This window comes from Nuphar pumila, chromosome 6, assembly GCF_984573655.1.
Source record: "Nuphar pumila chromosome 6, dmNupPumi1.hap1.1, whole genome shotgun sequence".
In the NCBI taxonomy this organism is placed as follows: Eukaryota; Viridiplantae; Streptophyta; class Magnoliopsida; order Nymphaeales; family Nymphaeaceae; genus Nuphar; species Nuphar pumila.
Window position 1 is genome coordinate 46,068,279 of NC_143254.1, and position 72,089 is coordinate 46,140,367.

The 72,089-nt window shown below is 37.9% G+C and overlaps 2 protein-coding genes across 2 annotated transcripts; one reads left to right on the plus strand and one right to left on the minus strand.

The window, feature by feature from the left end:
* The first annotated feature begins 10,061 nt into the window (after window positions 1-10,061).
* On the plus strand, window positions 10,062-27,346 carry LOC149834775 (derlin-2.2-like). The gene is made up of 6 exons (XM_090010290.1): window positions 10,062-10,160; window positions 10,334-10,433; window positions 11,130-11,344; window positions 11,478-11,561; window positions 26,819-26,872; window positions 27,068-27,346. Exons 1-6 carry the CDS (start codon window positions 10,062-10,064, stop codon window positions 27,245-27,247), a joined length of 732 nt encoding a protein of 243 aa, XP_089866416.1. The 3' UTR covers window positions 27,248-27,346.
* Window positions 27,347-42,167: 14,821 nt separating this feature from the next.
* Window positions 42,168-49,530, minus strand: LOC149834776 (tobamovirus multiplication protein 1-like). The gene is made up of 11 exons (XM_090010291.1): window positions 49,239-49,530; window positions 46,050-46,140; window positions 45,917-45,969; window positions 45,282-45,374; window positions 45,052-45,123; window positions 44,642-44,714; window positions 44,305-44,350; window positions 44,113-44,176; window positions 42,880-42,933; window positions 42,680-42,757; window positions 42,168-42,602 (listed from the first exon to the last, which is right to left on the minus strand). The coding sequence occupies exons 1-11, from the start codon at window positions 49,410-49,412 to the stop codon at window positions 42,510-42,512; spliced, it is 891 nt and encodes a 296-aa protein (XP_089866417.1). The 5' UTR covers window positions 49,413-49,530; the 3' UTR covers window positions 42,168-42,509.
* Window positions 49,531-72,089: the final 22,559 nt, after the last annotated feature.

A 72,089-nucleotide genomic window follows, 5' to 3' on the forward strand; every position in this document is an offset into this window, starting at 1 on the left:
GAGAGATCCCTTTTGTAGATAATTAATTACGACTTGAATGACTGGAGAGATTGAAATTGAGTGGATTCTTTTTATCACCCAGGATATTTTCACTACCTTATTACCATAAGAATGGTCTTTAAAGATGTGTCATAGCTATGATCAATATTGATTCACTTATAACTTTTCAATATCATTGAGTTTTTCCTTTGCCAGTCATATCGAGGATTTTTCTTCATCCTTTTGGTTGACCAATAGAAAAACTTGAATTTTATTCTTTCTTCGCAAAAGCTTTATCCTTTGAAAGGAATATTGAAGATAATATGAGGTACAATTTTGTGCAATAAAGATTTTGAGACCAACAACTATTTTTGATAGCAAATTAGCAAACTTTCTTGAAATCCTTGGTGAAAGATATTACTTGACATCGAGTTGACACATCTATGGGCTTCTGGAGGAAAGTCCCACATGAAGCTCAATTTCGAAGGTAAATCCAATATGAAGTTGGAATTTTGAAGGTAAGTCCTGGCACAATGTCAAATTTTGAAGGTAACTCCAACTTAGAAGTTGGTTTTTGAAAGAACGTCTGAGTTAGAACTCAGATATTATAAGAAAAACTGGAAAATTCGAGTCAGAACTCGAATCTCAAAGGAAAATTAAACCAATTCGGGTTTTAACGAAAGAGAATTTGAGTCAGAACTCGAATCTTAAAGAAAACTGAGAAATTTGAGTCGGAACTCGAATCTTCAAAGAAAAATTATACCAATTAAAGGAAAGAAAATTAAAGTTAGAGCTCGAATCTCTGAAGAAAAAACTAGACTAATGAGAATTTAAAGAAAAGAAAATTCAAGTCGTAACTCGAATTCTAAAGGAAAATAGACTAATTGAAGGAAAGAAAATTGAAGTCAAAACTCGAATATCTGAAGGAAAATTAAACCAATTGAAGGAAAAAAATATGAGTCAAAACTCGAATCCCAAAGGCAACTGAAAAATTTAAGTCAGAACTCAAATCTTCAAAGGAGAACTATACCAGTGTGGACTGGGTTTCGAAACATTGACTAGTAAAAACCAGATTTAGAGGGTTCGACTAGTGAGAACTGGATTTAGGTAATAGGCATAACCCTAAGGTCATTTTTGACATGACTGGCAAAAACAGTTTTGATAAAAGACTCGACCCGAATGTCAAATTTGGACAAGATGGTGTTTTGAAAAGTGCTTGTTGATTGTGATGAGAGATTTTCAACCTTCACCCTCATGATTACTTGGACAATTGTCGGGTCTCAAGATTATCCCTTATCCTGAATGGGTAATAAATTTGATGCAAATTAATACAAATGGATGCAAAAGAACGTAAATGAATGCAAATGAATGGTGAGAGATTTTGTTTGATTCTGCCTGCATATAGAACATTTTGAGGTAAAAATAAATTTTTAAAAGATGCCACAGTGTGACTAGGGAGTAAGACATTGAACAAAAGGATAAATAATTGGTATTTGATAAACACTCTCTGAGGGCAATAAGGTAACAAACTTCTTGATCGATTCGGGAGGCACTCTAAAAGAGGTTACTCTTGGCAAGAAGACATTTTGCAAAAAAGGAGAAAGAACAACAATATATAAAGAAGATGGTGCCAACTATGAAGAAAATTGATATCTTATTGATATATTGGAGGAAGAATGATAAATCAAAGAAAGAAAACGAGATCACATCATCGCTTCAAAATGACAAAAATAAGAAAGCACTGACATTGTCGGTTTCTTGAATGATCGAGAAAAAGCTTGGTCAGGATGACTGACTGATGTCTTCTTCATTTTCAACAAGAAGATTCTTGTCAATGTAGTCTTGAACGACGTTCTTGAAGACAAAGTAATGGTCGGTGTCGCACCCTACTGCCCAATGGAATTTACAGAACTGATTCATGAATGTTCCCATGATCGTGGGAGGGTTTGTGGCTCTTGGGAGCTTTACTAATTCTTTGGTCAACATATATTCAAGGACTTCGTCGAGTGACTGCTCTAGAGGAGTGAACTTGCGATCGTTACCCCAATCATCATATTTTATTTTTTCTTTCTGTTGAAAGTTGGACTGAACAGGTTTGTCATTCTGCTTGGAAGACTTTCTTTTCTGACCTGTATGGTTGTCCTTGCTATCTTTGCTGTCACTGCTGCCAGAGGTGGCAGAGAGGGTGAAGTTTGCCTTCTTCTTTGAATCTTGATTGTTCTTGATGAGGGTGATACCTTTATAGACTTCGTTCTCCATCCCCATCTCGAGCCACTCAGCTCGTTTAGTAAGTTCAATGAAAGACTTGAAAGGCGAGGTCGAAATAAGGCTTCTCAGGGGTTGTGAGAAGTTGTTCAGGACAATTTGGAGCGCATGCTCCTCTGAGATGGAGTTTCTCATTTTATAGCAGGTACCCCTCCATCTGCGGATGAAGTTTTGGGTTTCTTCATGGTCTCTTTGCTTTGTATTGTAGAGATGATTGAGCGCTGACAATGCTTCAATGTTGAATAGGAATCACTCGATGAAAAGATTGACCACCTTATCAAACTTCCGCAACTCGATTGGATTGATATGCTCGGAGTACCACTTGGCTGTTGTGTCGTCTAGGCTGCGCGGAAAGCATATGAACAAAGCCTGATTATCTCTCTTGACCATCCTAGTTACTTCTTTCAGCTGAAGCTGGATCGGATCATCGACTGCTGGTTGCGGCCTTGACTGTTTGGTAGTCTCAAGCTCTATCTCTTGCTCTTCATCTAAGGCTTCTTCCATAGAATTTGCCCCTTCAGATTCATTGTCCTATTGAATCTTCTTTCAGGCAATTTTAATGTGTTTCTTGATAGTTTTGCCCTTAGTTTTCTTCCTGGACGATACCTTTCCTGAGCTAGCCTCAGCTTGCTTTGATTGCATCTTGGCCATCATCTTCTGGAATAAAGCATACATGGCAGAATTAATGTCATCGCCACCTTGCTGACCCTGTCTTCTGGCCGAATTTGGGAAACTCAACTTTTCTTGCTCACTGCTAATATTGCTGACGCGCTGATATGATGCAATTTTCTTGCTTGATCTGGTTTGAACCATCCAACAATGCCAATACTCTTTGTAGGGTAAAGGGGATGATCAGAATGATGATTTTTTTAAGGGCAACAATTTTTATAAAAAGGAGAAGAGGAAAATCTGATGACATTAGGTTGACAATTCTGAAAGAATATCCCATTACCAGGGATTGGGTTTTCGCTAAAATTATGACAATTGCGTTGTTACTTCGACGAAGGAAGTACACAACTAAGATAAACCATAAGGAAAGGTGGGAGGATAATTTTCCACTGCCATGATCACGAAATTCACTGGAAAATAAGGTGAAGAGATTTTGAAAATAGGATTGAAATCCATGAGAAAAATACATGAATGTTCTTGAGAAAAATAGCAGGCAGGATCAAAATAAAGCTGAAAATTCAAGATCCAGAGGAAAGGAATGATGAAAAATCGCCTGAAGTTTTGAAGGAAAATAAAGAATTTACAAAAATCGTCCAGGGTTTTATGAAAATAAAAGGAAATGTTAGGTAATGAAAATAAATGGAAAATAGGGTATTTTGAAAATAGTATTTTCAGAAAGATTATGAAAAATATAAGGAATTAAAAGGAATAAAGAGAAATAACTAAAAATGCATTCAATCACATCATGCACAGTCAAGTATGCTCATAGAGCATTCCCTAAGAAGTTGACTCTAGATGCACAAGTTTTAAAATAGTTGTAGGACCCTAATCCTAACTCTACAACTCAAATCATCTGTGTCCAATCAAGCTATGCCGATATACTCGAGCCGATGCTCGATGTACATGGCATGAAAAGAATTCTCTGGTTCTAGGCTCATGTTTTCCAACATCCTTGAGCGCCTGCCGATATACTTTGGACTATGACCCTTAGTACGTAGTAGATGGGATCAACCCAAATGGGTGGCTCAGTTGTGAGACTTTGTCTCGAACTATGGTTCTGAAAGAAAGCCTAGCAAAGTGGTGGCCATGTAAAAGTAGGTGGAGTTATTTTTGAAATATGATCAACATACAAGAAAACATAAAGCTCTAATGACCTAAAGAAGTAGAATTTTGAAACATTTATGAGAAGCAAACATTGTTTTCAAGCAATTCCTAGATTGAGGAGGATTGTATTTGACCTAAGTCTAAGTGAGCATGAATAATGCCTTCTCAATCGTTCTTACCAAACCATGCCTAAGTCTACATGCAATCCATGTCAACTGGGTTTGGTTCTAGGCTTCTAGGTTCACAAGATATATAGCTGACATTGTAGAACATAATTTTGACAAGTGAAATAGATCAGAGCACAAGAATGATCAGGCAAAGACAAGTCCCATCATGATTGCCAAACCTGTTATCATTGCAAAATTTTACTTTTGCAAGTCAAACTGACCTTTGAAAAGCCCATAATATGAAACTGGATACTACTCTCTAAACTGAACAAATCAAACAAGATCTACCCCAACATGCATACAAAAATTAAGAACATTATTTTCAAACCAAGCAAAGTCATGTGAGGTGTCTCTAAAGTAAAATGGGTTAAACAAATTGAAGCAAATGGCTGAAACAAAACTTGGATCCACTCTAAAGGAACCTCATCTATAACCATTTGTGGAAGCCCATATTCAACCACTTTGAGCATGTCCAAGATCTTAAATGGGTTTGGGTGTTGGAATATGGATATAGGACAATTTTGGATTTGGTTATTAAGGTTTGGATCTTGAATATATTGGGGGTACAGATAGAGTTTGTGAAATGTCACTTTGGATTGGGTCAAGTGGGTCTAAGGTTGAATCTTTGGGATCTAAGGTGGGTCCAAGCGAATTCACTAAAATAGGCTTGGATCCATAAACAAATTTGGATCTAAATCATCATTAATTGGATTTTGGTCATCAGATAGGTCTCGAATGGATTTCAATGAAGGCTCATTTGGGGTATGCTCTAACAAGGTATTATCTAACTGGGTTTCGATGTTTTCTAGGTCAAAGACACAAATTAAATCTTCTACGAACTTCATAAGCATCAACTTCTTTACTTTGATCTAGGTTGACACTCCTTCTAGTCCTTTGCATCTACGATCAAGTTCCGCGCCCATCCATCATAGTCTTACTGCATCACAAAGTACGATAATGACCAAGAGGACATTTTCGTATTCTTGAATCTGGGAAGGTACACTCCAATCCAATCCAGGAATGCACTTGGACTGTCTTGACCTATGAACTTAGGAGCATCCAACTCATCACCATACTGGTCATGAAACCAATATTTGACCCATTGCTCTACAGTTCTTGGTGGATGTTTGGATTCCAGGTCGTATACTTAATTTGAGTGCTTGTTTAAGGTCTGGGTATGGTCTTGATTTGGTGGGTTTGGGTGATATTTGGTTTTAATGGAGTCATGTTTATGTGGGTTAAGTTTGTATCAAATGTTGGGTTTGAGTCAATAGGTTTTTGGGTTGAACAAGGATTAAAGTTTAGTGGGTTAGGTCCAAGGTTTGGGGTTGAATGAGTCGGGTCACAAAGCTTGGGTTTAGATGGATTTTGGAGTTGATATGAATCCAACACAGGGTTTAGGGGCAGATTTGGGTCAAATTAACAAGATATGATTTGAAGGAGTTTGGGCCAGATCTAAGTCAAAACCTGGAGAAAGGTTGGTTGTTGGCCTATGAACAAGTCAACTTTAGTACCAAATTGATTCCATTGTTTGAATAAACACAATGGAAAGAATGAGAAGAGAAGGGGAACCAGTTCGCACCCGAATCAGTTTCAAACCATCCTTTCCCACCTGAATCAGTTGGTGGGTAAGAGTTGGAGGACGAAGCAGGTTATATGTTCTCCCCCCGAACAGGCCAGTTAGCTACATCTTGTGTTCGGGTGGTCCCAAAAAGCACCATGTATTTAAGCATGTGTGTCTCGTATCCCCGTGTTTGTCAGCATTAATTAACATTGGAGTTTGATGTGATTGCAAAGACTTAAGTACCCTCTCCTCCATTGGTGCAAAAAAAAATGACGATTCTAGAAAATGAGTGGTTGTAAAGACTTAAGTGCCTCGAAGATGATTATTTAAGACCCAGTCTCTGCACTGTAGGATTATCCGAGAAAGAAATCTTCCCTGGAGGAGGCCATGAACATCAACCCTCTCACTCTCTCTCTCGCTTCTCTTTCTGCTTTTGTGCACATCCAGCAGAAGATCCTACATTGCTCCATCAAGCACCGACTGACCTGCACATTGACTGTTGTGGAGCCTGATTCAGAGTTTTTACCCTTACAGGAGGAGGGTTTGGGGGCTCCTCCCAGCGTGGGTAGCATCATTCAACTAAATGAGTTGTGGATCCTGATTCAGAGTTTTTACCCTTACAGGAGAGGGGTCTGGGGGCTCCTCCCAGCGTGGGTAGCATCATTCAACTTGAAGAGTTGTGGAGTCTAATTCAGAGTTTTTACCCTTACAGAAGGGGGGTCTGAGGGCTCCTCCCAGCGTGAGTAACATCATTCAACTTGATGAGTTATAGAGCTTGATTTAGAGTTTTTGCCCTTATAGGAGGAGGGTTTGGGGACTCCTCCCAGCATGGATAGCATCGTTCAACTTGATTCGTTGTGGAGCCTGATTCAAAGTTTTTGTCTTTACAGGAAGGGGGTTTGGGGGCTCCTCCCAGCATGGGTAGCATCGTTCAACTTGATTCGTTGTGGAGCTTGATTTAGAGTTTTTGCCCTTACAGGAGGGGGGTCCGGGGGCTCCCCCCCGGCACGGGTCCCGGGTGTCATGGTAAAAAAATGCATAGGGTGTCGTGGTGAGAAAGATATATGTTTGTTCCAAGCAAGGTTGAAAGAAATCAATGAAAAATCCAACAAGGATCATGCCAGAATCAAGACGTGGATGTCAAGCGAGAATGATGTTGTGCAACTCAAATAACACAAAATAATAGGAGTCTGGTTTTTAGTTAAAATGAGGAATGAAATGACAATAGAAATCGCTGAAAATTTACAGGAATAAACTAGACTCAATAACGAAGACACCACTTATTACAGATTTGGAATATGACCTCCGGTTAGGGAGATATGACCCTGACAAATTGGTCCTAATTCGGGTAGCGATTTACAGCGATTTGCTTACTGAATAACACTACAAATCGCTATAGTGATTTGCGGAAGACACTACAAATCGCTATAGTGAGATCCAACAACACTATAAATCACTGTGGGGCTCGTTGGAGACCCAAAAACACTATAAATTGCTATAGTGATTTGCAGAAGACATTACAAATTGCTGTTGAAAAGCCAGATAACACTATAAATCGTTGTGGTGTTCGTTGGAGACCAAAAAATACTACAAATCGCTGTAGGAAAGCCCGATAATACTATAAATCGCTGTTGGAAGGCCCCAAAAAAATTTGGTCCGGAGGGCACTGCCCCCCGAGCCCTCGCCAGGGGCGGCCCCCCTGGACCCTCGCCCGCTGACCGCGCAGCGGGATCCGCGCCGAGGGATCCGCGCCGAGGAGGAGCCCCCGAACCCCCTTCTGTAAGGGCAAAAACTCTAAATCAGGCTCCACAACTCATCAAGTTGAATGATGTTACCCACGCTGTGAGGAGCCCCCACACCCCCTCCTGTAAGGGCAAAAACTATGAATCAGGCTCCACAACTCATCAAGTTGAACGATGCTACAGTCAGTGTGCAGGTAAGTCAGTGTTTGATGAAGCAATGTAGGATCGTCTGTTGGATGTGCATAGAAGTAGAGAGAGAAAGAAGAGAGAGTGAGAGGGTTGATGTTCATGGCCTTCTCCAGGGGGAACTCTTTGCCTCCCTTGATTTCTTCTCTAGAGAAAGAGAGGGTTTTACAGTGTTTTACGGAGAATAAAGAAGAAAAAGATGACGATAAAAAGTTCAAACAAATATTTTTGATGACTCAGGTTTGTTTCGTCGGATGACCACTGGATCGCCGACTCACCAACGGATCGTCGACTCACCATCGTTTCGCCAGATCACTATCGGCGAAACGATTAAGGTTCGTTTCGCTATGTAAACTTTGAAGAGTCAACATCATCCTCGACTTTCTGAATGAAGGACATGTTTGTCCTTTTTTTGAATTGTTTGTTTTTTCTTTTTTGAATGAAAGACATTTTTGTCATTTTCTCAAACCGTCGCTTTATGAGAAGAATAGCAAGAAAGGGTAGTTAAGTCTTTGCAACCACACCAGACTCTAATGTTAAGTGATGTCAACATACATGGGAATACGAGCCCCATGTGCTTGTATACGTGGTGCTCATTCGGACCCCCGAATATAGACGTGAGATTCAATGAATCGGGGGAGAACATACACCACCCTCTCGTTGGAGGAAGCCACTGGTGGTGTCGCTTGACGACAGCTTGGTGTTCCGCCATACTGGAGCTGCCAGCGACCTCTATTTCGCAGGATCCCCGTCAGTTGGGTAAAAAGGAGAACAAGAAGAAGAAGGGCCAGACTGAGGGAAGTCTGGTGGTGAGGCAGCGACCGACTAAGCTTGCCACTAGTCAAAGGTGGTCGGCGACCATTGGCCAATGCCAGTGTAACCCTCATGATTGTCGGCTAGGTGAAAATAAGAGAACGAAGGGGAGGAAGGAGAATAGGTGGGGTTGGGGTTAGGGTTAGGGTTTGGTCACCCTCCCTCACCGACCCATGTAGGAGAGCCGATGGTGGAACCACCAGCCAATGGCCAAGTACTTTGTCGGCCTGAGGTGACTGGCGGCCACCATCTGGCTAGTTCTCCATCGGCCTGCAACCCATTGTGGGTAGTAAGGAGAGAGGAAAACAGAGAAAAGGAGGGAAGTTAGAACGAAAGGCTCTGCTCTCCGGTCCGACCAACGATAGGCCTGTGGTGGTATCCTTCCCAGTTGCTGCGTACCCCTTGGTGTCTGGGTTGGTGGGTGGAAAAGAATAGGAGGGAGGGGATGGTGGTGGCGAAAAAGGAAAAGCATATGATGAGGGTAATGGTGGTGGATACGGTGAAGGTGAAGATGAAGATGATGGGAAAGGAAGAAGATAGTGGTTGTTGTGGCAATACCTGAGCTATCATTTGATGAGACCCTAGAGAATCTGGTGTCCACATGGTATTTTCAGTTGCATACGTTGCTATTGCTGAATATCGAGATGGGCCATATGGCCATGCAATGTGGCTATACGGGTAGTCATAAGCTATACGATCGGTGAATGTGCTTCTGTGTTGTGCTTGATGAATATGAAAATCTGACAGGGTTGTCTCTTGAATAGGATCAAGGCAATGGTCCCTGGTACAAATTGATGTAAACCCCTAATAGGCTTACGAGAAGATCTACCATTATGAACAATTAATCTACTTGCAATTAAAGGAATCAAAACTAACACTTAAAATTCACGAAATTTGTTGGAAATAATGAGAAATTATAAGAAATTAACGAAAGAACTAAAAATTAATTGATTTTAACATCTTTATCAACCGCCCAATTACAAAGACTCCTTCTCATAAATTGATAAAACTTTTTTAATTTCAAATTAAGCAATCTGCCTATTGTGGGTAACTTCCTATAAAGATAAAATTTATCATAGAATTTTGGATCAGATACAAGATTTATATGCAAAAGAATTCAAAGTAACAAATAAAGATCCAAATAAATCCTTATGAACCCCGATCTACTATGGATCAGACCCTCTTCCGGTAACCTTGGTTGGGTATTTTTTAGAGCTTTTCATTAATCCAAACCCGGTTGACTAACACGGAGGCCGTTCATTGTTGGCAGGCACCGAGGGATGGATGGATGGATGGGAAGGCAATAGCATTCTTCGGAGGATATTTTGGTAAAATTGTTTCGAAGATATGGGAATGGGATCATGGAAATTAATTTCTTTTTTTGTTATTCTGTTATTTGGTTTGTATTTCGTTTTTTGGTGGGCATCTCTCTCTCTCTCAATTCACACAAATTCGTTTCCTTTGGTTGAGTTCCTTCACTCTCAACCGAGGCCTCATTCTGATCCGGCGATCGAATTTTCTTTTTGTTCTCTCTCTCTCTCTCGATTTTCCCTCACCTAATTTGCTTGAGGGATGGCTCAGGCGGTGGAGGATTGGTACAAGCAAATGCCCATCATCACTCGATCGTACCTCACTGCCGCCATTGTTACCACCGTCGGTTGTTCTCTTGAGGTATTCTCTGCTCGGCCCGCCCTTTAGTGGATTTCTCTGTGTGTCTTGGGCTTCGTTTATGAGGGGAAATTTGAGTTTTTTTCCTCTTTTCTTTTAGAATCCTTGTTTTTCTCCTTGATCTTCCACCCCCGCTTTTTTTGTTGATTTTATGATATTGGGTTCTTGGTGTTCAGATCATATCGCCCTATAACTTGTACTTGAACCCCAGCCGGATCGTGAAGCAGTATGAGTTCTGGCGCCTCATAACCAATTTCTTCTACTTCCGGAAGATGGGTAATTCCCATTCCATGAGATTTTAGACTTCGGGATTTTTGTTGCTAAAGGTTGAGATTCCTGGCTGAGCATGTTGTTTTTATTTTTTATTTTTACCTTCTTCTCTTGGTGATGCATGTGCGAAAAGTTGCCATTTTTAATGCATGTTATCTGGAGATGCATTGTGTTTCCCTGTTACCCACATTGTTCTGTTTTTATTTGATTTTGTTCTGATTTAGTTTTCCATGCATATTACATTTTGTATTTTTTTCTTTTACATGGGATGAGTTCTTCTGGAGTTTCTCCTTTTCTGTTTCTGGGTGGAACTCCAAGTAATTGCAAATTGGGTTTTCGATACTTATAGTCTGCTTGACTCTTTCTGTGGAATATACGTGTACCCACCAAACGTTCACACTGTCAATTGAGAGTAATTCCGGTCTTTTGTGTGGTCTTATTTGCTTTTTTTGTTACATGAGTGTGTAGGGGTTGCTTTGCTTTCTCTATGTTACCGACAACGAAAATGCTTTTCTTCTGTTGAGTAGGGTCATCTTTATGTAGGTTGCTCTTTGTTTAAGAGGACTGGAGTTATGATTATGAATGTAGTTGTATATAAATGACGTAGTGGTGGCAAATTTTCTTTTTCTTTTCGGGTGTGTATGAGGGTCGGCAGCATTTTGTTCATAATTCTGATGTTGAGATTTTGTCTGGGCTTTACAGACTTGGATTTCCTTTTCCACATGTTTTTCCTTGCTCGTTACTGCAAACTCCTTGAAGAGAATTCATTCAGGGGACGTACAGCTGATTTCTTTTACATGCTGTTATTTGGGGCATCTGTCTTGACTGGAATCGTACTTGTTGGTGGCATGATACCATACGTATCCGAGCCTTTTGCAAGAATCTTCTTCCTCAGCAATTCTTTGACATTCATGATGGTTAGTTTTTTCAGCAAACCTATCAAGCCTATATTTCTTTTATAAGTTCCTTAACAATGATGTGATTTCTGTTCAGGTTATCATTACAAATTTGAGATGATTTTGTTTCTCCTTCCAAATTTTGGGTTTACAGGTGTACGTGTGGAGCAAGAGAAATCCATTTATTCACATGAATTTCTTGGGCCTTTTTACATTTACAGCTGCTTATCTACCTTGGGTGAGTTGCATTTCTGTTCATCAGAATGGCTTTACTGGAATAGGGAATGCCGTTAGGGATGGCAGTGGACTGGGGCGTGGGACAAGGTCTCCACCCTCCGTTTCAAAATCTGAACCTTCATCCCCGCCTCCATCCCCGCACGGGGATGGATTTTAACCTCCACCCCCACCTCCATCCCGGTTTCATGTCCTCCATCCCCGGTCCAAACGGGGGTGAGGCGGGGCGGGGCCCTGTTTCCCCTCGGTCTATAGTCATTCCTTAAAGGATTGGGAACGGGGCGGGACGGGGAAAGACGAGGATTGAGACGGGGACAGGGCGGGGTGGGGGAAAGCGTAAGTCCATCCCCGCACGGTGATAGATTTTAACCTTCATCCCCGCCTCCATCCCCGTTTCATGCCCTTGATCCCCGGTCCAAACGGAGCGAGGCGGGGCGGGGGCCCGTTGTCCCCAGGTCCACTGCCATCCCTAAATGCCGTACTGATGGATAAGTTAACAGTAGTTATCATTCACATAATCATGAAGATTTTTTTTGTAAACCTAGGTGTAGATAGTGCTTGACTTCAAACAAGATATGCAATTTTTGAATCTTCCATTTTTGTTGGTGAAGTATCATTCCTATCACCAGTGAAAGGGGTGAAGAACATGCTAATTCATGGTCTCATAGCATGAGAATCTAGATTTAGCAGCATATGGTGTGGTCTCATATTAGATCAGTTTTTCATGTCATGTATTCTGTCAATAGAGAGTCCATGGACATTAGCTTACCATCCAAGACCTGGTGACCACTTAACCAACGTGCTTTAATTTACACTGGATGAATATTTGTTGCTTGTTAAGATCACAACAAAAGATAATCTCTGACCTTTCTTATGCATAGGTATGATATGAACATTAAAAACCCTGGCAAAAGCTTCTAAAACATTGGTGTGGAGTCTTAGGTGATTGATCTTTAGCACTATTCATGTTAATGGGCTGTCTCCATTTCGATGCTAATTTATTATTTTAGATATTGAGTTGATGCAAGTCTTTGTAATGAAGATTCTCTTGTCTCTTCCTTGAATAATACATAATCTCAGTCTCACTAAAACTTTTATTTGCTTGCCTTATCATTGCCACTCAGCTGTATTGACCCAAATACCTTAGTGGCATTGTCTAACAGTGCATAAGGGTTTCTTTTTTTAATCAAAATATGGGTAATTGGTCAATCTACATCATGCTCCAAACAGATATGCTGCTTGAGCATTCGGCAACTAGAAAGATCTACCTTGGAGATCACCTGGTAGTTCAAATGGAAAATACAAATATGTTGCAACCATGATTGTGGCTTCTTCGGTGTGCAGGGCCAATGTATCAAGCTCAGAAGAAGGCTGGACCTCATTTTGAAGCTTCTATATTTTCATTGTTGGATAGGTAGTGTGGTTTTAGGAGTTCTGGCTGAGGAGTTGTAAACATCCCAAATTTTCACTCTTATCCAGTGCTCACATTTCATGTGTCATTGCATATCATTGCATGCATTCGGCATACTATTTCATCGCATTGCATGTCATCACATCTCATTTTCGAGATCCAGTACTTCTGTTTTCAAAATATTTAATCCAGAATTGAGTTTTAAAGCTTTTCTTTCAAAAATCAATTTCAAAACCTGAGTTTTTTTTTATTCAACATTCTGTCATTTTCTAACCCCAGGACTTTATATTTCAAAATATTTTCTCAGAAAACAATCTGGATTCATTTCAAACTCAATTTCAATTGATTTCAATTTTCAGATGAGGCCCATCTAGGTGGTGTCGCTTCTGGATTTCTTTGTTTATCAAAAATCTCAAAAAATTTTAGAGTCCTAGTTGGATCAGGACTCTTTTTCGAGAGTCCTAGTCGGATCAAAACTCTACTTTTCACTACCTTTTTACTTGTCTTCGGAGAAGACCTTTTAAAATCTTCTGTTTTGGCCAAAATTTCAGAGTTCTAGTTGGATCATGACTCTTCTTCAAGAGTCCAGTCGGATCAGGACTCTTCTTCAGAGTTTCAATTGGATTGGGACTCTAATCTTTTACAACTATTTTTATCCATTTTCAATCAAATCTTTCAAAATCTTTCAAAATGAGTCAGAAACTCAGAGTTTCAGTCAAAACAGGACTCTGTTCAGAGAGTCCTAGTTGGATCAGGACTCTGATCCTGATTTCAATTTTGAGAGAATCTTTCAGAAATCTTTCAATCTACCAAAACTATTACACTTTTATCAAAGAATTTCATAATTCTGAGATTTTATCTTAGAGTCCTGATCGAAGTAGGATTCTATCCAAAATTGGTTTTTATACTTCATTTTCACTGGTTTTCAAAATCTTTGCCCAAATTTCATCATTTGCTTATCAGAAAGCCAAAATTCTTAGAGTTCTGATCGAATCAGGACTCTTTCTCAGAGTCCTAATCAGATCAGGACTCTGAACCAAAACTTCAATTTCATCCTATTTTTTACTGATTTTCAAAACTCTCTCATTTGCTTTCTCAGAAAATCCAAAAATCTGAGAGTCCTAGTTCAATCAGGACTCTGTCCTCAGAGTCTCAGTTGAATCAGAACTCTGTTTTATTTCAATATTTGTTATTGTTTTCACAAGTTCTTTTATCTGTTTTTCAGAAAAATACCAAAAAAATCTAGAGTTTCAGTCCGATCAGGACTCTGTCCCGGAGTCCTAGTCCAGTCAAGAGTCTGTTTTGAAGTCTGTTTTTACTTCTATTTTCATTTATTTTCATTTGCTTTTAAAAAAAATTAGGTCATTTTTCAAAGTCCAGTTAGTTCAGGACTCTATTTCAGAGTCCTGATTGAGTTAGGAGTCTAACCCTGACAGTATTTTCTGACTTATTTCACCATTTTCTGATGAATTCTTTTAAAAATTCTTTCACTTGGCTTTTAAAATCCAAAATCTCAGAGTTCTAAGAGTTCATGACTCTAACCTGGAGTTCTAGTTCGCTTGAGACTCTGTTTTAAAAAATCTTGAATTTCAACTATTGATTTTAACCCCTTTTCAAAGGTATTTTCAGTGTTTATTTCAAAATTTGCAAAACTCGATGTGGGCCCATTCAGTTGGTACCATATCCAGAGGAGTCCTGACCTAGTTAGGACCCTATGCCATTTCAAAACTTTTAATTTCAAGTATACTTTTGAATCTCTATTGAAAAACCTCTCATTTTCAAGTTTTAAAATCATTTTTGAAAATTCAAGTGGAGCCCACTCGGGGTGGCGCCACATTTGAAGAAGTCAAGTTTAGACTAGGGTTAGTCATTGTCCTAGTTAGGTTAGGGGTTTAGAGGAGTCAAAATCAATTTTAAAAATCCATTTTATTTAAGTTTTAAACCATTGGTTTTTAAAGGTTTTAAATTCAAGTTTTAAAAACCAAATATGGGTCCATACTAGGTGGTGCCACATTTGGACTTTCTAGGGTTTAATTAGGTGCTAATTATGGATTAATTAGAGTCCCACCTAGGCTATAATTCTCCAAAAAATCGTTGCCCCCTTTATTGGATTTATTAGAAAGAGTTCTAAAAAAATAAAACTCCTTAATTAACTCTAATTAAGGAGGTTTTGAAAACCTATAAATAGGGGACTTCAAGAGGTCAAAAGGGGCTCTTTTTCTCTCAAATTTTCGTGGTTTCTCTCTCCTTTCCAGCACCTCCACCTTCCTTCATTGCAGCTGCAGCCCCAAGGTGAGTTATTTAATATTATTTTTTTATTAGTTTTTTATGATTTTTCAATAGATTTCACCATGGAAACTCTTGTGTTCATGGATTTAACCATGGATTTCATCCAAGAACCCCAAAATCAATTCAAGAAGATGATCTAACCCTATTCCATGCTGTTTTTCATGATTCTAATCCATTAGAATCGTTTATTGCATTAATTTTTATATTTTTAACCATTAAAACATGCGATTTACCCGTTAAATGGGTTAAATCCATGCTTTTAAAAGTAACATCAAATTCCAGCCATTGATTCCCTAAGTTTTATTTATTTATGTGTTTGTTCATGTTTATTATACGTTTTCCAGCATAGAAATAATTTTTATTTTACTGTTTTAGTATTTCTTTTATTGTTTTTATTAGTTAATGCATGTTTTATTAGATTTTATTAGATTTCTGTGTGTTTTTAGTTTAGAACAGAAAAGAGCATGCTGTTTCAGATTGAAATATTCACTGTTAATTGCTGATTTTTTTATATGTGATACATGCATATGTAATTGAACTACTGTAAAAAAATTAGAGTTTTTGGGATTCGGGAACCCTGTCAGAAAAAATCAGACACCAAATCGGGGTTTTAAAGCTTTAAAATCATTGTTAAAATCAGGAAGGTAACTTGTTGTTATGATATTTTTTTCATCCTATATCTGATTTGAGATCTGTAAAGTGTCATGGATTCATATTGATTAGATATATCTACTGTGAAATTTTGAGATTTTTTGATATCTGTTCAGTATTTTTCCTCTGACAGAAAGTGTGATTTTAAATTTAAAACTCAGACTTGTGTTATTCATAGATCCCAAACCACAGATCCAATTCATGATCTGTAAAAAGTGAATACTATTATTTTTCTGTCTACTGTTCACTGCTAAAATTTCAGAAATTTTTGAATAAGTTTGCTATTTATGTCTGTATTTTGAATCTGAAGTAGCTGTTTTAACCCTTGTTAGATTTGTTAGATTTTAGTTCAGATTGTCGGAAGGGTTTCTCCCTAACCGGAGATGTTTTTTCCGATTTGTAAATTGGGAAATCTCTGTTTTTCTTCCTAGTTTGTCTCTGTAAAAATTCAGAAGTTTTCATGGAAGATTGACCCCTGATTCGGGTCTAACTTTGAAACTGGTATGTGACCTAGGTTAAAAATAGCTTATTTTAGGTTGTTAATGCAATTTTCGGATTAAAATAATGTCAAAAAATTATTTTTGCAATTCCAATCTGAGTTTAGGGTTATAATAAGTGTCTGTGCCATTTTTTATGAAATTTAGAATTCATTTGATGTCTGAATTAATAAAATTGCAAAACAGGATACCTGAAAGATCCAAAACACTGATAAAATCACAATTTTTGTGATATTTCTTGATTTTTGTGTATAAGTGCATGTTTTTAGGGTTTGTTCATGTTTATAATCATGTTAGGATGTTTCATGTTTGATTTTGTGTTTATTTCCATCATAAATCTCAAGTTTTTATCAAAATCTATTTCAGAAAACCCTGATTTCAAGGCCATAGTCTTGCTATCAGGGGTAATTTGGTCATTTGACCTCAATTTCAAAATTCAAAACCCTAATTTTCATATTTTTTTATCATGTCACATCATACTTAGTTCAGTTTATTCTTATTTGAATTTTAAAAGTTGCATTTTTACAAAATATCTTTCTAAAAACCCTGATTTCAAGGCCATAGTCTTGCTATCAGGGGTATTTTGGTCATTTTGACCCCAATTTCGAAATTTCAAATTTCATTTTCATATTTATTCAATCTTATTTCATATTTTATCAATTTTGATTTAAGCGAATCATGGAAAAAGCTTATATCTAGCAAAATCCAGTAATTTCTAGATATTACTAGATAAATCTAGAAAAGCCAACATATCTTCACTAACAAAGTCTTCTAGTTTTGCAGGAACATTGAAGACTTTACTTTCCTTTAATTTCCTGTATTTAAATTCAATAGTGATGTAAATTAAATTAAATTTGGAATAAGAATTTAAATTTCAACTTAGACTAGGATTGCATTGCATATAGTTTAATTCTGCAAATATTAAATGTCTGATGAATGTATCATTCATGCACATTTTCATAATTTCACTATGGTCTACACGAATGACACATGCACTAGATCTTATGGAGTTGATAAACTTGGTGGAATTTGTATTTATGACCATAGTCAGAATACGAATGAGACCTAGATTTGTAATCTTCGTATTAGCCACATTCAACCTACACTCTTAGGCTAACTTCAAAAATGCACTGCATTTCTCAAAAATACAAAAAGGATTTCCTCAATTCCTCAAAACCAAGTATTTCAAATCCATATTCATTCAATTCATGCATTTACAAATTTCAATTTCAATTCAGAAAAATCAATTTTCTCAAAAATTTCCCAAGTCTTACTCAAAAATCGATTTTCTCAAAATATGGATTTTTCAATGATATTTCAAGTATTTCCTAAGTTCCAAATTCGATTTTCCAAGTTATATATTCAATTTCAAAGTTTGAATTCAAAGAAATCAAGTTCTCTAAAGTTATTTCACATTTCTCAGAATCGATTTTCACAAAAACCTCTAGATTATTCAGAAATCGATTTTCACTTTCTCAAATACAGTATCTCAATCATGATTCACAATTTTCAAAGAGTTTATTTTCCAAATATTTTCCCATATTCAAATCAAACATCATGTTTTCAAATATGCATTTTCAGAAATTCATAGCACATGCCTGATTCTTTGTGCATTTAGGAATTAGAATATGGTTTAGACAAGTTGAACAGAGCAAAACAGTAGATTGATCCTTGGTTCAATTACCCCTGGTAAAGGCGTCAGGAACGGTTGAACCTCGTACCGACAGACGAATCCCATTTTTCGGAATTATCCCGCATTTTAAAAAGGAGGCGAGTTGTTTTCAAAATCTTTTTCAAAGGTCAGTTTGACTCGCAAAAAGTAAAAATTTTGCGATGATAACAGGAGTCTTCCTGTCCAATCCATCTTTCTCTATTTTTTCTTCAATTTCGATATGTTGGACTGTCCAAGTTGGTGCTTGTCTCAATCATTGAACCTCAGTTTAGAATGGTGGGTACACTTTAGGAGGCACCTCTTAATAATAAATATGCTGATTAGATGGCTCTCTTGAGCCTTTTTAGCAGCATGTGGACTGCAGTCTCTGTTGAGATGGCTCAGACAGGGTTCATTCTGTAGACCTGTTCTTTTGGTGGGAGTTTCTCTGAGTAGCTGCATTTATGGCTTCACAGACCCAATCGTGCAACGTGCTTTAGGTAAGCTTTTATGAGTTCCATGGCTGCACCTAGGGCATTTGAATAAGTTACTGTGCTAAAGATGTTATTTGCATCAAATGTTTACATCTTGAACATCACAAAGAATTCAGAATTTTAAATTTAGAGCAGATCGATGGTTTTGTATTGATGAATATCATGAAAGCGAGACGGTATCAAAACCAATTACTAGCTGGAAGTGAGTTCACAAACTTGAAGCTAATTAACTACTTGGGATATATTCCAAATTTGCTTAATGAGTTGTACCTGTACGTCTTTTATTAAGTCTTTGGATAAAGTTGATATGAGGCTGGTCGAATGTTCATTTAGTTATAGGCAAAATAATGTGCGAGCATCTGTTGGTTTGATGTATGATAAGACATAAATAAGTTTATCCCATAAATTAGCATGAACCCTTAAGTTTGGCATCTCAGCTGTGAATGTTTCAAATGTGTACTTGAGTATCCAAAAAAACTCGTCGGTAGAAAACTAATGGTGCACCCATAATGGCATGAACAATTTTGTTGTGAAATACACATAAAAGCTTTTCTATTTTATTCTAAATAAGTTGTTTACACTGCTTTGTTGGATGGATGAATACGCTTCTACTTTTAACCTTTTTCTTTGTTCGTGAATACTTCTCCTGTAACGCCCAAAAAATCCAGGACTTTAACTTTTAGAATGGTTTAGAAAGCTTTGAAATCATACAACTATCAGAGTTTAAATAGTACTTCAGCGGAAAATGATATTTTTAAAACCACAAGTCAATGGACCTTGAGCGCATTACAGCGTAAACTTTCCTTTGCCAAATTTCGCACAACTATTGAAATCAAATGATTTTAAAATGCAATTTCAATGATTAAGAATTTGTTTGTTGAAACCAAGAAGAAGTTTACTAAAACAGTTTTAATAACTCAAGGTTTAATAAAAAGAGAAATTTTGAAATACACTTTATACCAAATTTACCAACATGTCCTCAAGAGCGAAACGCCAGGAAAAGAGTTCTATCTTGATCTCATCACGCCATCGCAGACTGTAATACCTATTCATTACCTGCCCATAAAATGGGTCAGTTTCACTAAAAACTGGTAGGTGCACATACAAGACAATATCGAACATACAACAACAACAACAACAACTACGCCTTCATCCCAAAACAATTGGGGTCGGCGATATGAACCAAAAAAGAAAATCATTTTGGGTCTTCCACATGAATCCTTCTCCTCCAGTCATTTCTATCCAATGCCATGTCCTCGGTGAGGTTCAAAGCATTCATATCCTTTCCTATCACCTCCATTCATGTCTTCCTAGGCCTACCCTGACCTCTTTTAACTAATATATTTTCCCATTTCTCCATCCTTCTAACTGGAGCATCATTAGGCCTTCGCCGAATATGTTCAAACCACCGTAAATGATTCTCTCTCATCTTATTTTCAATGGGTGCAACGCCTACCTTCTTACGTATCTCCTCGTTCTGAATCTTATCTTTTATTGTATTTCCACACATCCATCTCAGCATACGCATCTCAGCTACACTCATTTTTTGAATATGATGTCTCTTGGCAGCCCAACATTCCATACCATATAGTAAAGCGGGCCTAATAGTCGTCCTATAAAACTTTCCCTTCAACCGCAATGGCATTCTACGATCGCACAATACTCCAGTTGCACTTTTCCATTTCATCCACCCAACCTTTATCCTATGATTTACATCTCCATCAATTTCTCCATACTTTTGAATGATAGATCCCAAATATTTGAAACAATCATCCACCGGTATTTCTTGCTCACCAAGCTTCACTACACTCCCATCACTACTTCATTGCTTACTAAACCGACATTCCATGTATTCTGTCTTACTCTTACTCAACTTAAAACCTCTTGCTTCCAATGTCTGTCTCCATAATTCTAACTTAGCATTAACCCCAACTCTAGACTCATCAATCAAAACAATATCATCAACAAACAACATACACCACGACACATTTTCTTGAATTGATCTCGTAAGTTCATCCATCACTATAGTAAATAGGAAAGGGCTTAAAGCAGATCCTTGATGTAACCCAACCGTTATAGGAAAATTGGTTGTCACCCCTCCACAAGTGCGGACATTGGTTACTACTCTTTCATACATATCCTTAATTATACTAATGTACTTGAGAGAAACACCTTTCTTCATCATTGTCCACCAGAGAACGTCCCTAGGTACTCTATCGTATGCCTTATCCAAATCAATAAAAACCATATGCAAATCTTTGTTCCTCTCTCTATCGAACATAGTTAAGCAGAATAATTTAATATGTCAAGTAGACAGACAATTATATAATAATTTAATTTCAACGTATTCATGAAACAACTATCATGAGCACAATGCTAAAATTACTACAAGCATTTCACTGGTACCAGTAGGCTAACTATTATAAGCAAAGAAATGCATAAGCAATTTACCTAACAAAATACAATGCTACATCAACCACACCCACAATTCTATAAGTATTAAACTTGTTGCACACTATAACTTTCATACGTGCATAACTCAACAAATTGTGTAATCGACAGTGTTGTGAGAGGCGTACGCCTCAGTACCTGAAGCGTACGCCTCAGTACCTGAAGCGTACGCCTCAGAGGCGAAGCACAACCTCAAAGTACCGAAGGACTGTAGTGAAGCGTTTGCAGATTGAAGCGCACGCTTCACATGAGTGAAGCGTACGCCTCGCTTCGAGGCCCGCTTCGATTTTAAGGCGTAAGCATCATGTACAACCCATAAATATAAAACACTGAAGAGGGGGGAGCGCGAAGGTTTCTTTTAAACCTTCATCCCCCCTTTCTTCTCACCTCCCCTCTCTCTCGTCTCGCAGGACAAGAAAATCGCAACTTCCACGACATACAGGTTCTAGATTTTCTCCAGTATAAGATAAAAGAGGTGAGACTTCCACCCCTGCCTCGCCGCGTTGAGGTCGGTGATGCACGACTTCCACCCCAATAACTGTCTTGGTGAAGGTGGCTATGGGCCTGTTTACAAGGTACTGAATCAATCTTTGGATTTTTTTTTTTTATGAATGCTTAGATGGGGAAGAACGCCGTCTTCATAGGGCCTGGAGGAGGGAGAAAATGGGGTATTTTTTTCTTTTTTGCTTTGTTGGTGGTTTTGGTTTTGATGATTTGTGGGGATGATGATCAGGGGAAGTTTAAGGATGGGAGGGACATCGCGGTGAAGAAGTTGTCGCACGCGTCGAGGCAGGGGAAGAAGGAGTTCAAGAACGAGGTGACCCTCCTCTCCCTTGTGCAGCACCGAAAAGTCGTCAACCTGCTCGGCTACTGCACCGAGGGCATCGAGAAGATCCTCGTCTACGAGTATGTTGCCAACGAGAGCCTTGACAAGCTCCTCTTTGTTACCTACTCCCTCCTCTTCATCATCCTCCATTTGTTTTTTTTGTTTCTTTCTTTGTTAAATTTTCTTCTCTGTTCTGTTGGTCCTCTCTAATTGAGAACATAAATGCCCACTCATATTCGGTTTACTTCTTTCTGCAATCTGGTTGTCTGCTTTTCTTCCTCTTATTCTTCTACAGAAAAATCATGTTGGTTGGTTGCTAGTTTATGTTGGTTTTTCCTCTCTGTTGTGTTTGTCCTTGCTAATTGAGAACGTAAATGCCCACTTGTATTAGTTTTTGCTTCTTTCTTCAATCTGGTTGTATGCTTTTGTTCTTCTTATCCTTCGACAAAAAAAATCATGTTGGTTGGTTGCTAAATTATGCTGTTTTTTCCTCTCTAAGTGAGAACATAAATGCCACTCATATTAGTTTTACTTGTTTCTGCAATCTGGTCGTCTGCTTTTCTTCCTCTTATTCTTCTACATAAAAATAATGTTGGTTGGTTGCCCTATGATTTTTGCAATTGGTGTTTGCTAACTGTAGTAATTAGGAGTTCACATGCCCTTTTAGATGCTTTTCTTTTAGTGTGCTTACTTGGTTTCTTTTAGAATAATTGTTGTATTATAAATGATGAGACTTATAAAAATAATGAGTTCAATGATATGTATTTGGTAACAACATTGGAACCTATTGCTCTTTCTTCTTTTAGTCTTCAGGTGAACAAATTTGTGGAGAAAAGTAAGTTGTGCTTTCATATTGCCTGTTTTTATCACATGATCTTTTGTCTAATTTGCTATTACATGGTCTTTTATCTAATTTGTTTTTTATACAAACTCGTAGCCATTTTCTGTTGATGAAAGCTTTGGTAATTATAGGGCTTGCTTTGATGCTGATATTGAGAACATGATAGATGTGGACATGATGGAATGTGTGCATTTTTCAATGACATTTAACCCTAATGACTTAACTCCTTCCAAATGGCCAAAGATTATGGCCAATGATCCGTATGTGTAAGGTTTGATTGAACCCCTGATACAGGCCTAAGAGAGAAAATGCATTGTATTTTGAACATTACTTTTGGGTTTATATTTTTGGGCATCACCTGCTTTTCAGTGTCACTACATATGCATGATAGAGGTTGATTGCTCATTACACACTCTGATTGCTCATTACACACTTTCAAATCTGTGTCAACTTGAAACAGTAAATCACAACCTCTCTCTCTCTCTCTCTCAATGTTACAACTATTATGTATACTCATTTTGTAATTGTATGCATAACTCATTTTCACTTCTTATTTCATTATTTTATTAATATTATATATTTTATTATTTTGATCATGAAGCTTACGCTTCAACGCCTCGAAGCTTACGCCTCTCTTCATAACAGGCTCAACGCCTCGCTTCGCCTCATCACATTTAACAACCTTGGTAATTGGGTTTAAATTATGTTTCGATATTAACTGCCCAAGTGAGTACGCCCAAGACATGACTCTAGAAACAACCTAGACTGATTCAGGGGTTTATTATGCTATGTATTTTATGATAACCCGGATAACTGACTGAGTCTGCACCTAAGGGGACAGTTAGTGACCAAGAGAGAAATCCCCAAAGCAGCATAAACAATGGATGCATCCCGGACATGAAGAGCTACCACCTAGGATAATTATGGTAGTCCCCTTCCCCTAACTCCGATGACTGGAGGAGCCGAGTCTTTTGCTCGTAACTGTCATTAATGGCTTTCCTTCGAAGTTTTTGTACCTTCTCATCCTCTTTCCAGACAGGAGTCAGCGGTTCGAATGAGTACATCAGGGTTAATTAACTGAAGACACATTCTACATACTCTGGTCTTTCGACCAAACTAGAGTATCTTGCCGGTGAAGGCAGAATCATCACCTATTTAGGCGATCTTAGCATTTTGTTATTTGCACTCATCAAGGTTGTCACAACCTACTCATCCAATCATCGCAATGTAAGAAGACGTACTTGTCAAAAGTACGACTACGATAAAAGGGATATGATTTCACCAAAGAAACCCCAACAGATATTATCTGCAAAAGAAGTAACACAACACAATTTGACAAGATAAGTCTTGAATTCATTTCAACAATATTTTGCATATTTCATGATACTAAGTCGTCTCAGATCTCTCATCCTATCAACAAAGTACTTAACATGTCGTGCATGTCTAAAAGTACGCAACACTGAAAAAGGGAAGTGCGTAGGCTTCTCAAAAGGAACACCCAACACACAACTTCATAACGATCCAAAGAATATAGGAGTGCTCATTTGGCACGATTCATCCTTAAAAGCCACAATGCCACATTGAGTCATTCACACAAGGCACATCACTATCAATCTTGCATCCCAAAATTTATCTTAGTATCGACACGATTCGCACGACATGCGACACTAGATTGATAAATAAAGAATGAGTCCTTCAATAGAACCCCACTCGTTCATAGGCTCATGCCCCTGATCGGGGTTATTCGAATTGGGTCGCAATTCGAATCGGGGTTATAAAATATTTCTCCCAAGTGTGTGGACCTGGGAGGTCCCAAATGTGACTTCGCAATCCGACATGACTTAAAACTTAATTTTGCAAAAGCTGTGAATTTTGAAGAGCACTGGGTTTGCAGAAGGAAACCCTCTTTAAAAGAACTATAGCGCACAAGCGCAACTTCTAGTGTTTTGAAAACAACTGAAATCAGGTTAGGCACAAGACTACATTTATGTAAGTACATATTTACCATTAGTGTGAGCATATGCAGGTTATAACATGACGACAAGCAACTCTTGACTTGCAATGCCGCACATCGAGCGAAAAACACATAAGTAACACACGAGGTACCAAAACCATACCTTAACCACTTAGATAGGCAAACACATAAGGTCATAAGTAATACACGAGGTACCAAAACCATACCTTAACCACTTAGATAGGCAAACACATATGGTCATAAGTAATACACGAGACACGAAGTCGTACCTCACTCAAAGGAAACGTGCAAGCAAAAATGTATGCAAGCAAACAAGGTCATATGTATTTCAAGAAGTACGAAACCACACCTCAAACTCATAAGCAACTACACAAAATAATGATCGAAGAATGAAATTATACCTCGACCCATGAGCATATAAACAAGATAATGTGAAATGCAGAAGCAATATAACTCTAAGCATATCTAGCATGGGCATCTTAATTATTTCAACTTAAATAGGTTCATTTATTGCCTTTTGTGCGACTTTACCCTACCTCAGAATGTTGTGTAGCTGTGTGCGCCTACGCATGAGGATAATACGAGGGTCGAGCCGCGGAGCACGAACGAGGCCTGTTGCGTAAATCTACACGAGTGTGATTGTTATTATGACGTAGTTGTCAAAAAGAATAGAAGGCCAGTGGTAAGACCTGCCCTGTTGGCGGAATCAATTGAGTGGCAGGGGTATCGACCCCTGTCTGACCAAACAACGAATGACGGCCCCTGTCTGATAGGACAGCGGATGGCAGGGGCCTCAGCCCCCGCCTGACAAAGCAGTGAATGGCAGGGGCAGAGGCCCCTGCCGGCCAAAACAACGAACGACAGGGGTCTCAGCCCCTGCTTGCCAAAATAACAAATGGCAGGGGCCTAGGCCCCTGCCTAACGAAAGAAATAAATGGCTGGGGCCTTGGCCCCTGCCCGACAAAATAGCCAATGGTAGGGGCCTCGGCCCCTGCCTCACGAAAACAACAAATGGCAGGGACTTGGGTCCCTGCCTGACAAAACAACCAATGGCAGGGGCTGAGGCCCCTGCCTCACGAAAACAACAAATGGCAGGGACTTGGGTCCCTGCCTGACAATACTGGATGACAGGGGCCTCGGCCCCTACAAAACAATGAATGGGAGGGGATTCAGTCCCTGTCAGACAAAACAGAAACTGGCAGGGGCCTCGACCCCTGCCTGACGAAACGAATAATGGCAGGGGCCCGGCCCCTGCCTGACGGAACAACGACGAAACAAGGGGGAAGGTGCAGCAAGGGGGGTGACGGTCCCCTGCCACCCTTCAGGTAGGCGTAGAGGGAAAAAGACGTCACGACACAGGCGGTATGTCTTCTGTCGGCCACTCGGCATGCCCTCAAGGAGAGGGAAAAATGGAGGAGGGGGGTGCCGCAGGGGTGACTGGCCCCTGCTGGCTCTCCGACAACCTCAAGAGAGAGGGGGAGACAACAGGGGCCCCGTAGGCCACCTGTCGGGCCTCCGATTAATGCAGAGGGAGCGGGAAGAGGATCAGAAGGCGGGGTAGGAGAAGACTGAGGAGATAGAGGGCGTACCTGGAAGGGGGGCGCCGTCGTCGATGTGGCGGCGATTGGAAAAAGGAGGCAGCAGCGTCGGGAGGAGAGGAGGAGGAGGAGAAAAGGGAGGTGTGCCTCCCCTCCCCCTGCCCTTCTCTTAAAGACTTCGGGGGAGAGCGATCTTCGGGGAAACCCTAAAAGGGTTTCCCTTATCCTGCTGTCGAGGGGGGTGGAGCGGCACGAGTGGGGGGGGGGGTGCGGTGTACAGGGGAGAGGGTTTGTTTTTAAACAAATCCTCCCCTGCGTCGGGTTTTAAAAACCCCAACGAGGGCGGGCCTGGGTCGGGTCCCGACCCGGTTCGGTTTTTTTTTTAACGTGGGTTTTACATCTCCACTGTCTGTTTTATACCGTACTATTAATATTACTCTACATCATATGTTTATACTTTATACTTCTTTCTTGTTTGAATAGAATTTCTGTTATTAACCATGTGCTTTGTTGGTGAATGCTTGTCGATTGTCTCATGTTGGATACATTTCTCAGAATTTAACTAAGAAAAGATCATTTATACTGGAAATAAATTGGTTTTATTCCATTGCTGATCTCAATAGATGCTTGCCTGCAGGTTCTTCTGGGCTTTTCCATACTTGTGGGTAGCAGTCCTTGGATTGATCTTCTGGTATGTTTGTTAATAGTACTTGGTTACTTTCTACTTCGGCACCATAATTTTTTCTGATAGTACAGCACAATCAGGTTAGCGGCAGAATCAAGTAACTTTGCTGCAGTCAACTGATTGACTCTGCTTTATAATATTTTGAGTTACTAATAGTTATGTGAACAATTTACTAAATTTGAGAATCCCATGTCGATGCAGGGTATGGCAGCTGGTCATGTTTATTACTTCCTAGAAGATGTATATCCTCGGATGACTGGCAGACGACTGCTCCGAACTCCTGCTGTCATCAGATCACTTTTTGCTGATGAAAATGTAGTCGTAGCACCCCCTGTGAATATGAGATTCGGTGCCCCTATTCTAGAAAATCACGAAGATTGATGCACAAATTATTCTAGAAAATCTTCTCTCTCATTACTGTTGCATCTATGTATGTAAAAGATGCATGCAAAAGATATTTCCTAGAGGGCGGGTAGGGGTAGGGTTAGTAGCAAATATTGATGCATGAAATTAGGGGTGGCAATTTCTGACACGACCCGCCAACCTGCCTCTTAGGCGGGTTCGGGTTGGGCTTAAGCCAACCCGTTTAATAAACGGGTCGACCCGTGTAACCCGTTTATTAAACAGGTCGGGTTCGGGTTGGGGGTATGCCAACCCGCCAATCCGGCTGACCCGTTTAATAAACGGGTTAGGCGGGTGGGTCAACCCGCCAACCCGACCCGCCAACCCGACCCGCCAACCCGTCTGCCCGACCCGTCAACCCGCCAACCTGACCCGCGAACCTGAAAACCCATTTACCCGACCCAACCCATTTATTAAATGGGTTGGCGGGTCGTGTCGGGTTACCCGTTTATTAAACGGGTCGGGTTTGTGTTTGCCACAGTCGACCCGTTTAATAAACGGGTCGGGTTCGGGTTGAGGTATGCTGACCCGCCAACCCGACCCGATTGCCACCCCTACATGAAATGCTATATATATATATATATATATATATATATATATATATATATATATACACGGCGATTTATGTTGCAATTATCGATTGGCAATTGCTTGGCTTTTGGGGAGAAAATTTGAAACGGCAAAGATTGACATGGTTGAACTTAAGATACAGATGGGTTGATCTGAAATACGTTGAAATTGCACGGTACGGCATAGAAGAGTTCATTGGTTTATAAATTCAACATTCTGAAAAAAAAAAAACATGTATTCAAACAAGTTGGTCTCAGCTCATTCAGCCTCAAGCGGCACACTTAGTTTTTGTTACTTATTGTGGCCCAAAGACCATCTCCCTGCATAGTTTAGCGTAGCATCTCACACACAAACACATAGGCGTTTATGCTATACTGCTGCTAACAAGTCAGGCTCTTTAGGCAGAGGCTATAAAAGGTCAGAAACACTAGCTATTGGAATTATTGGAAAAGCACGCATGTGAACCATCATTGTACATCATCACCAAGCAACCCTGTTAGGATTCACTCTGCACGGGGTTGGCTTCGCAGTTACGCTCGAAATCGCTAGGGAGTCTAAACTCTCAACTCATTCACAAACCGAAATGTTTTCTCACTGAACCGTGAATGCATGTATGATTTCTTGTATTTTCATACATTACTAATCATATCCTTTTTAACTCTAGAGAGTTCAAGTCTTGGGACATAACTCATGGGAGAAATCCCTTCATCCCTCAAGAGACATGTCTCTTGCATTTCAATATTGTGATTACTGGAAAGCCTTCAAGAGTCACCTTATGGCCACAGGACCTTACATCTCCCACTTGGCCATAAGGGATTTCCTGTGTTTATATGCTTGTTCTCAACCGGAACCTTGCATACATACTTTTCGAGTTATATTTACTCACCATGTGTTTATATGCTTGTTCTCAACCGAAACCTTGCATACACACTTTCTGAGTAATCTTTACTCACTCACCACTTAGACGTATCTGAGTCTCATTTGACTCACATGTCTAGTGAAAACATCCTCAGTGATTGCCTTGGTTAGCAGATCTGCTATCATGTCACTTGAAGAAATATAGTCTACTGCTATTTCATTTTTTTAAAGTATATCATGAATATATTGATATTTAACTTCAATATGCTTACTTTTAGAGCTTTAACTCATATTTTTATTAGTCTTATAACAGCTTTATTGTCACAGTATAGTTGAACTGGATCTTTTGGAATGTTCAATTTCAACTCATTTAGGAAATGATTTATCCACACTCCAAATATGGTTGCCATGTTACAAACACTATACTCAACTTCCTGGGTATGTTGTACCACACACCCTTGCTTCTTGCATGACCATGCAATTGCCCCACTTCCTAACATAAATACATATTTAGGGGTAGACTTTGCTTCATCTCTATTACCAGTAAAGTCAGTATCTAAGTAGCCTACAAGCTTTAAACTATCTGACTGATAGTATAACTTGAGTTCCTTAGTTCCTTTTAGATATTGAAAAATTCTCTTCACTGCTTCCCATTGAGAGAGCCTAGGATTACTTTGATATCTACTTACTAGACTTACAGAAAAACTTAAATTAGGTCTAGTGCAAAGCATTGCATACATTAGGCTTCCAATTGCCTGAGCATAGGAAACATTCAACTTTTCGTGTCAATCTTTTGGACGGTCAATCTTACTTAGCTTTTAGCCTTTTACTACAGGAGTACCCTTTGCCTTGGTACTTTTCATTCTAAATTTCTTTAGAATGTGGTCAAGATATTTTCCTTGACTCAGACATAGCAATCTCGATTTTTCATCTCTCTAGATCTTAATTTCAAGGATATATGAAGCTTCACCCATATCCTTCATTTCAAATCGAGAACTTAACTATGATTTAGTCATATTTATCATGTCTATGTCATTTCCTATAATTAGTATATCATCAACATAGAATGATAACATAGTAAACTTACTCCCACTATTCTTGGCATATACACAATGGTCTAAACTATTTGCCTCATAACCCAATTTGGTTATAGTATTATGAAAAGTCAAATACCACTGTCTTGGTGACTGCTTAAGTTCATACAAAGATTTATTTAACTTGTATACTTTATCTTCTTGACCTTTAATTTCAAAACCTTCTGGTTGTTGTATGAAAATAATTTTATTTAATTTATAATTTAAGAAAGTCATTTTCACATCCATTTGATATAGGTTAAGATCAAAATAAGCAACCAATGCCAAAATGATAAAAATAGATGTCAATTTGGTTACAGGAAAATAAGTTTCTTCATAATCAATCCCTTCTCGTTAAGAATAGCCTTTTACTACTAATCTTGCCTTGAATCTATCAATAGATCTATTTGTCCTGAGTTTTTTCTTAAGAACCCACTTGCTACCAATTCCTTATATTCATTAGGCAAAGTAGTTAGTTTCAAAACTTTATTCTTTTCTAGGGAGTTCAACTCATCTTTTGATGCAGAGCATCCTGAAGATCTGAGCTTTGAAGACGAATTGGATCAAAATCTAACTCCAAAGATTCAATCCAAGGCAGATCCAATCGTGTAGGATTATCAGGGTCCAATTGGATCTCTGCTAACCCAGACCCATTTTAATCATCATGTTTCAATTTCTGAGATATTTTGCATCTTTCTCAAAGATTGTATTTTTATTATTTCGATTCCATTTTAGCATGCGAGGAATCGCATTAAACATGCTTTTATTTATATTTTTTTAGGAGCTGGATTCTCCGGATTCAGATAGTTCTGGTACCCTGTAGGATTTTTTTATGGTACTAGAGGGTGTATGGGGTCCAAGGGTAATTTTTTAATTTTTTGCATTATCGCTTCTCTAATGTGTTGGTGCAGGATCCATTTAATTGCTCGATCCAGATATGGATCAAGATTTGCTTTCAAGGAGGGGTCCTAGTTGGCGCCACATGAGTGTGGTCCATCTTGGACCTCATTCAAATCTTGTTGACCAGTCCAAAGTTAAGATATGGTTGTTGGACCATTTAATATCCATTGGCTAATTATAGCCTATTCAAGCTCATTTTTGGTGCAAGGCTTGGGAAGGCCCATTGTCTCTTTAATGTGGCCCTTCCCAAGCCCAAGGCCTTTAATTAGGAGAGGTCGACCAAGGGGAAGGGGGCTTCTTCTTCATTTTGAAAAATCATGAATTTGGTGATGGCTGGCTGGTTTTTGGTGTGAAGCTTTTGAGTGTGGTGCCTTTGTGAGAAAGGAAGAAACGTGTGTTCCTTGTGAGTTTAGAAGTTGAACTTGTGAGTGGTTCTATTCGTGGTGGTTGTGTCGAACTTGTTCGTGGTGGTTGTTAATCCATTCCTACTGTCCGTGGTTCTCCTTTGTGGCGTTGGTTGATTCCCAACGGCAACCATTATCATCTCCAATCCGGATATTAGCTTTGGTTTCTTTGTTCTAGTCCTTTGCTACTTTTATTCACATTTGTGTTGCGATTGTTCTTGATTTATCGTTGTTAAGTTGTATTGAATCATTAGAGAGTTGTGAATGCATGTTAGAAGTGTTTTTATATTATGGATTGTCTATTTTGATCTTGAGTTTTCTCGGAATATTGTTGTGTATGAATGAACGTGGATCCTTTCAAAAAGACCAAAACGTTGTTACAAGATAATAGAGACATCCCTGATAAAACATTTGTGTCAGACTTATTTTTGAACGGATTTTCACGTTCTTTAGCTTCTTGGAAAGCTAAAACAATTTGCTATAACTTCATAGTTGAACATTTTTCAAGATTCATTCATTTGAGCCTCTGAATCTGGCTGTCAAGACATCGGACTGACGAAAGTCCACTGTCTCTTCTCTGCTACAGAACCGTCAGAGTTGTGTTCGGTATTTTCTCGTTATCGGAAGATTTGCTGCATAAAATTTGGATTTTTTTTTTATTCTGTGAAAAGCTAAGATCTAAACCTACATCTTTTATGTTTGAAAATTTTGTTGAATCATTGTCTTCGTGTGCCAAAAATATCGATTTCTGCTACTGTTATTTTGCTTGGAATTTTTGGTTTCATGATTGTTAACTATCACCATTTTATAACTTCAAAAATTCATAGCGGGTTGTAGGAATATCAGAAAATTACAATCTTTAGTGTTCTAGAAAGGTCTGGATCTGACCTTTGTTTCGTCAGTTGTGAGTTTTTGCAAACTCTAATGTTTGAGAGGTTGAAAATCCCTGCAAACAGTCTATCCTTAGAATCCGATAGTCTGTTTTGGACTTGTTTAGCAGTCCCGGTTTCGAGTCTGTGGAACAGACATTTCTGCTCTGAATCTAGTGTTTCTAGATTCCTTAGAAAGTTGTGCGAGTCACGTACAACTTTTATTTGGATCGTTTCTATCGAAGTACAATGCTCAGGTCTCGAAAACCAGTTTTTCAGAGTTCTGTCAAGATTCTCTATCGTTTAAGCTTCTACGTGTGTTTGGATCCTGGATCGTGGACCAGTGTGTACTGAGTCCGCACCGTACCATTGCATCATTTTTGTATCAGAGTGAGGGTTGTTAGATTTTTTAATCTGACACGATTCCCGGTGTAGTGGGAGGTCAAATTTTTTTTTTAGGAACCATTCACCATGGCGGGTCGAATGAGCGGCCAATGTCAAAATAATAGAGGAAACGATGATCGTGACCACCGATATGAGGTGCAAGATTTGCAAAGATAACTCACCGAGTCTAATCTCCGAGTTGAAGATTTAACTCATCAAATGATAAAGAATGCTAGAGTTAACGATCGGTGAGATGAGCGGAGTTCGCACAGTTCTCGAGGAACTCGTGAAACTCATTCATATGATTATGATGATGACTTCAAGTCACACCGATGAAGTCCAGAGAGAAGAGGTAACCTACAGTCTAGGAGATCCCATTGGAATTTGGGCTTACGTTTTGATATCCCAGAATTCAAGGGAACTGAAACTCCTGAAGAATTCCTAGATTGGATTAGCGAAGTTCGCGAAATCTTTGAATTTAAGAAAGTCCCGGAGGATCATCGTGTGGGTTTGATATCCCTCAAATTGAAGGGTCGAGTTGCAGCCTGGTGGCGACAGCTCAAGTGAACACGCAGACATCAGGGTCATGCCCCGATTGAGCGTTGGGAGCACATGGAGCAGAAACTTCGTGTTTAATTCTTACCATTGAACTATCACCGAGAACTTTATCAGAAATACCAAAGCCTTAAGCAAGGAACCCGTTCGGTGGACCAATATACTGAAGATTTTCATGATCTCATTGCTTGAAATGACATCCGTGAAAGCGAAGATTAGTTAGTATTGAAATATATTGGAGGTCTAAACTTTCAATTATAGGATATGCTTAACTTCGTTGAGTGTTGGACTGTGTCCGAGGCTCATTAGAAAGCGCACCAATGGGAAAGGTCTATCCAGCAAAAGACCATGACAAAATCTGATCAGACTACTAGACCCCCAGTGTGGGCCCAGTAGTCCCAAGTGGAAAAGTTGACCCACCCAACTGAAACCCCAATGTGAATAACACGTCTAGGGTTACGAGTCAGAATGCTCAGGTAGAAACCCAAGCTCGAACTTCTAGTTCCAATAACCCCATCAAATGCTATACTTGTGAGAAACTCGGTCATAAGTCCATAGAGTGTCGTGGCAAGGCCCTCTTCATCGAAAGATCGCCAATTGATGATGATTCGAGTTTCGATCCAGAGTTAAATCCTGTTTATGATCAAGAACAAGAAGATTTTGAGGAAGATCTTGAAGAAGAGTATGTGGAAGAAGTGTTACTGCCTGATAGAGGCGAATCACTCATTTATAGGCAGATTTTTTTAGCCCCCGGCAAGAAACAAATGACTGATGGTTAAGAACTCATATATTTGAGTCTGCTTGTACCATCAATGGGAAAGTATGCAGATTCATCATAGATTCTGGTTGTTGTGAGAACGTGATTTCGGTCAAAGCCATGACCAAGTTAGGTTTGAGTTGTAAGACTCATCCTCGTCCATATCAGATATCTTGGCTCCAAAAGAGCATCAATGTTCATGTCAACCGACAATGCTTGGTCAAGTTTTCTATTGAAAATACATACTTCGATCAAGTCTGGTGCGATGTGCTCCCTATGGATGCGAGCCATCTTATTCTCGGAAGACCTTGGCAATATAACTGAAATGCCATGCATCATGGTAAGTCCAATGTCTATTCATTCACTTTTGAGGGTAGAAAGATCAAGTTGCTTCCTTCAAAAGATTTGCCTCATTTGTCTTCCACTTCGTCATCCAGGGTTCAATCCACCATTACTGTTATGGTTCCTCCATCTCATGATGTCATCCCCATTTCGCCTCATGAGTCCCTTAAGATCGCTGTATCTCAAATCAAGGAACCCAGTGTGTTCATCATCAAGCATGAACCTCAGAATTTATTGAAATCTCATTCTGTCGCAAAGGATTCCCTAGCGGATCCTTCTCTCGAAGACGATAGTGATCCTATCGTTGAAGTTAATGAGGAATCCATGAATGAACCCTCACCTGTATTTGAGGAAGTTCCGAAGAGTGTGTTCATTTCTGATTTAGTCTTTGAAAAGATGAATGAAGGACCCATCCTTGTTAGAGAGTCTAAAGAATTGTCTGACCTTTCTTCACTTTCTGACATAGGAGATCATGAAGAGTTGTCTCACATCATTTTTGACAATCCTTTATTCATGGAGAATACTGAAGGTTGTCCAAGCTGGTTCAAGGACAACTTCATCTTTGATAATCCACTCTATGGCGATGCTGATGAAGACATCAAAGATGAAGAAGCGTTTGCGTGTGAGGATGTCATTTATGACTTCACACTTGTCATTAATAATTTCATTTGTGAGGCTGATGTTGAAATTGAAAAGCTCAATCCAAGCCTTGATGAGTTTGTGAACATCCTTGTCAATGAACCCAACATTTTTGAAAACTCTCGTGGTGAACTGATGGATGTCACAGTTTACCCTCACGTTGCGTCTGACATGATTGTCGACATTGTTCCGACAAGTCTCATTAGTATATCCATTGTCAAGTCAACTGTCAAAAAGGTGGATTTTATTCATAAGAATCAATAAGACATGTGTGTCAATGAGCACTTAGATGTTGAAACTCCTTTTGCGGAGTTGAATTTAGAGTCACATTTTTGTCGTGACACAATAGGTCTAGTTGGCATCAAAACCCCAAATCTTGTTTATGACCACCAGGGTTTAGTAGATGATGTTGATTTTGTCTCTTTGATAAATCCTGATAGTACATTTGGTATGTTGTTACTTTGTATTGCTTGTGACTTATCATGTGATTTTCAAACCAATAGCGCAAAATTTGTAATTTTGAATCACATGCTATATAGTCAATTATTATATGTTTCTGACCCAAATTTTGGTATTATCTGCAGAGCGTTGATGCAAGGTAAGATTATTAAATATAATATCTTAAATGCTTTTGAAATTCAATTTCATTGTTCTGCTTTGAATTTGTTTGAATTGCATTTTATAGAGCATATTACATTACATTGCATCAAATATTTTTGTCATTCCAATATTGAATCTCTTGCCCTATTTACTTCTCTTCTATTTGCCTTGAACAGTGTCTACGCTGATTACATTTTGAACTTGTGCAGGAATTATGGAGTGACGCTTGAGCAAATACAGGCTTCGAGGATGAAGCCTTTCGACCCAGGGGGAATGATGCAAAGCATCCTGAAGATCCGAGCTTTAAAGACGAATTGTATCCAAATCCAATTCCAAAGATCCAATCCAGGATGCGATCCAGGGCAGATCCAATCGTGCAGGATTATCAGAGTCCAATTGGATCTTTGCCAACTCAGACCCATTTTGATCATCATGTTTCAATTTCTGAGATATTTTGCATCTTTCTCAAAGATTGTATTTTTATTATTTCGATTCTATTTTGGCATGTGAGCAATCACATTAAACATGCTTTTATTTTTATTTTTTTTATGAGCCAATTTCTACGAATTCGGATAGTTCTGGTACCCTGTAGGATTTTTTTGTGGTACTAGAGGGTGTATGGGGTCCAAGGGTAGTTTTTTATTTTTCGCATTATCGTTTCTCTAATGTGTTGGTCCAGGATCCATTTAACTGCTCGATCCAGATCTGGATCGAGATCCGCTTTCAAGGAGGGGTCCTAGTTGGCGCCACATGAGTGTGGTCCATCTTGGACCTCATTCAAATCTTGTTGACCAGTTCAAAGTCAAGATATGGCTGTTGGACCATTTAATATTCATTGGCTAATTATAGCCTATTCAAGCTCGTTTTTGGCCCATTGCCTCTTTAATGTGGCCCTTCCCAAGCACCAAGGCCTTTAATTATAGGAGGTTGACCAAGGGGAAGGGGGGCTTCTTCTTCATTTTGAAAAATCGTGAATTTGGTGATGACTGACTGGTTTTTGGTATGAAGCTTTTGAGTGTGGTGCCTTTGTGAGAAAGAAAGAAACATGTGCTCCTTGCGAGTTTAGAAGTTGAACTTGTGAGAGGTTCTATTCGTGGTGGTTGTTAATCCATTCTTATTGTTCATAGTTCTCCTTTGTGGCGTCGGTTGCTTCCCAACGGTGGCCATTATCATCTCCAATCCGGATATTATCCTTGGTTTCTTCGTTCTAGTCCTTTGCTACTTTTATTCGCATTTGTGTTGCGATTGTTCTTGATTTATCATTGTTAAGTTGTATTGAATCATTAGAGAGTTGTGAATGAATGTTAGAAGTATTTTTATATTATAGATGATCTATTTTGATCTTGAGTTTTCTCGGAATATTGATGTGTATGAATGAACTCAGATCCTTTCAAAAAGACCAAAACACTGTTACGAGATAACAGAAATGTCCCTGATAAAACATCTGTGTTGGACTCATTTTTGAATGGATTTTTGCGTTCTTTAACTTCCTAGAAAGATAAGACAATTTTGTATAACTTCATAGTTAAATGTTTTTCGAGATTCATTCATTTGAGCCTCTGAATCAGGCTGTCAAGACGTCGGACTGACGGAAGTCCACTATCTCTTTTTTGCTACAAAACCATCAGAGTTGTGTTCGGTATTTTCTAGTTATCGAAAGATTCCCTTCATGAAATTTGGTTTTTTTTTATTCTGTGAAAAGCTAAGATCTAAACCTACATCTTTTATGTTTGGAGATTTCATTGAATCATTGTCTTCGTGTGCCAAAAATATCAATTTCTGCTACTGTTATTTTGCTTGGATTTTTTGGTTTCATGATCGTTAACTATCACCATTTTATAACTTCAAAAATTTATAGCGGGTTATAAAATATCAAAAAATTGCGATCTTTAGTGTTCTGAAAAGGTCTGAATCTGACCTTTGTTTCGTCAGTTGTGAGTTTTCGCAAACTCTAACGTTTGAGGGGTCGAAAATCCCTTCTAACAATCTGTCCTTGGAATATGATAGTCTGTTTTGGACTTGTTTAGCAGTCCCAGTTTTGAGTCTGTGGAACAGACATCCCTGCTCTGAATCTGGTGTTTCTAGATTCATTGGAAAGTTGTGCGAGTCGCACACAACTTTCATTTGGATCATTTCTGTCGAAGTACAGTGCTCGGGTCCCAAAAACCCGTTTCTCAGAGTTATGTCCAGATTCTCTATCGTGTAAGCTTCTGCGTGCGTTTGAATTCATTTGGATCCTGGATCATGGATCAGTGTGTACCAAGTCCACACCGTACCATTGCATCATCTTTCATTGCTTCCTTCCAGAGTTCAAACTCATTAGAAGCAATTGCATCTTTAAAACTCAAGTTGCCAAGAGTTTCATCCAAATCCATGGATTAACATAATTCCTCACTCAAGAATGTGTAATAATCATGCAAATAGGATAAAGGAGTTCTTGTTCTTTTCTATCTAATTACTGCTTGTGAATTTTGCTCATTATTCACAACTGAATTATTATGCTCTAACTCTTGACTTGGTATCCCAGGATCATTTATGATATCCAGAAAGACATCATCATCTTCAAGATAAAAATTCTTTCTTGAGTTTTCAGGAATTCTACCTCTCTATCTCTATAAATCCCTTTTCAGGATTATATAGTCGATATCCCTTTGATCTCTTTGAGTATCCCATGAAGATGCATTTGATAGTTTTACTATCTAACTTGTCTCTCATTTGACTATAAATCAACACATGAGCAAGTGGCCCCCACTTTCATAAATGACTCAAGTCTGGTTTCCTACCAGTCCATAATTCATGGAGTGTAAGCTCTACAGCCTTAGAAGGAACCTTATTTAGGATATACATGACAATGCGATTACTTCTCCCCAGAATTTCTTGAGAAGATTTTCATGTGCCAACATCAATTTTGTCATATCCATTAAAATTCTATTCCTCCATTCTGCTACACCATTCTGTTGTGGTATATAAGGCATAGTTGTATGAGGAGTTATATTATTATCAATGCAAAAGTTTTTAAATTCATTAGAGTTATATTCATCTCTTCTATTAAATCTTATAACCTGAATTTTTCTTCTTAATAATCCTTAACTTCATGCTTATATGCTTTAAACTTTTCTAGAGCTTCAGATTTCTTAGAAATTAGGTATATGTATCCATACCTAAAGTAATCATCTATAAATGTGATAAAATATAATTTTCTTTCATGTGTTTCTACGGTTAAAGGTCCACAAATATCTGTATGTACCAGAATTACCAAGTCACATGACCTACTTTCCTTAGGACAAAATTTTCTTGTTATTTTTCCTGATATGTGTGGTTCACATTTTTCAAATTCTACATTTTTAAGAGAAGGTAATAATCTCATGCGAATTATTCTTTTAATTTTATTGACATTTACATGCCCTAACCTTAAATACCATAAATATGCATCAACATTAAATGCACAATCAATATAACTAGAAATATTCATTATATTATTTATAAAAGGAGTTATATTAAGACGAAAGAGACCATAGTCAGCATCATAGCGACCCTTGAGCTTCACTTTTTCATCTTTCCCAATAGTGACCTTGTCACCCCGGAAGCTGATTTCGAAGTCCTTTTTAACAAAATCTCTCATTGCTAAAAGATTCCTTCTCATGGAAGGTACATAACGTACATTTATTAGTAGGAGACTGGTCCATTCTACCTGAAGCCTGTAGGTCCCTATCCCGGCCATATCATTATAAATGTTATTTTTCATATACACCTTATGATCTCCAAGCTTCAACTCCATCTCTACAAGTCCTTCATTTATCATAGACACATATCGCGTTGCCCCTGAATCAATCCACCACCCTGGGAGATCACTATCTGCGATCAATGATTCAGACACAATGCATACTAATTCTCGTTCTTCATTTACTTGCTTTCTTGGATTTTCTTTTTTTGTTCTATTTGGACAAGTATTCTTAAAATGCTCAACTTTTTCATAAGAGAAACATGCTCTCCTGGTTGCAGTATTGGAGTTTTTGGTTTGCACTAGACACTTCTTGTTGAATTTATTCTTCTTAAATTTCTTGAAAAATGTTCCTTTAGGCTTGAACTTGTGAGAGGTTGTCGGGAAGGATTCTTGTGTATTCATAACTTCTCCCTTTTTGTCTTTTGATATGTGCTCTTGCTCAAGAGTTAATTGCAGAGAGAGCTCTGTTAGAGTAAGACTTTTCTAGTTTAACCTCATGGCAATCGCCACCATCTTTCACGTTAGAGGAAGGCTATTGAATATAGTGGAGATTTGCATGCGCTAAGGAATATCATTTTCTGCTATGACTAAGTCCTTAGCTATTACCAACATTCGATTCACATGATCGACCACATTGTCTGACTCTTTCATCCTGCAAGAGTTGTACAACGCTAGAAGAAGTTGAATATGAGTTTTTGAAGTCATCATACTTCTTTATGACTTCTTCCATTATTCTCTTCGCAATGTCAAAGTCTTTAAACACTCGGATGATATCATCTTGCATAAATGTTAGAAGAGTTACTCAAGCAAGTTGATCATCTTCAATAAACTTGTTATGAGCTTTCTTCTTTTCTTCAATCAACTTATCAATTAGTAAAGATTCTACTTTGTTTAATACGTATAGGGTCTTGCCATGTGTCAATAGATATTTCATTTTTCTTCTCCATGTTCCAAAATTCATCCCATTGAGTTTTTCGATTTTAGATAAATCAGCCATAATAATTTGATTTGCCATATTCCTAATTATAAATAAATATTAGAATTAATAAATATTTTCAACTAATATTTGTAAATATAACTAGTTTTGATTCTTCTAAACTAGTTTAGCATACAATACCGTTTTTAAGTATGCAAGAAATTCATAAAAAATACTAAATTTAAGCGCTATTTGACAAAAATAAGTAGCAAGTGGTTTTCAAAAACTCAGAACCATTTTTCTGCAATTTTAGAAAGTAACATGAGAGGTTCTATGTAAACAAAAATTACATAAACTTGTTTCTGGAACTTTATGAGTTTAACAAAAAGGATAAACCTCTTTTCTACAATTTTTAGAAAGGCAAAAGCCTTTTTAAGCATAAATGAAAACAAAAACCTCAAAAAGAAATTTTTTAAGTTAAACAGAAAGATTCAACCCTCTTTCTATAATTTCAGAAAAGATCAATGTCTTTCCGTAATTGTGAAATTTCTTGAGTTTAACAGAAAAGAAAGGAACCACTTTTTTGTAATTTCAGAAAAGTCAGATACTATTTTCTGTTTTTCAAGAAAAATTAACCCCTTTTCCGAATTTGCAAGAAATTTCAAGTTTAATCTGATTTTTTTTTAAGATTTATATGTTAAACGAAGAAGAACTCGATTAGGGTTCCTTTTCGTTGAAAAAAAACTTTTGTTCTGAGAAAGGAGGAGAGCCCGTCGCTGCCCGCCAGAGCGGCACTGGTTTTTCAACGAGGGTCCTTTCGGCGACCTCCTTCGGTCTGTCTGGCGACGCCCAGGTATGTAAAACCCTTTCCCCCTTCTCATTTTTTTTTCGTTTTGTTTTGTTCTGAGAAAAGAGGGAAAATGGCAACTGGAGAGGTGCTGGAGCGGTGTCAGATTTTTTGGCGATCAATATTCTGGCAAGCTCCTCTGGCTTGTCCGACGATGTCCAGGCAAGGTACCCTTTTCTTCCCCCTTTTTTTTTCTTCGTTTTTGTCTGCTGCTGCAGACGGAACATGGTGGTCGGTGCGGCGACAACACGTTGCACTCTACAACACCTAGCAACCAACCCCGACGACCTTCCTCCACCGCACCAGACAGGGTGATCTGCAGTAATCGCACGTCCTTAGAGATTGAGGCCTTCATCGGTGAGGGGTTTTTGAGGGCTTGGAGAAAATCCGACCTCTGTTTGTCGTTGCAGGCGGCCGGTCCGGCAGCACCTCCTATCAACGACTACAGATCCAGCACTGTTCTGTGCCTTTGTTTTCATTTTTCTTTTTTCCAGTCGATGCCCCTTTAGGCTTTTCCCTTTAGGTTCGAGCCCCTCAGAAAAGAGAGAGAGGAAAGAGGAAGCCGAACCCTCTTTTTGTCACAAAATTTTTTTTCGGCACTGCGACCACCGACAACTTTGGGTGGTCCGACTCACAGTGAACGGTTCAGAAAGATCAGGCCACCACTGGTGTCCAAAAACCACCAGTGGTGGTTTCCATTTTCCTTTTCGAAAAACAAAACTCGAAGAGGGCCGAACCCTCTTCCTATTTTTTTTTCTTTTTACGCAAATTGGGAACTCGCTCGGTTCGCCAATTTGTCTAAATTAGAAAAAAAAAAAAAACTAACCTCTTGTTTTTTTTATTTTTCTTTATTTATGCGCTTTTCTGACAATGAGTCACTACCGATTTACCAGTGTTCAATTTCTATGTCAACGCAGCCGCATGCACATGGGACTTCTGATGGTACCATCCGAGATTTGTCGAACCTTGCTTTGATACCACTGTTGGGATTCACTCTCTACGGGACCGGTTTTGCAGCGGGATGAAGACTTCACAATTACGCTCAAAATCGCCAGGGAGTTCGAACTCTCAACTCATTCACAAACAAAAATGCTTTCTCACTGAACCGTGAATGCTTGTATGATTTCTTGTATTTTCATACATTATTAATTATATCATTTTTCACTGCATTTTATAGACAGAAGAGTTCAAGTCTTGGAATATAACCCTTAGGAGAAATCCCTTTATCCCTCGAGAGATAAGTCACTTGCATTTCAATATTATGACGGTTGGAAAGCCTCCAAGAGTCACCTTATGGCCACACGACCTTACAAACCCCATCCATAGATCTGAAAACTTAGGGAGGTTAGGTTTGCATGGCCAATGTTGGGTTGACAGATAACAGCTTGTTGTTGTCAACCTCAGAGACTAGAGTATTACTTACGTCCATTATAAACACAAGCAAGTCAGCAAAATTCTACATGAAAGCCAAGAAGAAATCAATGAATTGCACTAGAATACATTTTTTAATCACTATCCAGTGAAAAAAGAACAAGAGATTGAAAAAAAGAAATCAGAACAAATCAAAGGTCACCCAAGAAAACAAAACAGCAGCACCAGTTGGTTCTAGTCGCACTTCGATATGCACCAAGAAGGATGTCGAAAGATGCTGTCACAAAATATCCATAGCTTATGTATTCATGGATGATTGCTCTCTCGATCAGCTTCAGGTTAGTGCTGTGTCATTCATGGATTCCATTTGACATGACATTCACTGCAGGGTTCTAAATAAGCCCTGCTCAAAAGGTTTGACCATTTGATCATTCATCGGATTGGATGGTACTGCCCAGAAATTCTCTTAGGGGGTAGCTTTCGAAGGATATAAAGAACAAGTGCCGAAGGCATGATCTCCGTGAACTTATTCACACCAAAACATAAATATTAGTGAAGAAATATAAATCGGACTTAGTAGGGACAAGAAAAAATATGCATACCATATAATAAATCAAGTTGAGAATTGGATGATCCAAAACACTGAGTGAAGCATCAGAATCAAATGCAGACAAAGCAACCTGCAAAGAAGCCAATGTCAAGGACCTTAAATGCTTGTTTAAAAGTAAAAATGTTAACACAAGAATGTTTACAGCCATCATCCCTACTAAAGCCTGCAAAACTTTAAATCCTACGAACTCACCACAAAGCATCTTATGAGAAAGCAGGTAAAGCAGATAGCTGTAACAGAGCCAACCTGTAGCACATAGACAATTTCATCATCATATAAAGCATAAAAGTAGCCAATCAATTATAAAATGCAGAAGAAATCCATCTTGCAAGAAGATCAAAGCAACCAACAACTGACTCATTATGCAGGCACATATCAAGAATCCACTTGAACAAATCATTTGGATTAACCAGGGAAACCATTACCGTGATACAAGCATGAAACTTTTAAAGGTAAAAGAATATAGGTGTAAGAGGATGACCAAGGAACACAAGAAAGACATACTTCATATTGCTTAGAAACAAGATATGAAGGTATGACAGGCTTCCAATCATGAAATATATTTCTAAGTGACGAGTGCATATCTTTGTAGAGACCAAGCATTATATAGCATCCAGTTGATGGGCAGTGTAACTTATTTCCTAGTTTGCAGAAATTTACTGCAATCTTAGCAGGAAAAACAAAAAACAATAATATCCACAGATCAGAAAACCAAGAAACTGGGCCAAAATGGAAGAGAGAAAAAGAGTTATCTACATATTTCATGAAACAATGTCAATGGTGATGTAGATGACAATTTGTCAAACTGATTTCAAACCATATGGAAGTTTAGCATCTTTGAGAACACATAAAATAATATGCTTGAAGGGACTCCAGTATCCAAGATCTTGTATCATTCCTATAAAATGATATTTCACCTTCAACAACAGTCATTTCTGGGTCAATTTTGCAAATTAGTGTGAATCAGGGACTTCAGTAGTGCAAAATACTGCTTTAACTTTTGAGATTTCTTGTTTTCTGGTTGCCTTTTCAAGACCATCAAAGGCCACACTTTCAAAGATCCCCTGATAATAGAAATCCAAGAGCATATTCTATGCATTATCCCATCCAGAAGTAGGAAACTGCTTAATCTATTTCAAGAACAAAGGACTGTCCCTTGAAAGTCCAACATCATTATGCTTCATCTGATAAAACACCTTGTGTTTGAACCCATATTTGTCCATGCATCATAATGTGTGAAAGCATAATTAGGATCACTGGTTGGTATATTTCACGCTCAGTGGTATTATCAGCATAAATTGTTTGTGAGCAGCATCAGGATAGGAAGCTTATTGCTATATAGATATAAAAAATCATTCGGAGCAAGACCACTGATTGTGTCAGTCATATTAGCATGTTGAAGACTATTAAAAGAAGCACACAGACCTCATGAAGCTTCTTTCTCCGTCCCTTAGATTCAATAGGGAAGCGTCTCAGCATCATAAATAGCCTGCAACAAAAATAAGAATGAAACCAAATTAAATTGACAAGCAACTGCAAAATGTTTTCACTTGTCAAAAGTTGGGAACAGACAACACAACAAGCATGTCCCCTGGCAAGAGTAAACAGAAATGCTACCTTCCTCCATACAGCAGAAAACCCAGAGCTGCAACAAATGCTACAACTGAAAACAAAAATTTACAAACGATATATCAGAAAAAGAAACAAAGGACAGAACAAAGAATTTTGTCAGAATTTTCCATAGAGAAGCATCAACCATCAGAATTCAGAAGTACTCAATACAATCAGTACTTGAACATGACGAACAGAAAGATGCCAGTACATAGATGAGATAACAGAGCATAAACGTCCTAGTTCAAACATCCACCACTAGATTCATGAAGTAAACTAAGTCCAGGCTGGAATCATATATTTTACAATCTTGGATATATGCTACACTGCAGAAGATACAAACCTGCTATGAATACCTTCCCAATTGATTCCACAACAGCATTATCATTAATCCAGAGGTATATCCAGATGCAAACCTGATGGAAAGATTTCTTCCAATGTAAGCAAGTTGAGAAAAAGGGCTATCATCATGAAGAGGAGATGTTTTGCAACTTATTTGCAGAACAAAAGATCCAATTCTTTGATTGCACAATGTCATTTCTTGGAGTATTCACAATCAGCAAGAAAAATGAAATAAAGCGTGAGAATTAGTGGATAGATCATATATAGAACCAATGAATAGGCTAAAACAGATGTTTGGTGTAGATTGAGTGAGAGAGAGAGAGATGGAAAAAGAAAAGCAAAAATGATTCCATTTTGCCTGCATATGGGCATTTTAAGTTATATGGTGTACTTGCTTAATTATGTGCAGACCTGTATAAAATAGATTCCACCATTGATTGAAATATAAACAATCCGCAGCTTATCTGTTGGTAGACTTCGTGCCTGCAAATAGTAGAAAAAAGTGAAGTCAGAGAAGTATTTTAATTTTTTTCACTTAAATGCAACTAATTGATTGATATCCCTTCTTATTGGGAAAGAAATTAATTGAAAGCCACTTCAAATCTCAACCATCAAATCTGAACTCAGGCATTTTGTCTCACCTGATGATAAATCTCCGCCCAAAATAGGACAAGAAGTGTGTACGTAGAGAAGAACAAAAGCCCAGGGAGGTCCAACAAAACTAAAGAAAATACCTAACATAAGTAGTACAAAAATCACGTGTCAATCATAGTATATAGTCAAATAAAAGCATTTCTGCAACAAGACCAGATTGGCAATTTTCATTAGAAATTTTTTGCGAAGGCCTGCTAGGTTCAACAAACAGTACAAGTTGAGAGTGAGGCTGCAGTGTTTGTGACAAGTTGCAGTATTACTCTGGAACCACATGCAGATGACCTAAAAAGTAGATTCTTTGACAAACTAATTCTCAGTAACAAGGAAAGGAGCAGTTATATCCCCATGAAGACATCATGCAACCAGTGCATGGTCCCCACAAAGTTGATAACCACATCTGGGTTAAAGCTTTAAAGAATGGATCAGCTCCAGATTGCACTGGAGAATATATTGATTCCATAGACTACTTTTAGGATGTTGTATAAAACCAAGCAAATAGCAATTCTTTTAATGCCTGGATGTTCAAAAGAAGGTAATCTAAGTAGCTAAACTAAAACATGAACTTAATAGGAAAGACAAAACTCCACAAAAGATGAATATCCTGTACAACACGTAAAATTACCTTTGGCTTCAATGAAAACACTTGATTGTGAAATCCGAATACGATGGCACGGACTACAATAATGCATCAGATAAACAATAAGAGTGGAAAAAGATGAATCAAAAGGCAAACATAAGGTAAAATTTTATCTTACGTCCATTTACAATGAAGTTCATAAGATGGAAAACCTTCTGCGTAGTCCATCCATATTCTGGCACCCGTAACTCAATACGAAATAACTGAATCTGTTAACCATAATGGACAGTAAGTACCACAATCATAGTCATAAGTGTTGGTCTCTGCTATTCTTCAATGAGGGTTTTTTTCAAAGATAAGAAAAAATGCAGTAGTTTTTTTGTTTTTGAACAGATGAGAAGGATGATATATGCAGGCTCTGAAGTACACCTGCATCTTCTCACAAAGACTGCAAAGAATTTGGCTGCAGAGAAAGCCTTTACTACTGCCCGATATCTCTTTCTCATCCAAAGCGAATCTACCAGTATAACTTTTTTTTTCCACATAGAAACACATTTGTTCAGAATCATGATGCAAGGAAAAAAAGAAGTTACTGACTTTTCTAAGTTGAATGTGAGAAAGAGACCATTAATTCATTCAACACAACATGGAGTATAAAACAGAAAATTACATATGCAGATGGCTCTTTGTGAAATGATAATCCACAGAGAGTTGCATAAGAAACAGTATAGAAGGTTGTTTCTCCAGTTGCAACAGCAAGCCTAGAACTTTTTTGGTTGCCAACAGCACATCCAGTAGATTGGCATAGTGCACAATAAGCACTAAAAGGCTCAATGGTTTTCTTAAACAAGGCTAAGGATGCAGATTTTAGATACAAAGTTACTAAGATTACACTTGGTACAAAGTTCGAGCAAGCTTGGTGCAATTTCACATTGTTAATAAACAAAGCCTGAAAGACTTCTTCTTGCTTGTGGCAAAAATAGTAGTGGCCTTAGGCTCTTCATCTAATATCTCCCTCTCAACATGACACTTTTCCTTGATCACTCAGAGTATAACAACAATAACATGTAAGGGAGAAGTTGGAATTATGTAGACAAGTTGAGGATCTCTCTCTCTCTCTCTCTCTCTCTTTATATATATATATATATATATATATATATATATATATATATCGGTATCGGCTATATCTCGATGAGGCTATTTCTAGCGATATTATAGGTTTAGTGATAAATCTTGGAAAATCTTAGGGCTTAAAAAAGTAAAAAAACATATAAAAATAACAAAAATAAGTAAGAAAATATTATGTTTAGATAATAAAATACATATATAATGAAAGACATAAGTAAAAAATGCAAAATAAAGAAGAAGAGCATATTTAAGATGTATAAAATAAATAAAAACAGTAACAACAATTGATAATATCACGATATTATCAAATTGGTGATATTTGCAAAATATCGCAATATTTTACCAATAATATCATCTGCTGAAAATACAGCAATAATATCACAATATTCTGAGAATATCACTGATATTTGTGACAATGATTATATATATATATATATATATATATGTGTGTGTGTGTGTGTGTGTGTGTGTGTGTGTGTGTGTGTGTGTGTGTGTGTGTGTGTGTGTGTGTGTGTGTGTGAACTCCATATGGATGGAGCGCTTTTGATGTGTTTTTCTTAAATCTGACCCAGCAGATGAGTTCCACATGGTCCATTTGCCAGGAATCAACACTTGGATCATGTTTTTTCAGCGAAAAAAATATGATTTGAGCCTTGAATATTGATGAAAATTTTGTGCCATTGATTTTCAAACCCTATAAAAACCTACTCCATCTGTCAAAATTGGAGGAAATGAAGGTTGGTTCCCATAAAATCAAGCATGTAGATTACACCCGTATGGTCACAAGAAAAAAGAATGAAAAAGAAAGAAAACCTCCAAAAATGTCCGTTCATACTTAGAAAAACAGCAAAGCTTGAAACTATAAAGTATACAATGCAAATGAAGCAGATTACCATAAAAATATAAAATTTACTTACATTTTGCCATGACGGTTTCCAGACTGATTTCTTGATCTGGCTTGGCTTCCGAGTTATTTTCTTCACTAATCTAGAGCATTATCGTAAATGTTGTACCCAAGATTTTTCTCAGCAAGTGGAGATCCCATGATAAGTTTAAAAAACTTGATTTTTGGGAAAAACATCCAAAAAAATCTTGATACGTTAAAGGTATAATAATAATAATAATAATAATAATAATAATAATAATAATAATAATAAAACAAAGTATGAAAAATAAAAATAAAAAAGCTACAAAATCATGATAGAATTGCATATTTTAAAAAAGATATTTTGAAATTATCATAATTTGTTGTGGTAAATTCAAAATATTGGAAATGTGTTTGTAATGCAGATATACAATCATAAGTTTAAGGGAGATAAGCAGTCCTGCCTATGGACTCTAACAAGTGATCCTCCTTTTCCCAAAAGCCAGAGGATCATCACTCCTAGCGAAAGCAATCATAAGGTAGAAAAATTTTTACAACAGGTCGAACGCGCCTTATGAGAGCAATCATAAATTAAAAAATTTTGAGAACAGGTGGGCTGCTTCTTACTCCTGATGAAAGCAATCATAAATTAGAAAAATCTGCCAATATATTCAACAATACCGCAGGAGAATGAGATTTCTATACCTGCTTCTAAACCTTTTCCTGACTGTGTCTTCCTCTGCTAATAATTCGTGCAAATGATTGTAATACTCAACTGTTACCAATTAGAGCTGCGCCTTGCTCAGACGTGACCTATTGAGACTAGTGACTAACCGTAATTAACAGCCTCATTACAAGAATTTAACTCTCCGGTTGCAGATCAAATGCAGTGAAGCCCCTTGACCGCCATAAGCAAGCATCAACCTGACCGAATGGTAACTTAGGTTCCTTATATGGCAAAGTTTTTCGTGATATACTCCAGGAAAAACGCAACTAAACAAGAAATTTAGAAACACAACAAAGGAAATGATGGCAAATTCCAATCATGCACATTTTCGCTGGAAAGCTACGTTAAACTACAAGAACTATCCAGTTCTCAAGAAATCTCGGTCAAATTCTTTACCACTGCTTGTAATTCCTTCTAATTCATGGAGGAAAAAAACCAGTTAATAAATGAACTGAATAAGTACATGAATCGAACGAATTTCTTTGAAAAACAAGTTTATACATCGAACGAGTCGAGCTTGGGATCCAGCAAGATGGTCAACCAAGCTAGCACACACACACACACACACAGAGAGAGAGAGAGAGAGAGAGAGAGAGAGAGAGAGAGAGAGAGAGAGAGAGAGAGAGAGAGAGAGATCCAAGTCCAACCAGAGCGACGGAGGAGACAAGGGCGTAGGCGGCACAGAGGAAGTAGAAGATGCCGTCCTGCCACCTCGACGACTCATTGATCTTCGTCCACCAGTCGACGACCGATCCTAGCTCCGCTGCCCACCAGTTGGCCACCGGCGGGATCTCGGCGACGTTCAGGCCGAGCCTCGACATCTAGAAGATTGTAGAGACACGGACGTCCCGGACCAAAGCAATGGCAAGGAAAGGAAGCCCCCCGCCCAGAAAGGAAGGGATTCTTTTTTCTCGATTCCTTCCCTCCTAGTCTCACCTTACGGTCATACTCCCTTCCTTCAAAATTCCAACTACGCTTCCAAACCACAAGGAGAGAGCACTTCAGTTGAGAGAGCGCCACAAAAGAGGGAGAGGGAGAGGGAGAGGGAGACGGACAGAGCGCGTGGGGCGCCTTTTTATTATTATGTTTATACGCCTTAAAAGTTAAACAGGGATAAAATGACTTAAGTGCCCCTGATGACACGGGCTCAGGTCACCTCACCTCATCACCGACGCTTCTCTCCCTTCCCTCGATCGCTGCCGGCCTTTCTCCTCCACCTTTTTTTTTTATTTAAAAGAAAGGGGGACTCGCACGGTTGTTTTGGGAACACTCGGAAGCATATCAGGTCACGCTGACATCGTGGCCATCCTATTTGCATTTTAAAAAGCTCAAAAGTCAACAAAACCACACGTGGCATTCATCCAAAATGCAAACAGACAGCCACGTTGGCATGAGCAAAAACGCTCATGTTCAGCATGCCCTTGATTTGCTTCCCTTGTTTTGTTTGTCTGTTTGATTGATTTAATGGAACCAACTGGTTAGAGATTAACAAGCAAGCATCAAAAGTTTCAAAGAAAGAAAGGAGGAGAGAGAGGGTCGAGACATCATTTAAACTGTTAATATCTACTGGGGATGAGCTGGATTTGAAACTTATACGGATTTTAAGTATATCCATTCTTCGTTGAAAAAACCCAAAGAAAAGAAAAGTATATTCAGTTCTAATCACCCTAACTTGAGGGTGTTCAAACTTGACTCTGTATTTTTGTTTAAAACCAAATGAGCTGAGCTTGAGCTTGATCTTGATCTTGACCTAAAACGATGGGCAAGCTCATTTATGAGAAAATATTTTTTTTGAAAGTTAAAAACAATAAAATTTGAACCCTAACCCTACTAAGCTAAACTCAAACTAGCTCATTTACAAAATAAAACTTAAAGAAAATCCCATTTAGGTCCAACCTCTTATCCATAATTTCAAATATGAGATGCAAGTTTTTGAAATTTCAAATATAAGTCAATTTTATTGAAAAATATTAAAATAAGGACCTCAAGTCCACACCCATCATGTTGGAAAACGTGAATCCTTTTTTATTTATTGTATCTTCCTTTGGGAACTAACTGAAAAAAAAAAAAAAAAGTAAAATGTGTGAACTTTAATGATAAAGGTCACTGTTGTAATTTGACTTATGATGAGTAAAAGGGAGAGTAATAAATGTAGGTCCTTCTTTGAAAATTTGCAGAAAAAAATTGTATCCGAAATTTCAGAAAGATGTGGCCATATTTGAGATTCTGGCAAAAGGTTAGCCCTATGTAAAATTTTGCCTAAAACTTATAAGTATAAAATTTGAACTCGCCTGCAGGCTAAACACTTCAACCACCTTCGTTGTAAAATATAAGAATATATGTAAAATATATTTATTATTAATAAACAAGTCTATACAAGCCGAAACAAACATTAGTTGTTCATGCTGCGACTCGTCGAGTCTACTTCCCAAGTTCCAACGAGTTCTTTGTAAGCCAAACATGAGCTGAACTAAGAACAGTTCATTTCATGCCTTGGGCAACTTCAGTTTTCCCTCCTCTTTGGAAAAGGAGTGCAGGGTATAATAGCTTGAAAGAATAGCTTAGGAAAGTTTTGACATAGGCAATCTAGGCCAAGACTTATACTGTAACCTTTCACAAGTGGTGACTCGCCACATCATAAGACACAGAGAGATTTCTGATTGCTTTCAAACTTGTGAAAAAAAACTATATATAATAATAAAAAATGTTTTAGTTGTTCCCCTTTGTACAGTTGTGTTCAAAGTTTGTTTTGCTTTGGTTGAGTTTTGATTCAAGTGTCGAGTCACTTGTAACTTTTTTCGAGCTATCCTTATACTTTGGTTAAGGTTGATAAATACCTTGAAAGGTCAACCCGTAGATCTGAACTGTAATGAGCTTGCGGGCAAAATTGTTAATAAATGTAAATGCGTTGAGTTTTCTTTTATTCACCCTCATTGTGATTGCAATGTCTCTCCCTCTCTTCTCTCTCGCGCTTTTGCACTCTTATAATCAAAGCTTTCACAACGGTAAGTGAGCGAGCAAAAGGCTTGCGACAGTAAGGAAGGACCGTCGCGCCATACTAGCTTATCGAAGAAATAGGCCCGTGACAAGTGGTACCAGAGCACGTTCTCGAGCTGGAGAAGGGACTCAGGAGTCGGTATTAAGAGACACGCCGATAGACCGCGATTTATGAGCAAGACATCATGGTGCCCCAATATAACTTGTGTAGCACTAAAGATAAAGCAGTTGCTGAGATCAAGGAGATGAGTTCACCTCGGGGCCCTGAGCAGATGACCGAGATTGTCAATATACTGGTGGCTGATATGACTTTACATGAGAAAGCAATTTTATACGCAGTTGAGTCATTTGAAGGACTAGACGATGAGGTGACGAGCCTGTGAGAGCAGGTAAACTTGCTGATGGGACAAGTTACTTCACTGACTACGATTGTGACTACCATGCAGGCTAAAGTAGGAGAGATTCAGTTGAAAAACCATACTCTACAGTGGACAGTGACCCTAAATGGCGAAAATGACGATAGACCATCAAAGATAGATATGCCGAGACTAGCGAAGTTCAAAGGTTTCATGGATAACAAGGCCATAGAGAACTTTTTGTTTCAAGTAGAAGGCTACTTAAACATTCAGAATGTATTAGTCGAAGACCTCAGGATGAAAGTAACAACAACTCTACTTGATGGAGATGTCATAGCCTGATGGAGACGAAAACATAGCAACATGAAAAGAGGGCAATGCATAATTGATACCTTTGAAGCCTTCAAAACTGAGCTACGAAACTACTTTATGTTGAGGAATGTACAACGTCAAGCTTATCAGATGGTGTCAGAACTCAAATATACTAAAGTCTTGATAGATTACATCAGGACGTTTCAGAAGCTCATGTTAGACGTGACCAATATGCCGAATGAAGATAGACTCAATTGGTTTATTGAAGGACTACAATCTTGGTCACAGTCCTAAGTGGAAAGGAGTAATAATGATACTTTAGAAGATGCATATATGATGGTCGAGCAAGTCCTTTACTCCATCGACTAAGGCTGAGAAGAAGTCGTACCACAGAAGCAAGAAGGAGGATCGACACAATAATAAGGATAAAGCGTTGACCCAACACCATTCTGACAAGAGGCAGAATTATACAAAGTATAACACTAATGACAACAAAGAGCTCGCACAACACTAATGACTTGTTGGTTCTGTGGCGATAGATATCACTAGGCAATGTCCAAAGCGCCCCGTGAGGGACGACGTGCATGCCAATGCAGTGCAGGCAGATAGTAGTGATGTTGAGGTTGTGCAGCATAGGATAGGAGTCATGCATACCATAAATGCAGTTAGAAGCTGTGCAACCGAGAGCATGCTGGTTAGCAAAGAACTCATGTACCTGAAAGTCACTGCGAATGAGAAGTCTACTATGGCAATGGTAGACTCCGGGGTCACGCATAACTTCATCTCGCGGGAAGAGGTGAAACAATTGAGCTTGAAGCTTGGGTCAAGGCAGAGGACCATTAAGATAGTGAACTCCGAGGCCAAGTCAATCCTTGTTGAAGCAAGGGATGTGGCCATCTAAATTGGGAGTTGGGTCGGCAAAACCAACTTGTCAGTGGCGTCCCTGCATAATTTTTGAATGATTTTGAGCATTATAATGATGTTGTCAAAGGTTAACTCATTGATAATCATGAAGCTAAACTCTTCACACATGGTACAATGCCTTACTCTTGGAGGCAAGTCTTCAATGCCATGAGCTATGCAATTGAAGAAGGGTGTCAAGCAAGGAGAGAAGACATTCTTAGTTACCGTACACACCAAAAAGGAAATGTGAAAGCAGCAGTGCCACCGACCCTTGCCCCATTATTGGTTGAGTTTTAGGGAGTGATGCCCTCAAAATTGTCGAAGAGTCTGCCACCGAGACACGAGGTTGACCGAAGGACAGAGTTGACCCTTAGAGCAAAGTTCCCTGCCATGGTCCCTTATCACATGAGGCTGTCTGAATTGAAGGAGCTGCATAGGCAGCTGAACGAGATGCTGGAGGTAGGCATTATTTATCCTTTTAAAGCACCATTGGACACCCCAGTGCTCTTTCAAGTGAAGCATGATGGTTTCTAACAACTATGTGTGGATTACTGTGCATTGAACAAGGTCACAGTGAAAAACAAGTATTTGTTGTCACTGATAGAGGACTTGTTCGACCAGCTAGGCAGTGCTTGTGTCTTTTCAAAGCTAAATCTATGATCGGGTTACTAGCAAGTGAAAATTGTTGATGGTGATGAGCTTAAGATGACTTATGTCACTTGCTATGGTGCCTATGAATTCTTAGTGATGCCATTCGGGTTGAAAAATGTTCCATCCACATTCACAACGTTGATGAATAAGTTGTTCTACCCTTACTTATACAAGTTTGTGATAGTCTATCTCGACGATATCATGATTTATAGCAGCAATATAGAGGAACATGTTGGGCACTTACGAACAATGTTTCAAGTGCTGAAGGAGAATGACCTCTATGTCAAGCGAGAGAAGTGACTATTCGGCTAGGAGGAGATCAACTTCTTTGGCCACGTCGTAGGGCGTGGTTTGCTGTGCATGGACGAGCAAAAGATAAGAGCCATCCAGGAATGGAATCCGCCAAACCAGAGTTGTGGTCATTCCTTGGCTTGACAAACTATTATCGATGATTCATTAAAGGCTACTCTCTCATTGTTGCACCCCTCACGAATTTGCTGAAGAAGAATCAAGTATGACTCTAGACAGGAGCCTGCCAAGATGCCTTTGATGGCTTGAAGAAGGCCCTGGTGTGGGAACGCGTGTTGCGGTTGACAAACTACTCAACACCCTTTGAAGTCTACACAGATGCTTCAGAGTTTGCCATCGAAGGAGTTATCATGCAGGAGGAACATCAATTGCTTACGAGAGTCGAAAGCTAAAGGATACGGAGAGACGCTACACTGTACATGAGTGTGAGATGACGACCATTGTATACTATCTCAAGACCTGTTGGCACTATATTTTGGGTGCCCAGTTCATCGTCAAGATGGACAATGTCACCACGAGCTGCTTTCAAACGCAGAAGAAGCTGACGCTCAAGTAAGCTCAATGGAAAATGTTCCTAACTGAGTTCGACTTCGCTTTAGAGTATAAGGTGGGGAAGACCAATGTTGTTGTTGATGCCATGAGTGACAAGGCAGAACTGACGGTTGTACCGGTGAAACCTTCTAAAGTTCGCTTGGAGGGCACGTTGCTAGACCACATCCGTGAAGGAATGCAACAAGACACGACAACGCAACACCTTGTCTTTCTGGCAGAGGCAGGAAAGACTCAGTGATTTTGGCTACAGAACGACCTCCTCATGACTAAAAGGGGGCACATCTTTGTGCTGCGGTGGGGAAGCCTTCGCTGCAAATTGCTTAAGGAGTGTTATGATACTTTAGTCATCCAGGTCAGGAGCAGACCTTAGCACTCCTTAAGTGCAATTACTATTGATCACAAATGAGAGACGATGTGGAGGGGTATGTATAAACGTGCCTCGTCTGCCAGCAAGACAAGGGAATCAACCAGAAGACAAACATCCTCCTTGAGCCTCTACCTATTCCAAAACATCAATGGGAAAGCATTTCTATGAACTTCATTGTTAGCCTGCCGAAGGTAGATGGCTTTAGCTCTATCCTAGTGGTAGTGAATCGTTTATCTAAATACGCCACCTTCATCCCAGCTTCCAAAGAGTACCCTACAGAGAAGACTATAGAGATGTTTGTCAAGCATGTTGTGAAGCACTGGGGTGTACCAAGAAGCATTGTGAGTGATCGTGATGCTCGTTTCATGGGCAAATTCTGGAATGAAGTGTTTTGGCTATTCGGTTTCGATATGCTATTTTCAACAAATTTTCACCCACAGACCGATGGGCAGACAAAGTACATCAATGGACTATTAGAGCAATATCTTAGGCACTTTGTTAGTGCTAATCAGAAGGACTGTGTGAAGCTCCTGAATGTGGCCCAATTCTGCTATAATCTTTAGAAGAACGAATCTTCAGGTCATAGCTCATTCGAGATAGCTACGGGACAACAATCGTTGACTCTGCACAGGAAAAGGGAAGGACATCCTTTGCCTATTAGTTTGTTCGAGATTGACATGAGCAAACTGAGCTGGCGAAGGTGTTTCTGGACAAGGCGGCTAAGAGAATGAAAAAGTGGGCGGACAAGCACTATCGACCTGCTGGGTTCCGTGTTGAGGACCAGGTGTTGGTGAAACTTTACCCAAATCGCATAAGCATCTTTCATGGATGACACTATGGATTAATCAGGAAGTACGAGAGACCATTCACCATCACCAAGAAAGTAGACAACCTAGCATACAAGCTAGACCTGCCCTCAGACTTCAAGATGCACCCAGTGTTTCATGTGTGCAACCTGAAATCATTCTATGCGAATGAGGGAGATCTAAAATGTATCATGCCACAACGAGCTCTTATCCTGTAGAGGACCCTGACAGCACAATGGTCCGAGAAGCATCTTAGCAAGATCCTTCGCTACAAGGTCAACTACTTGGGCAAAACGAAGTACTTGGTACAGTAGGAGGAGACAATAGAGCCAACGTGAGAGCCATCATTCCAGATAAAGAGTCACTATCCAGCCGAAGTTAGGGCTTACCATGAAGTAGATGACACTGAGGGCGACACATGATTTGAAGGAGGGAGCATGTTCCCCCAGAGTCTGCTTTGCTTTGATTGAGTCTTGATGTAAGTGTCGAGTCACTTGTAACTTTCTCCAGGCTACCCTTGCACTTTGGTTTAGGTTGATAAATACCCTAAATGGTTAGCCTGTAGATCTGAACTGCCAACGGGCCAAATTGTGAATGTATAGAAATGCGTTGAGCTTTCTTTTGTTCACCCTCGTGATTGCTTTCAAGTGATTGCAATTTCTCTCCCTCTCTTCTCTCTCGCTCTCTTGCACTCTCTATGATCAACGCTTTCACAACGGTAAGCGAGCAAGCGAAAGGCTTGTGGCAATAAGAAAGGACCGTCACGCCGCACTTGCCTATTGAAGAAGTAGGCTCGGGATACTAGTCATGTCCTATTTTAATTAGACCCCAAGTTAGGTCCTGACAAAAATATGATTGCAGGTGTTTTTGTTGAAAATGATTTTGTGGATATGTTTGCAATTATTTATTTTTATGGAATCAATTTACCATAAAAATAAAAAACTTTTATTGTCAATTTTTAGCATAATATGAGCCACTGATTTTTCATCCCTTTAAAAAATACATACTTTAAAGCATGTCAAACTATTTTTTTTTCATGCATAATAGATGAGGGAATTTTTTTTCTTAATATTATGTAGTTGTCCCCTTAATCATATTCAAAACGTAAAAAAGACTTGATATTATTCAAATCCCATGCTTGTGTACGCAACAGAAACAGTGCACCCACCCTACGTATCAGTTTCCACGATGATAAATCACCCCGCTTTGGATGGAAAAACACTCTCGTCATCTTCAGTGGGTTTGGTAGGATGGGCCTTTTTGGTAGGAAGGTCATGCGGTTCAACAAACAACCATTGTGCCCTTTCCTACCTGAAAAAGGCTTCCTCTCCTCCCCTGCTGAGGAAGGACTTTCATGGGAAATTGGCAGGCTATGCAGAAAAGGTGGCACCGACTAAAGAAAAGCTAACATTTCCTGTGAAACAAACAAGTCCATTTCTTTTTTTTTTTATTAGAACAAAAATCTCCATCAATGTTGTTGAAAGCCTACCTCGCCTCAAGCCGAGGGCTTTTTTGCCTTATGGCGCAAGCTCAAGGTGAAAAGTGGTTGAGGGTGAGGTTCACACCTCATTTACAAGTAGGGGTGTCAAAGGTTCGGGTTTGGTTCGGACCCAGGTAGAACCAGACTTAATTAGACCTGATTTTCGGGTACGGTATCGGGTTCGGAACCAAGTCTAATCGGGTCCACTATAAGAGAAACAATACCTTGGCCCGATAAGAACTACATGAACCCGACCTGGACCATACCCGATAAAATAATATTTTTTTTTATCATTTTTACATTGAAAAATTGTGGGTCTTAATCGAAACTCAGGTAGGGTATAAAATTTTACAAATTATACCAAGATCCATGCATTAATCAGACCTTCCAGTCTTAATAGAGTATTGTTATTTATCACCATACCTTTTTATTTATTACCATACCTGAACCCTATAGGGGTTGCTCCGGGTTGAGTCTAGGTAAACCCTACCCGTTGACACTCCTATTTACAAGTGGTCAAATGAGCTCGTTCTCAAAATCAATTAAAAAAAAAACCTCAAAACAAAAGGGCGAGGGAGGCCCGATGTTAGAGCACCCCCTCCCCTCTTTTGCTACCCAGTCTCCATCCTCTTCACCACTGGTGGCAGCCACCACCCTCATACCTCTCTCTATATTGAAAGAAGAGCAACTGATCACACCCTCTCTTTTTTTTTCTCTTCTTCCCCTGCTTCTTTTTCTCCTTCCCTTCCTCTGTTCCTCTTCTTTCCTCTTCTTCTGTTATTCTAAGGTGCAATTAATTGACTGTGAGTGTAGTTTTGTAAACACTGTTTGTCATTAACGTCCTTGCAGAATTTGACCATCATTTTCATTTTTTTTAGACTGTAGCATTTGTAATATTGTGATATCCTGTCATATCCCTGTACTAGAAAATGATATTTCTTAATGTTGTTATCTACTCCTTTCAGGCTAATTTTATTTTCGTTCTCGACTTGTTGAAATTGTTCATGCCATTTAAAATATATGAATTTTTTTATGCATCATGGAATTGCTAGGGCCATTTTAGAATTTTGCTTTTATCATATAGAAAAATCTTTTGGGGATCACAGAAGTTTGCTTTTTTATACATCAGTATTTATTTGATATTTTCTATTTTTATTGGTTGTTTCTTCATGAATAAAACATTTCTTTTATTTATTTATATTTTTAAATAATTATAAAGTTTTAAAGATATATTTTTAAGGCTCACACTTTATGCCTAACTTCATATTTGGTGGACCGCTTTTCACAACATTGATCTTTATATATTTTTTATGAAATTTTATTTGTGTTTAACCTCAAGCAACTTTCAAAATCTTTTGCTTTTGTACTGCAAGGAAATTTGTGAGTTGTGACTGTTTGCATATGGTATTTGAATCAAAATTCTTCACATTTCTAGTCTATTGGTGATTAGTAAATAATCATGTTCATCTAAGACAGCCAAACTCAAGCCCATTAGAAGAGACGCACGCACGTGAGAACCCGAATTAAATAATTATTGGCATATTACAAAATAAAGTAACTTCTTACCACGAATGTAGTCGAAACTTTTATCTGGTTCTTATGGGAATACAAGTTACTGATCTTTTGGTCTCAACGAGCAATTCAACTTTTAACTAATATGGATATTGATTACAAGAGTTAATCGATGGAGTCGGCATGACCTTTAACTGATCATCCTGACCCTTCTACTCTAGTAAAGGAATGACACCATAATGCTTTTTCGAGTGTGAGCATTGTCATTCAAGAAATGGCCACTTTTAGACCATTTAATGTGTCAAAAAGAAGAAATTTCCTCAATTTTGAATACTTTAGGCACCATTTTTAGTAGATGGTGACACTTTTTCTTCTTTCTTTTTTTTAATGTTGACACCTTTTGCACGTACTAAATTACTCAATGAAGGTATTTATGTTCTTTTTTTTCTCGAAACATGACCGTATTGTATAGTGTACAAGAAGATGACATGTTTTTCGAAATGCCCTATAATTTTTGAAATTTGCCCCATGTCTAAGATCACAAATATTTGACTTCTTTGGGACCAATTTACCTTTCGCAAGAGCGAACCTCACAAAGTTTGCATGATATATCGGTATACTCTCCGGGTATCGCAAACTGTCACTAAAAGATATATTCACTCATTTTTTTTGCAGACCTCACGATGTTCGCATGATAGAACTTGCAAACATCCTGTAATTAAAACATGTCAAAACTTTACAAATAATTCACTAAATTTGCATATATAGTACGAAGTTCACATAACTAAATTCACAAACTTTCTATAACTGAAACCTAGTGAAACTTCACAAACTAACTTTGCATATATAATACGAAGTTCACATAACCAAATTCGTAAACTTTTTATAACTTGAATCTATCAAAACTTCATAATTATTCTACTAAATTCGCATATATAATATAAAGTTCACATAGAACCATGTGAATCTCTTTTAATTGGTGATGAGATCAGGTTAATAAGGAAAAAAAAAGATGTGTAGCAACCAAAATATTAAAAAAAATATGAATTTTACAAAGAAACTATGTTGGCAGGTGGCATAAGTGTTAGGTTTGCATGTTAGTTAGTTTGTTCTTTTGTTACGTTTCTATGTAGACTCATTTGAATCTAACATGAATGTATCATGTATCTAATGTCTTATGTGGCATATAGCAAGATTCATATAAAGACTTCAAGCATCCCACAACGAGGACATGGCAACAAAAGCGGAGCTTTCCAAGACTATTTATATTACCTAATATTTCTATGAGTCTTAAAAGTGATGTTTCTATTGTTTTTCTACTGATGTCTTCTTTTAAATCGTTGTGATTTTGAAAAGATTTTTATATGAAAAACATGTGAAAACCAGACATCAAATAATAAAAACCGGTTCTCACTAGTGGATGAGACCGGGTCGAACTCAGGGAACGGGAATATATCGTATTCGTACACAAATCTAACTACTCTTTATTGCCGAATTATTTGAAATGTAAAATGTTCAAGTAAAAACAACTAACTATTACAACAAATGAATACCCTTCGCAGAGGGCGTAAAGTGCAATATTTACAAACCCAATCAAAGTCCTAATTTTAAACTAAAAAGTAAAACGAAGCTTTATTCTTCGTACTTCGTGTCACGTAATCACTTCCGCTCCACTCCTGTGCTATCCTGCACAATTCAAATGAACACGAGCAGTACAAAATAAAAGAATAAAACTTATACTAAACAAAATATACTAACTAGATGCTAAAAATATGAAAGAAATTATTAATGAAATCTAGATGACTAATTACAATTGAAAACTAATTCTAAGTAAATCTAATAACAACTAACTAATTCCAAAACAATTACTAACATTTTACTAATACTTAATACTTACTTAACAAAAGTAACTAATCTAACAATTACACATTACTTAGCTACTTCAAACAAAAATTTTATACTAATCACTAATGATTTAATAAACTAACAACTAACTATTCAATTAACTAATAGCTAACTAATTTTATCAATTAGCTAACAATAAAAGTTCTATTGAGAACCAACAGTAAAAACAGGATAAATTTCAGTGAAAATCCAGTTTTAAAATCAGCACAACCGTGAAAATCAGTTTTTAAATTCAGCCGACTATGAAAACCCAATTTTTCTTTAACACATTGTGAAAATAACTTTTCACATTTGATTCACACCAATATAATCGGCTCTCACAATGGCTCAATAAGAGAAGTTGCCGGAGAACTGGAAACTGATCGGAGATTGCTACAGTGCCGGCAAACTAAACTATCTGGCAGATCACAAAGCAATGACTGAACTCCGGTGGAAGGAAAACTTCCAGCCGATGTAGAAACACTCAGAAAAACATTTATTCTGGCAGCTAATAGAGGAAGATCTGGATTCTATCCATTGTTGGAGTGATTCTGTTTGATATTCACGACAACAGAAAATGATTCTATTCGATCAAATGGAAATCCGGTGAATGCAATGGATTTGGGTGAATATAAATGAATTCCGGTAGATGCAGGAAAATCCGATCGATTTTTGGTTCAGGGAGCTGAGCCACCAGAAATTTCAATATCTTCCACCGGAACTCTCAACAGCCCACCGGAATGACTCTGCCGGACAGACATTACGGCAGATTAAAGTTCAAGATGATCTGAATTTGTCATTCCGGTGAACATTACTTCTATCGTTGTAATTTCCTGTGTCTTGCAGATGATCCAATTCAGGTGAACCAAAACTATGACAAAAAAATCGATCCAGATCAAGATGATCTGGATACACCGGAACTTCTGTGACAGATTCAGGTCACGGTGAACTGGAATTTCAAATCAGAGTATCGACAACCTCTGGTTAGTTTAAAATGACATTCAGATCGGATGAACCATTTAAACATTCAGATCAAAGTAACAAAGCACAAATCTGTCTCTTAAGAAGAAAATATCGATCCAGATGATCGATCAAATGTTTATAGAAATGTTTTGGAATCAAGCGACAGATTTTAAAATCAAAGAATGATGAATTTCAGATCAAATTTCTAAAAAAAAACAATTGAAATCCAATCAGATGCACACAGATCTGATGAATTATGCTTAGTTACTGAAATCATACTGATAGAAGCAAAAGCATATCGGATTGAAGATCAAAGTGAACCGATTTTTTTATTTCACAAAAACAACAACAAAGAAATCTAATAAAGCACAATGCATAAAATTCAGAGGCTAATACTAGGTATGCTGAATTTAAAATGTACGATAGAATTGAAAACAAACATTATATCTACTGTTACAAGAATTCAGACTAATCAAACAGCAAAAGAAGAAGAAGAAGAAGAAGAAGAAGAAGAAGAAGAGAAAGAAGAAGATGAACTCACCGAACTGGAATGGTTAGAAGAGAGGTTGGAATCCTCTCTCTTGCTTCAGCCGTTGTCGGAATTCTCCACCGGAAAGAGGATGAGAAAAAGAGGGGAAAATAGGGAGAAGAAGAAGAAGAGGTAAGAAGAGGTGGAGAGGAAGGGGAAGAAGAGAGGGCTTGGGCAAAAGAGAGAAGACAAGCCTCTCTTCCCCCTACGTATGATATTTATAATTTTGAACTTTTCTCCATAAGTCCCTCTTCTTTGTAAAATTGCATTTCAAAAACCTCTCTTCAAAAAGTTATTTACAAAACAACTCAAAATGACTATGTTTTAGAAAATACAAAACTAAGTCTATTTTAACTCTAATTTTTTTTTTATGATTTTCAAAAACTAAACTACTACAATTATGTCAAACACTAAAATAGGCATTAAAATGTAAAATAAAACTATTTTTCATGCATTTTCTATTTTTAAATCATTTTAGCACATTTACTCGAAACTAACATAAAATTGGGTTTTTAAATCATTTTCTCATGAAATCATGCATATTTTTATATGAAAAATCCCTAAAATATATGCATGATCAAATACCCCCATGCTTATGTTTTGCTAGTCCTCGAGCAAACTAGAAAAATGCAAGAAATGAGACTATCATCTAACTCACTTTCGTAGGAATCACGGTTGCATTTAGCTCATGCAACAAGCCCTTTCAACCCCTGGGTTACCCCAATGGACGAGTAAGGTCTCGTGAGGGTTTGCAGTGATGCTACCCACAAACATCTCTGTCATGTATGCATAATATTACACATCCTCACAATCAGTAAGTAATTAAAGACTTTGTTTTCACAAATATTTCTTATTATTTCAAAATCGAAATATAATTAGTCTTTTATGCACTACCACAGAAAAAGAATTTCTTTCACTTTTCTAAATATCACAATTATTTATGTTTTATTCTTAGAAAATCCAATAAAAACATATTATTATTTACTTATCCTCACTCATATGTTTTCTGCACAGGTTTTCTCAATCACACTTCTAAGCACTGAACTTTTCTCTCTTTTTCAGCTCTTTTCTCGATTTTTTCATTTTTTCACGCTTTTTCTTTTTGCGCACTTATTTTTCTCTTATAGCTTGCGTGTGGTCTGCTTTTATGCCTTGTGAAATGTCAATATCTTCTATACTTTTTCAATACATATCAAAAGATATCAACTAAGACATAAAAGTGACTTCCTTCATTCACCTTTATAACATGAGAGTCAAATATTTCAACTTGTATCTGTTCTCAGTTACTTAGGATCACAAAGTTTTTCACTCTCCTTTTCGAAATGGAATTAAAAGTTTCAACTTACATCTAAGTTCCATCTACTAAGGATTGTGGAATTATCCAAACAACCTAACGCATGCTATATTTTTTCTTTTGAGCTCATTTTTTACGCTTTTGTTCATTTGCTTAGTTAAAAATAAAACTGTGCATATTCATATTTATGATTCAAAATAAATTCTAACATGTATTTATCTTCATTTCTTTGAAATCCGCATAAACAACCATAATTTTTAGATTTATGTCAGAAAAAATTTTCGTGGGGCTTAAAAATTCCTCTAAAAACATTAGATTTGAAATAACATTCATATAAGTTCAAACTCTTTCTTTAAAAATCTACTTTTCATGAGATATGTGTAAACATGTGCAAGAACGTAAACAGAAATATCAAGGTGTGCAAACTACACCCTCCCCCATGCTTGAATGACACTGTCCTAGTGGCACTCCCCCATGCTTGAATGAAACTACGTGAATGCACATGAGAGGAAATAAATGAGGGAAAAGAGTAAAATGACCTGACATGAATTAAAAATACACATTCTATGAATGTAATGAATGCAATGTATACATGACAAAACATCAAACTCATGAATGAAACAAAAAGAACATGAAAAACTCATGAAGAAAATTAAAAAATAAAAACAAAATAAAATCTATAAATTCTAAGCAAATCTAATAATATACAAGATATGGGTTGCCTCCCATAAAGCGCTAAGTTTCACGTCCCCAGCCAGACGGATCCCTGGAAAAATCTTCATCGTCCATGAGATCAATGGACATGAAGTCAGACTCAACCGGGCTCTATGAAGAAAAGAGTGTCATCTGTGACACTACGCACTGTGTTTCCATCCCTTCTACCTCCAAATGTAGGATCATAACTCTCTCGACGTGAAGAACAGAGATTAGTCTCATCTGAGAGACTGGTCAAGAATCGAGAGTCTAGGACCGACCGAGTATCAATTAATGCAACTTCAGATAAGTGGTGAATATGATCAGGCTTGACTTGGTCAAGCACCTTCTGCATCTGCACCTCTTGCTTAGTAAAAATTGGTGATCCTAAAGGCTGAGAAAATGGGACTCTATATGATGATAATGCATGCTGTAGGTCAGGCCCCTTCTGCTGAGGTATCATGGAGATCGACTCGACAGTGGAAATGATATGAGGCTCATGAGTCGATTCCTGAGTGGAGTGACACGCCTTCCCATACTGAAGGGGTGTAACAGATTTGACTTGCTCATGATGTGAAGCAGGTTGCAAGTCAAATAACATGGAATCCTCTCCCTTGGATGTGACAACAGACTGACTATGAAGGTTCCCCTGGCTTTGCCTAGTAAAAGTCTCAACCAACTGTCCCATTTGAGTCTCTAGCTTGGCTATTGACTGCGTATGAGAACTCAAAACTTGTAATATCCTATCTTGGAAGGATTGACTAAATGAAGGCTCATGAGGATGGGGTTGAGTATAAGCATGTTGGGCTGGGGGATGAACCTGTGGAAGAATGAGATGTGAGTAACCTTGTGAAGGGTTACTGGGTCTATACTGTGTCTGGGAGGGCTGATGGGATGAGGAAATAAACTGGTTTCGCCAACCTGGGTTATATGAGGATGTAAATGAATCGGGCATGGGTTTAGCGAAACCTTGGGCAGCATTCACCTGCTTCTGAACGAATTCAGGATATAATGACGCTGCCGGACAATCCGCAACACAGTGTGCAGGGCTAGCACATAGCTCGCACACTCTTTCTACTTGATTTCTCAAAGAATTGGCTAAGAATTGATCTAACTTCCTAGTCAACTGGTCAACCTTGGTACGCAATTCTAACTCGGACCCAACTTCGGAAATCCCAACTTTCCTAGGACCACTAGACAGAGAAGTAGTCCTATCGAGCCGTGAAGACAAAACATGATGCATCGTGTTTTCACTCAAGGTCTCGAATAGAGACCACGCTTCGTCCTCACTTTTGAGCATAAAAGTGCCCCCACAAGACGAATCAACCATTTGACGATGCTTTTCAGTAAGCCCGTCATAAAAATACTACACCAACTGCCAACGAGGCACCTGGTGATGGAGACACTTGCGGAGAAGATCTTTCAATCTCTCCCAAGACTCGTGAAATTGTTCTCCCTCAATTTGAGAAAAACTGGTTATAGCTTTACGAAACTGATTCGTTTTACTAATTGGGAAATATTTTTTTAAAAATTCTTTTTGCATTCCTTCCCAAGTAGTAATACGAACCGTCTCAAGAGATTTTAACCAGTGCTTGGCTTTATCTTTGAGAGAGAACGGAAACAAAGTTAACCTCATAGCATCATCTCCAAAGTTATTGATTCGCACAGTCGAGCAAATCTCAAGGAATTCGTCGAGATGACGATATGGGTCATCATTGCTAAGGCCATAAAACGAAGGTAGCATTTGAATCACACTGGCCTTAATCTCAAAATGGCTCGCTCCTACATCAGGTCTTGTGATGCAGGAGGTGGGAGTATACGTATTTGGCATGAAGTACTCCCTCAAAGGACGGATCAATTGATGATCGTCAGCCATTGCTTACACCTTAGAGTAGACCGGTGTAGCACACGTCCTAACTCTGGGTTTTCTACCTAACTAACGCACTAAGCGGCCAAACCACGCAAACCACAAAGCGAGTAAACTAAAAACAACAAAAACTAAACAAACACCACGCAGTTACACATAACAGAGATTATGCATGAGAAATATAAAATCTATGTGTACGGTACCAATCGTACACAGTCACCTCTAAGGGAATCCTAATAGGTGGGCTGTGCAGAAAAGTAAACTCGTCTCTAAGATATGCACATATGTGGTTCTAAACCTAAATGCACACAAACACTAGGCAATAAAGCGAATACTAATATTACGCCGTTTCCTGGCAACGGCGCCAAAAAATTGATGTCTTCTTTTAAATCGTTGTGATTTTGAAAAGATTTTTATATGAAAAACATGTGAAAACCAGACATCAAATAATAAAAACCGGTTCTCACTAGTGGATGAGACCGGGTCGAACTCAAAGAACGGGAATATATCGTATTCGTACACAAATCTAACTACTCTTTATTGCCGAATTATTTGAAATGTAAAATGTTTAAGTAAAAACAACTAACTATTACAACAAATGAATACCCTTCGCAGAGGGCGTAAAGTGCAATATTTACAAACCCAATCAAAGTCCTAATTTTAAACTAAAAAGTAAAACGAAGCTTTATTCTTCGTACTTCGTGTCACGTAATCACTTCCGCTCCACTCCTGTGCTATCCTGCACAATTCAAATGAACACGAGCAGTACAAAATAAAAGAATAAAACTTATACTAAACAAAATATACTAACTAGATGCTAAAAATATGAAAGAAATTATTAATGAAATCTAGATGACTAATTACAATTGAAAACTAATTCTAAGTAAATCTAATAACAACTAACTAATTCCAAAACAATTACTAACATTTTACTAATACTTAATACTTACTTAACAAAAGTAACTAATCTAACAATTACACATTACTTAGCTACTTCAAACAAAAATTTTATACTAATCACTAATGATTTAATAAACTAACAACTAACTATTCAATTAACTAATAGCTAACTAATTTTATCAATTAGCTAACAATAAAAGTTCTATTGAGAACCAACAGTAAAAACAAGATAAATTTCAGTGAAAATCCAGTTTTAAAATCAGCACAACCGTGAAAATCAGTTTTTAAATTCAGCCGACTATGAAAACCCAATTTTTCTTTAACACATTGTGAAAATAACTTTTCACATTTGATTCACACCAATATAATCGGCTCTCACAATGGCTCAATAAGAGAAGTTGCCGGAGAACTGGAAACTGATCGAAGATTGCTACAGTGCCGGCAAACTAAACTATCTGGCAGATCACAGAGCAATGACTGAACTCCGGTGGAAGGAAAACTTCCAGCCGATGTAGAAACACTCAGAAAAACATTTATTCTGGCAGCTAATAGAGGAAGATCTGGATTCTATCCATTGTTGGAGTGATTCTGTTTGATATTCACGACAACAGAAAATGATTCTATTCGATCAAATGGAAATCCGGTGAATGCAATGGATTTGGGTGAATATAAATGAATTCCGGTAGATGCAGGAAAATCCGATCGATTTTTGGTTCAGGGAGCTGAGCCACCAGAAATTTCAATATCTTCCACCGGAACTCTCAACAGCCCACCGGAATGACTCTGCCGGACAGACATTACGGCAGATTAAAGTTCAAGATGATCTGAATTTGTCATTCCGGTGAACATTACTTCTATCGTTGTAATTTCCTGTGTCTTGCAGATGATCCAGATGATCCAATTCAGGTGAACAAAAAATATGACAAAAAAATCGATCCAGATCAAGATGATCTGGATACACCGGAACTTCTGTGACAGATTCAGGTCACGGTGAACTGGAATTTCAAATCAGAGTATCGGCAACCTCTGGTTAGTTTAAAATGACATTAAGATCGAATGATCCATTTAAACATTCAGATCAAAGTAACAAAGCACAAATCTGTCTCTTAAGAAGAAAATATCGATCCAGATGATCGATCAAATGTTTATAGAAATGTTTTGGAATCAAGCGACAGATTTTAAAATCAAAGAATGATGGATTTCAGATCAAATTTCTAAAAAAAAACAATTGAAATCCAATCAGATGCACACAGATCTGATGAATTATGCTTAGTTACTGAAATCATACTAATAGAAGCAAAAGCATATCGGATTGAAGATCAAAGTGAACCGATTTTTTTATTTCACAAAAACAACAACAAAGAAATCTAATAAAGCACAATGCATAAAATTCAGAGGCTAATACTAGGTATGCTGAATTTAAAATGTACGATAGAATTGAAAACAAACATTATATCTACTGTTACAAGAATTCAGACTAATCAAACAGCAAAAGAAGAAGAAGAAGAAGAAGAAGAAGAAGAAGAAGAAGAAGAAGAAGAAGAAGAAGAAGAAGAAGAAGAAGAAGAAGAAGATGAACTCACCGAACTGGAATGGTTAGAAGAGAGGTTGGAATCCTCTCTCTTGCTTCAGCCGTTGTCGGAATTCTCCACCGGAAAGAGGATGAGAAAAAGAGGGGAAAATAGGGAGAAGAAGAAGAAGAGGTAAGAAGAGGTGGAGAGGAAGGGGAAGAAGAGAGGGCTTGGGCAAAAGAGAGAAGACAAGCCTCTCTTCCCCCTACGTATGATATTTATAATTTTGAACTTTTCTCCATAAGTCCCTCTTCTTTGTAAAATTGCATTTCAAAAACCTCTCTTCAAAAAGTTATTTACAAAACAACTCAAAATGACTATGTTTTAGAAAATACAAAACTAAGTCTATTTTAACTCTAATTTTTTTTTTATGATTTTCAAAAACTAAACTACTACAATTATGTCAAACACTAAAATAGGCATTAAAATGTAAAATAAAACTATTTTTCGTGCATTTTCTATTTTTAAATCATTTTAGCACATTTACTCAAAACTAACATAAATTTGGGTTTTTAAATCATTTTCTCATGAAATCATGCATATTTTTATATGAAAAATCCCTAAAATATATGCATGATCATCTACCGACTAATAAAAACTAACTTTAAACATTAAATGTTCACAACAAATTGTTGAAACTAAAGGGATGGCAGATGAGGCTCGTGGATGCTTGGAGATTGGCTAATTGTCGTATCCTTTATTTGAATCGGACAACTTTGCACAATTACAAAACATAAATTTCCACATGCACAATGACCATAAACTCGATTTATGTTATAAATATTAATTGTTGTCAACTAGAGCAACCAACATTAAGTGAATACGAGAGAGTTTAGGTTGTGCAATTTGATGGCCTCCACAACTAATGCAGATAATAATATCAATGCACTAGTACAATAATTTTACTTATTCAATAATGTGGTTATTGTTTTCTGATACTCGGTAGGTTGAATGTTTTGTTGCATGTTCATTTTTTTACAGAGTGGTTTGACTTTAACTGTTACACCCATTGGATGGTTTGGCCCATGGATGATATTCTTCAACAAGAAAATGGGTAATCACTTTTCATATATTTGTTAACTCAATTCGTACATGTACATGTTCTTGACTTGGTATATGATTGTTAAAGGATTGATTATGGTATATTTGTCCTACTGTATATGTATATGCAATACTTGGGCAAAAATACAAAATTAAGCTTTATGTAGGTAAGTGTTTATATGTTTTGTTTTGTTATATTTTTGAGATGTAAGATATAGTTAATTGTTTGCTAATAGGTCTTTTTTCAGAATGATGCAACAAAGTATAGGAAGCGTATGATCAAATTTTATAAACACGTGAGGGAGAAAACATCATTTGAGAGTGTCAAAAAAAATGGCGAGGAGAAGGCAACAAGACAAAAATGACCATAACATAACACAAAAGGTCCAAAGGCCATACAAAAGGTGGAGGATGAGGAGACATCAAACACTAATGTGTTGGATGACAAGATGTCAAAGGCAGAGTTGTGGACAATTCTAGAGAGTATAAGTTGATTACTATTATAAAATATTGGATGTAAATTTGACAGAATTGTCAAAGATTGCATGTAAATTTGATGAAATTATTCTATAAATGTACTTTAAATATTCATTTTAGGTTTAATATCTTATATATTTAATTTCATTATGTAAAAAATGTGAATATTTTGTATGTTTAATTTCATTTCAGATTTAATGTTCTTGTTGATAAAAATTTATAAGTTGGTAAATGTTTGACTTACCCAGATTCGCAAATTTTTTTTGAAAGATGTGGGGATGCCGTATACAAGTCTTGACCATCCTTTATCGAGGGAAAGGTAAAGCCCAGACAAGTTTTTTGATTTTCATAGCTTAAATTGCATCATCGAGAAACCCAGATATGCAATAAAAACTAACTGTGTATCTGTTATAGAATATTGAAAACTGAAATGAAAGAACAAACTTAATTAAATGATTTAGAAAATTATCTTTTTTGGACTCGAGGGCTCGTTTAGATTTTACATTCTTTTTTGTCTGTCAGCACCTCCGCATAGGTACGAGAGTTTCTCAATGGCGTCAGAACAGAGTACAAACGGGGCTTGAGTGTGCTTGTTCTGTAGGGGCAACACTTAAGTATGTGATTTCCAAATTTTTTGATCATCTACAATATAGGGGCTACCCCTATTTATAGGAATTCTGCATGTAATATGGATTCAGGAATTATTGAGTTTGAATCCAACCCAAATGAACCTGTTTTTATCCTTATGGAAGATAAGACTCATCTAAGAAGAATTCTGCTTGATATAGAACTTTAGATATGATAGGATTCTATTTTTTTAGACTAGGGAGACAAGAATAGGCTTTTGGGTGGTTTCTATCCAAATGACACGTGTAGATGGGGTTTCTAGAGGTTTCCTATGGATTGTATAATGAAATTTTGGATCTTCATGCTTAAATCAAGTTAAATCAGGTCGTACTTCGGATCCATTATGATAGGATAACTTGTTTAGACCATAATTTTTTGTGCAGATGGCATATTGAGGCACCGTTTGATGCATTGAAAAGCTAACATCCCCAACTTTAGTTTATTTTTTAACTTAAAAATCAAATTTAATAGTTTTGGTAGTAAAAATATACTTAAAGTGGGCTCTATCTAAAAACCAAGATTTTATTGAACAAATTATATTATTTTTGTCATAACTTCCTACTATGATATCGTATTGACCTTAGTTTTAACTTGCTAAAAATCTAAGATCCTTTGATTTAATTGATATTTTGAACAAAAGTCTAGAGAATGTTGTTTTGGAGTCCAAAAGTTTAAGCTAGCAAAACTTTATAATGATCTGGTCAAATTGAGGTGTTTATAGATGCCCCTCTTTGGCATTAATCGAATGCAGTTTGATTTATGAAAAAAAGTAGACACATGTGAAGACTGGCCATTTTTTGGTGTCAATAGGTTGTCAATACCTTTTGGGTGGTCCGAGCGAATAAGGTCGCTCTATTATTGGAACAACTGGGTTTTGGAGATCATTTGTGATCTCGCCGAGCAAGGTCGGGCCAGTGTCAGGAGGTGAACCAGGTTTTCAAGACCATCTATGGTCTCGCTGAGAGAGGTCAGATTAGTTTCTAGATGATTGGATTGCCAAGACCATTTGGTGGTCTTGCCAAGCGAGGTCAATGCCAGTGTAGGGACAATTGGATTGTTGAGACCATTTGGTGATCCTGTCAAATGAGGTCGGTGTCAGTGTAAAAAAAAGAACTAGGATGTGGAGATCATTATGGGTCTCACTCAACAAGGTTGGGCCTGTTCAAGAACCACTTTATTTGTCTTAGAGAGAAAATATTGATCTTTAGGCAGAAGTAGCATAAGAAGAATATAGCTCTCTTTCATGCCTTTTAGGCCCATTTTGATCTTTGATGCATTTTGATGATTTTCTATTTGAGAGTTTGTAGGGGCAAGTGCCAAGAGTCCTACACCTTTTGTGAGTTCATGGATATGGGAGAGTTTTTCAAGTAAGGCCTTAGGACAGATGTGACCTTCCCAGGATGATCA

Coding starts and splice junctions, on each gene's coding strand:
- LOC149834775 (XM_090010290.1), top strand. CDS start 10,062: ATGGCTCAGGCGGTGGAGGATTGGTACAAGCAAATGCCCATCATCACT. Junction 10,434..11,129: donor CTTCTACTTCCGGAAGATGG/GTAATTCCCATT, acceptor TGGGCTTTACAG/ACTTGGATTTCCTTTTCCAC. Junction 26,873..27,067: donor GTCCTTGGATTGATCTTCTG/GTATGTTTGTTA, acceptor ATGTCGATGCAG/GGTATGGCAGCTGGTCATGT.
- LOC149834776 (XM_090010291.1), bottom strand. CDS start 49,412: ATGTCGAGGCTCGGCCTGAACGTCGCCGAGATCCCGCCGGTGGCCAAC. Junction 44,715..45,051: donor GTGGAATCTATTTTATACAG/GTCTGCACATAA, acceptor TCTTTCCATCAG/GTTTGCATCTGGATATACCT. Junction 44,177..44,304: donor TTTCTGCTGTATGGAGGAAG/GTAGCATTTCTG, acceptor TTTTTGTTGCAG/GCTATTTATGATGCTGAGAC.